We start from the raw sequence: 72,089 nt of genomic DNA on the forward strand, positions 1-72,089 counted from the left end.
ACGGCAAAGAATGGATTAGCTTGATTCCTTGCTTAGTATTATGACATTGAATAATGAGTGCTAGTGGAGGACTAGCATGATCATTTAAAACTCACTTATTTTAGTCTATATAGAGCTAATATGGACATATTCTTATAGGGCTTGAGGCAGAAGGGAGGAAAAGAATGCTGCTTTTCTAAACTAAATGATCACAAATAGGGATTTTTGTAAAAAGTGATGATAGTATGTTAACGTAGTATAGAATTATGGAGATATTAAAATAACTAAGAAAATATTTAGAAATAAGGAAAATTTGTATGATATGTACATAGTGAATAAAAGTAGAACAACAAATTGTGTGTGTTGTCTGCTGAAATATAGTAAAGTAAAAGTGTATATGGACAAATGCTGGGGAGCAATATGCAGATATGAAAATACTTGGGAGAATGTGCATTTGTAAATTGAAGGTGAGTACAAAGGGTACAAGATTCATTTTGGTCAGTGGGACTCAATGTACTGGCTAATTTGTTTTACTGTTAGTAAGAACAATCATATTTTTCTAGTCAGACCATCTTGGTCTTAATTCATGCTAACAGTATAATTCTTATAGGCCAGTGTAATCATAGAATGGACTAGTTTGGTGTTTTGGGAACTCAGAGAAAGAAGCATTTCCTTCTGCTTGCACCTCATAATGTCTTTATGGAAAAAAAGGAATTCACACATCGTCCTGATGTACACTGAATTTTTGTCAGGTGGGGATGGAGCAGAAGATATTTCAAATATAGGAAGAATATGGCTGAGGGTCTGGCATAGGAGAGTGCTGTGTATGAAAATGCACAGAGATGATAAAGTGCTTGGTTTGGCAAAAGTCTGGCCATGAGAGGGAATGGGGAGCCGTTCTTAAAGGGTAAACTGGGGGCAGATAATGGATGGTTTTGAATGTCTTACTAAGTACTATACAGTCTCCTTGCTTTACAATTTCCATCTTTAGTAAAGATCTGTGCCATATCTCAAAACGCAGATTACTGGACATACTCATCACCTAGCAAGCCAGACTCTCCCAGTGCATCAGCTCCATCCTGACATTAAACAAAGCACTCTTGGAAATTGCTTTATCTCATTCTATTCCTTTTTCAGCACATTTGTGAACTGAAACAGTACATGCTCTTGGGTGGTGCATAATCCAATGGTTAGAAAAGGTATTAGAATGTTCCTATTTTTAGGTTGACTAGCAGTAATATTTTGGTCATTTACCCTCATGTTGATCTTCCTTTCTTAAGTGGAGGACAGCACTCTTCTATCCACTAAGGTGCCCTTCCCTCAAGTTTGCAGATAAACCATCTCTTTCTAACAGTCTAAACCTCTTTCCTTTGAAGTCAAATTCAAATTCCAGCACCTTGCCAAATCTTACTCTTGCTCATCTCTATTTTGTCTTCACACATTTGCACATCACGTTTTCTTTTTCCCTGTACCACGCAGTATACACTTGGCAACTAAGTTCTGTTTTACGTTGCCCTCTATCTGTCATGAGGGCAGGGTTTTTTGTTTTGTTTTGTTTATTCATTTTTTACATAGGCATTTTTTACATGGAAGCATCTTGAGTTTAGGAATCATCCCAGAGGTTTCTTATTTATTCTAGGCATATGGCACGCAATGTAACTTGTACATGTTAAATATTGGTGAATTCAACTGCTTCCAAACAATCCATCTGTCTTCAAAGACATTTAACTGGTCTTTGTAATTTTTAATTTTCTTTTTATAACTCAATGCCTGGAGTATAGTTGATTATATTACATGGAGTTCAGGACATGCTATCAGCATTAGCCCATACAAGGCTCTGTTGGTTTTTTATTTTATGATTTATTTCTCCTGTATCAATTACCTCCAATATTAATTCCACACCATTCCACAGACAACCACTCTTCAATTTTTAATGTTTGCCATTCTGAAATGCCAAACATTTCATATGTTTATTTACATAGAGTAGTATATGTATTACTGTTTTGTGTATGAATTTTTTAAATTTACATAATAGTTTTGGATTTTATTTTTATTCTATTTCTAGCTTGTTTTTAATTTGTGTTTTATCCATTTTTTTTGTAACTCCAGCTCCTTTCTTAGGCATAGTATTCTGTCCTATGTATATTTACCCCTTTCTTCTTCATTTCCTTCATAATAGACACTAAAGTTGCATAGCCCTGAGATGAGCCCTTATAGAGAAGCATTATCCAAGAGGACAGTAATGCAAGCCACAAATATAATTTTTAATTTTCTGGTTGCCTCATTAAGAAAGCAAAAATGAGTAAGTGAAATTAACTTTAATAATATACTCTAACCCAATATACCTAAAATATTATTTCAAAAGTAGTTAATATAAAAATATTATTGAGGTGTTTCACATTAATTTTTTTAAGGATTCTAATTTTTGAGCAGTTTTAGGTTACACATAATTGAAAGGGAAGTATAGAGATTCTCCATGTATTCCCTGTCCCCATACATGTATAACCTCCCTCATTACTAACATCACTCACCAGAATGCTACATCTTCTTCCAAGGATGAACCTGTACTGACACATCATAATCACTCAAAGTCCATAGTTTACCTTAGGGTTCACTCTTAGTGTTGTACATTCTATGGGTTTGGACAAGTGTAGTATAACATGCATCCATCATTGCAATATTATACAGAGTATTTTCCCTGCCCTAAAAATCCTTTGTGTTCAGTGCCCTAAAAATCCTTTCTTTTCCCACACCAGCCCCCACCTCCAATAACCACTGATCCTTTTATTGTCTCTGTAGTGTTTTGCTTTTTCCAGAACATCACATAGTTGGAATTGTATAGTATGTAGGCTTTTCAGATTGTCTTCCTTTACTTGGTGAAATATATTTAAGTTTCCTCCATATGTTTTCATCGTTTGATAGCTCTTTTCCTTTTAGGACTGAATAATATTCCATTGTCTGAATGTACCACATTTTGTTTACCCATTTACCTACTAAAGGAGATCTTGGTTGCTTCCAAGTTTTGGCAATTATCAATAAAGCTGCTATAATCATCTGTGTGCGGGTATGTGTGGACATGTTTCCAGCTTCTTTGGGTGAATAACAAGATTTGTAATTATTTATAAGAGAATTCTTAGTTTGTAAGAAACCGTCAACTGTCTTCTAAAGTGGATGTCCCATTTTTGCATCTCCACCAGCAATGTATGATAGTTCCTATGCTCCACATCTTTGTCAGCATTAGGGGTTTTCAGTGTTCTGGATTCTAATAGATACGTAGTGGTATCTTGTTGTTTTAATTTGTATTTCCCTGATGACTTATGAGGAGCTTCTTTTCATATGCTTATTTTCCATCTATATATCTTCTTTGGTGAGGTATTTATTACGGTCTTTGGCCCATTGTTTAATTGAACTGTTTGTTTTCTTATTGTTGGGTTTTAATATATCCATATATTTCATATATTTTGAATGATGATCTAGTTTCAGATGCATTTTTTGCAAATATTTCCTCCCAGTTTGTGACTTCTTGTTTTTCTGACATTGTCTTTCACAGAGAAGACATTTTTAATTTTAATTCCATACAGTTTTAATGAAACCTAGCTTATCGATTACTTATTTCTTTGGCTGAGGATCTAAAGGCCTCTCCATACCCAAGATCATCTAGGTTTTCTCCTATCTTTTGGGAATTGTATTTTCCATTTAAGTCTATGATCCATTTTGAGTTAATATTGGTGAGAGATGTAAGATCTGTGTCTAAGTTAATTTTTTTGCAGTTTTGTAGTTTTCCTCATACAGAGCTTGTACATGTTTTGTAGGATTTATACTCAACTATGGATGCTAATGTAAATGATACTGTGTTTTAATATCTTAATCTATTTGTTTACTGTTGGTTTATAGGAAAGTAAATGACTTCTCCATATTAACCTTGTATCCTACAATTTTGCTATGATTGCTTATTAGTTCCAGGAGATTTCTGCCAGTACTTTTGGATTTTCCACAAAGATGATTATGTCATCTGTTAACAAATTGTTTTATGTGTTTCTTCCCAATCTGTATACATTTTATTTCACTTTCTCACCTTATTGCATTAGTAATGACTTCCAGTATGATGTTGAAAAGAAGTGGTGAGAAGGGCATCCTTACCTTGTACTTGATCTTAGTAGGAAAGCCTCAAGTTTCACATCATTAAGTATGTTGGCTATAGTCTTAATCAATAAGAAAGTTTCCTTCCATTTCTAGTTAACTGAGAGTTTTTATCATGAATGAGTGCTGGATTTTGTTAAATGCTTTTTCTGCCATGTTAACTTTTAACTAGATCTTCCATGTGTGTTTTATCATTACAGGTTGTCTCAACTTAGACTAGTCATATTTCAAATGCTCCATAGACACATGGCTAGTGGCTACCATATTGGACAGAGCAACTACAATACATAAGCTTTTTGTCTGTCTTGTTTAGTGCTACCTTCCTAATGCCAAGGATAAGGCTATTCTCCTAATAGCCACTAAACCAAAACTTTTATTAAATAAATGAATGTTGCTTTCCCAGTTGTGTCTTTACCATTTTATACTTCCAGCAGAAATGTATAAGACTTCCCATTTCCTATTTTCTAATTTTTGTCAGTCTACTAGGTAAAAATTGGCACTTTGGTTTTCATTTGAATTTCTCTGATTGTTAGTAAAGTAGAACATTCTTTCATGAAACAAACATGTATTTTGACCATTTTTCTATAGCGTTTCCTATCTTTTGGATGGTTGGGGAGTCTTATTTGTTCTTGTTTGTTATCTATTCCAGATGTTAATTCTGCCTCATGTAGAGACATTGTAAGATTTTTCTGTCAGTCTCCTGTTAAACATGTCAATAGTGTGAACAAAAGTACTCATCTTGAATATAGGGAGTCCAGCAATTCTTCCCTTCATGGCCGTGTTCTTGTTTTGTTGGATATTCTCCTATATATTCTCCTAACTTTACCATTTTGTCTTAATCATTTAGGTCTTCACTCCACGTGGGATTTATTTTTGTGTGCACTCTAAAACAATGATCCAACTTTATATTTTTTAATAAGGCTGAGTCAATTATTCCAATTCCATTTACTAAGTAGTCCATCTGTTTTCCCACTGATTTTTGATGCCTTTTCTAATATTTGGCAAGTTTCCATATAGACCAAATAAATACGGCTCTATTTCTGAGCTCTCCATTTTTTAAGACAATTTTTGGGGTCTTTTTGCAATAATAATACTCTGATATAATACTAATATTGTGTCATTTCTCTAATATCTGATAGTGTAATGTTTCACCCCTTCCTCTTCTTTTTCAAAAATTTCTTATTTGTGGATTCTTATTTGTCTATATAAATTTCAGATTTAAAAAAAATTCTTTACCTTTTCCCTGTATTCTTTCAGAATATCGACTGGGGTTACATTAAATTTGTAAGCGAATCTAGATAGAATCGATATTTTAACAATGTGAAAATTATCCCATCCATTAAGATGATATGTATCTGCCCTTTACAGAGATTTTCTTTTATCACAAAAGTTGGTGCATCCTTGGTTAGGTTAATTCCTAGATTCATCACTGTAATGGTTATTTTGATAGCTTATTTTCTTTTGCATCTTCTAATTAGCTTTTGCTGATAGAGAAGTTTCTGATTTTTATGTACTCATCTTGTATACAGCAGCCTGGATGAAATTTTTGACTAGTTTTAGTAGTTTATTCTCTTGGGTTTTCTGTGTGAAAAATTGTATCATCTGCAAATAAAAACTGTCTTTTTCTTCCTCTTTGCCCTCCCCTCCCTCCCTCTTTCCCTTCCCTTTTCTTTCTTTCTTCCTCTCTCTCTCTCTTTCTTTCTCTCTCTCCCTCTCTCTCTTTCTCCTATCATTGAATTGTCCAGTAACCAGCAGAACTTGGTTGAGCTGTAACTGTAATCACTGGCATTGCTGTGATTTTTCTCTTTTGGCTCATGATTTTTGATATTGAACTCAGAAGGAATAAAATATTATATTTATTTATATGTGTTTTCTGAGAAAGAGAGAGTGAGAGAGTAAGTGAGCAGGGGGAGGGGGCAGAGAGAGAGGGAGGATCTTAAGCAGGCTCCGCCCTTAGCGTGGAGTCTGACATGAGGCTCAGTCTCATGACTTTGGGATCATGACCTGATCCAAAATCAAGAGTCGGACTCTTAACTGACTGAGCCACCCAGGTACTCCAGGAATAACTTATGTTTAGTAATGATGTGTTACAAATAATACATTGTTGGTTTTAGTTAACTAATGTTTTATTTAGGTTTTGGCATCTATAATTGGTCTGTAATTTTTCTTTTTTTTTAATAACACTTTTGGTTATAGCTTGAAGGCATTATTTATAAAATGAGTTAGATAACCTTCTTTTTGTTATTTTCTGTAAAAATTTGTGTAAGATGAAGATTATTTGCTTTGTTGCAACACATTTGTTAAATAATGTCAGGGTTTTTTTCTTTTAATATACCCTATTTTGTGAATCTTTAAAAATTTTAATTGAAATTTAGTTAACATATATTATATTACTTTCAGGTGTACAGTGTAGTGATTTGACAATTCTATACTTCACAAAATTTTTACCATGGTAAGTATATTACTATCACTATAAAACATTATTAAAATATTATTTTGTCCCTATGCTGTACTTTTTATCACTGAGACTTATTTATTTTAATTAGAAGTTTGTATCTCTTTCCTCTTCACCTATTTTACCAGTCCTTCCACCCACCTCCTCTCTGGCAACCACCAGTTCGTTCTCTGTTTTTTTGAGTTTGTTCCTGTTTGTTTTCTTGCTTGTTCTTTTGTTTTTTAGATTCCACACATTAGTGAAGTCATGTAGTGTATAAGGGAGACAAGGTAGTAGAGGAAAGATTCTGATGGCTGATTTTAGGTTCTTTATTGGCAATTTCATGTATTTTATGTATTCCTGTATTAACTCTGATATTTTCTAATTCTATAAAAATTTATCCATTTCATCCAGTTTGTCAAATTTTCTTGCAAGCATTTGTTAATAATATTCTTCTGTTTCCTTTTTTAATGCTTGAATTTGTGTATTTGCTCCCTCTTTGGTTCTCTTTTTCTTCTTTTGATCGATCTCACTAGCATCATGTACATCTTATCAGTTTTTTCAATTAATCATTTTGAGAAATTTGTTAATGACCTTTAATGTTTTCATTCTTTATTTCACTGATTTTAGGCTTATCTTTACTATTCTCTTTCTCTCTCTCTCTCTCTCTCTCTTTTTTTTCTTTTTTTTTGAGTTTGTTCTGTTGCTGTGTTTTTCCTCAGGTTTTTAAGTTAAATGATTCTCATTAATTTTCGTTCCTTCTGGCTTTCTATATAAATATAATTAAGACTCTAAATCTCCCACATAGAATTGCTTAAACAGCAAGCAATACATTTTGGTGTTTAATGCTTTTATGTACCTCATAATTTCCCTGGTCATTTCCTCTTTATCATATGGGTTATTTAACAATATGTATTTAGGTTTCTAGACAAAAAAATTTAAGGTATGATTTTTTTTATAAATGCCTTATTTTATTTCATTGTGACTTACTACATGATCAATTTTTGTGAGATTTGCTTTTAATGAAAGTTTATTCTATGCCCATTGGTTATAAGGTTTATATATTTAGGTCAAAATTATTTATCATTTTATTTCATCTTTGATCTACTAGTTCCTGACAGCGGCAATTTATCTATTTCTTCTGTGATTCTGTTAATTGTTTTATCTATTTTGAGGCTATGCTATGAATATCTATTTACACATGATTGTTATATATTCCTGTTATGTTATTCTTCTACTACTATGTAATGATCAGTTTTCTTCTTTATAATTTTTTTCATATTAACCCTATTTTGTCTGATATCAAAAATAGCTATTTTTGGTTTACTTTTGGTTTTTATTTGTTTAGTATATTCTTTTCACTTTATTTTTAACTTTTTTTCATACATGTTTAAAAACTCCTTTTATAGACAATATATTCTTAAGATTTTGGCTTTTGATTTCTGAGCCTAACCCATTTTCATTTATTATAATAATTTTTTTTTATTCTGCTCATGTAGTTTCATGTTTTCTGTTTATGATGCTTTTTAAATTTGATTTTTATTTGTTTTTTTAAGATTTTATTTATTTATTTATCAGAGAGAGAGAGGAGAGAGTACAAGCAGAAGGAGTGGCAGGCAGAGAGAGAAGCAGCCTCCCTGCTGAGCAAGGAGCCAGATGTGGGACTTCATCCTAGGACCTTGGGATCATGACCTGAGTCAAAGGCAGATACATAAGTGACTGAGCCACCTAGGCATTCCTTGATTTTTATTTTTTAACTTTCCCTCACATAGCCATTTTTTCTCATTCATTGGATTGGTTGAAATTTATTTTGCTGGTTTGCTGGTTATTATGCTATGAACTCATACACTGAACTCTCTATCCTAGAAAGTTATGTTTATATCAAAAGTCAGATTGGTTCTCTGGTTTTTTTTCTTGCTTTTGTGTTTTTTTTAGTCTTCTTAATCTTTCTTTGTAATGTACATTTTAACCTCTTTTCTGTTCCATGAGCCTTGTTTCTTTTGATACAGCTTACTTCATCCATTGGTTGCCTCTCTTTCATAGTCCTCATGTTTCTAATACTTTTGAAATGTTTCCATTTAATCTTATTTTTTTTTTTAAGATTTTATTTATTTATTTGTCAGAGAGGGAGAGAGAGGGAGAGAGAGCAAGCACAGGCAGACAGAATGGCAGGCAGAGGCAGAGGGAGAAGCAGGCTCCCTGATGAGCAAGGAGCCCGATGTGGGACTCGATCCCAGGACGCCGGGATCATGACCTGAGCCGAAGACAGCTGCTTAACCAACTGAGCCACCCAGGCGTCCCCATTTAATCTTATTTTTATCCTTTTGTGATGTCAGCTAACTTGACTGATATGTGTCCTCTTGGAAGATGCACAAAAACTTTAGGCTGCAGTCCTTTGTGTGAACTTAGAAGGTCATAGGTGTGCTTTAAGGAGGAGAGACTCAAGTGATCCTGTCCAGATTCAGCCACTCTTCTTGTTTTTGCTGCAGGCATTTCTCTTGTCTACCAGTAGACCACTGTGAAGGGATGAAATACGAAAATGGAGGAAGGAAGTTACCCTGCTGACTAGCTGATACATCTACTTTGTCATCAAAGCACTGAGAGAGTGAGTGGTGATCACTACAGTCTGGTGAGTGTATTCATGCTCAGGTAGCTGTGGGTTTTGTTGTTTTGTTTTGAACAGAGTGTTTTTCACCAGTCTTTGAATCTCTAAGCATCTCCTTTCTGCTGTAGACTTAACAAAGCAAGATAAGGAGTTGTAGTGTAGCTTCGTAGAACAGTAATTAGACTCTGGTCAGAAAAGCCAGGTTCTAGTTTCCTATGTGCTATGGGCAACCACTTGATCTCTCTCAAGAAGCAGTTCTACGGCAATTAGTCTTGAAAGATGCTATACACATACAGGTCTGTGGTCCTATATACTCTTTCCTTTTCTCTGCCTCAAGATTTATAACGCACATCAGCCCTTCTATCTGAGGATAGAAGCCTGTTGAATTTGTTTGATCTAGGGTTTCCTAAATTTATTTGACCTCAGAATCCTGTACCTAAGGATAGCATATTAGATTCTGGGCAAATGTTGTCTGGGAACAAACTTTAGAAACTGTTACTTTACAAACTCAACTATTCTCATCTATGAAAATTAGGCTATACAAGCTGCATAGATCCAACCAAAGGAGTGATTTGCTAATGGCGAGATTTCAGGCACTGTGACAAACGTTTTCTGGATCCACTGGGCATTCTTATTGTCCCTCCAATTATGTCATCTCTTTAGCCACCTCTTCATAAGACCAGCACTATTTTGCTCTACGTGAAGAGGCAGGGAGTTAGCAGCCTCCAGTTAGTGATCCTTTCTTTGAACCACTTAATGGATAGAGAAGCTCAACTTTACAAGAGGAACAGTTGTTATTCCCTCACCTACATAATGATTTCTTTATCCAAAATGTCCCCTTTGTATCTTCATGACAATAAAATTGGGAAAATGGATTTTTTTAAAAAAGTAATTACACAATTGAACATGTGATAAATCCACTTAATAGGCAAGAATTATCTGCTTTGGCTGCCTTCACTGCCCAAATTCACAAAGTAATTCACAACTCATTCAGTGGAATTCAGCTTAATCTCCTAACATGGTACTTGAAATGAGACAAACTTTAAAAAAATCTGCATGCCTTTGTCATGAAAGATGGCCATGAGGGCTTTTGAGAGATCAAGTGCTCATCTTTATCTAACCTGGTGTCACAGCACAGGAAGTGAGATCCACTGTCCCTCGCTCTGACATCTGCACCCCTTGGTAAGTGCTTGAGGACCTGGAGTCCATTGTTGCTGAACTCTGTCATGCCAAGAAGATAAGGAGGGTCCTTGGTAGATGGACCCCTTGGATTCCATACCTGAGTGAATTATAGCTTTTCATTAGTCTGTCAGGCTTCCATCCAAAATCAGTTTCTTTAACCATCGATTGTGTCCACTTGTTCCTCAGCAAAGTAAGTTATCTTTGTTTTCAGTATGATGGAGGAAAAACTTATTTCTTTTGATCAGGAGGTAGTGTCCCACAGGGAAAGCAGATAGATGTTGGAATCTAAAGGGAGTACACTTCTGACACAGGAATATAGTTTGCTTACCAAAGTTATATAGTAGCTGTTAGGACCACCAATTTGTTATTCTGTTAAAATAGCTCCATCTTCATACATTAAGAAATATGTTTACCATACCACATTCACCGTATGTAGCACAATGATTAAGAGGATGGGTTTTGAAGAAAAACAGATTTGGGGCTTAATCCTCATTCTGCCTGCAATAGGTTACATTCTCATGGAAATAGACTCTGAGACAAGAGTTTCACAAACAAGATGTTTACAGGGATTGCCTTTGAGATCAACACTGTAGAAGAGAGGGGAGGGACATAGGAATGGCCAAAGAAAGAAGCTGCACTGAGGCCAACTTTTGTTAACCCATAAGGAATCCCAGAGCTAGCATGGCCCTTCAGAATTGTCTAGAAATGTCTGGGTCAAGGTGGCCAGACCTTTACCCTCCATTGATCATTCAAGGGTGGCACTGTCCTGGGAAGAGGTCTGACCTTGAAGCAGGCTGCTTTCTGCAGCTGAGGCTGTATGCTATCGTCAGAAGGGGATCTGGGTGGTTTATCACAGTACCAACAAACCATTGTGTTTCTGTTGGGAGAATCTTTGAGCTACTAAACTCCTGGGAACCTCAGTGTGCTCTTAGTAAAATGGAGATAATAATATAAGAATGTAATTAATTCTTGTTCATTAATGAATTTAGAGTACAAAGCATATAGCAGAGTCTGTCAAATAGTAAGTACTCAAGAAATGTTGATGATAATGATGATGGTTGTATTAAAATGTTATGCTTCTGAGTATTAGATAATAGAACTTGATCTTTGATTTATCTTTTGGTCTCAAATTAATTATTCTTTTATCATTGTATTTATGTTTTTATATTAAGTTATCTCAAATCCTTGTTTTGGAAGCAGACAGGGTATAAATCAGACAGTGTAAAATATTCTTAGTAATAGAGGTACAATAGAATAATACTTGACATACTATATTAAACATATTTTTTTTTATCCTCAATAATTCCTGTTATTTTCTGACCCTCCTCCCACCTAAGCAGCAGCCAGAGCATTCCTGGGCTTATTGCTTCAGGAGGGATGACGTAGTTGAATAAAAGCCAAATTCTTGTTTTTTGAGTTGCAAAAGCTGAGGTCCTGGCATAAATAATAGATTTAGGAGACTAAGTGATCAGTCAGTGCCCATTTGTCCCAGCCTAGAGGAAATGAAGATTCTCTAGGAGGGAGAGGAAACAGAGTGGAGTTCAGATGCTGGTGGACCCTTGGGAAAGGCTTGTATCCTGACATTCCTTTCATGACTTGGCTGGGGGAGGGATGTGTCTGAGTTAGTCACTGGTGTATAGGCCATAAACCTACAGATACATTCCCATCACTCCCAAAAGTGATGGGATCAAAGTCCAAGACCTAAGGTGGTACAGAGAAAAGTAGCTTTAAATATTATCTTTATAAAATTACCAGAAATTTGACCAAATATATACATATTATTTCCCAAAATACATCATGAGGGAAACTTAATCCTTAAAGATCACAAGACTCATTAGCATATTAAAGGTTCTGAGAAAATCTGTAGTTACTTAGGTCATTTTACTATGCTTAACCAGTTCTTGCCAAACTTCTTTTCAATAAAATTCTTTGGTTGTATTCATAGCTTAGGATGTCCTCTTAAAGAATTGTATATAAAACATCATCCAAGTTCTTTTCCAAGTTATGTGGATTTATAAAATCCTTAAAAAATGATCTAACCTAGATCATTCAAACCATCTCTGCCACTTTGGCAAGAGACAGGGAGTGGTGAATTATCTATTTGGCTAAATCTACGACCCAAATTCACTGGATAGAGGCCAACTCTAGACTTGACTTTGGTTAGGTGTAGACAGGTCTCTAACATAATAACTCTCAGTTGCAGAGCGATTTAGAGGTAGATTAGGTTTCTTTTTATCCTGTGACTTATTTCAACCTTGACCCAGTAAAATTGCCCTTTTTCAGGAGGAATTGATAATGAAATCAGTGCCGTCACTCAACTGCATATCTTTCAAAAGGCCAAGGGGAAAAAAAAAATAGGAGAATTTCTCTCAGAGAAATTCCAGCATAATATTTTTAGCTACAGCAACCCAAGGGATTAGACCATTTTGTAAAAATCATCATAAACAACATGGACACAAAAGAGACTGTGAAAGTTTTCTAACTCCAAATTTTAATAACAATACTACAAATCGCTTAGAAAATTCCATTTTGAGATAAATGAGCCTTTTATAAGATTATATCATGGAATTAGAACATGATACGTGGAAACAAGCCTAATAGTTCCTGAACCTTCTCTGAGCCATCAACTGTTTTTCTGTATAATATACTTAGGAATCAGTGCAAATGAATGTGGGGGTCTTCTGCTTGGGTAACTTTCCTTCAGGAAAGCATTCAAAATTTTCCTCAAAATTTTATTTAAAAAAAAAAAAAAAGATTCTTAACCAGTGGTTCTCAACTGGAATCAGTTTTGCTCCCTAAGGGACGTTTGGTAGTATCTGGAGATGTTTTTCATTGTCACTACCAGGTGGGAAGGGAATGTCACTGGCATCCAATGGGTGGAAGACAGGGATACTGCTAAATATCCTATAATGCACAGGGTGGCCTCACAACAAGGAATTTTCTGGCCCCAGTGCCATAGTGCCAAGGTTGAGAAACCCTGCCCTAAATGGTGTCTTGCTTAAACTGGTATATCTTAAAATAACTACTAGGCCTGGGAACTTATTTGCTAATTAGAACAAGTGTGTTTTGATTTAAAATGTATGAGGATAAGGGACTTGGAATTTTATGTCTCAAGCTGTTCTGAAGATGTAACCATGTAAGAATGAGCATAAATATCACACAGTTGTACTCTCTGTAAAATATACTCTCCGAAGCATATGAAGTGAAAACCCAGTGTTATCTGACTTAATTTGTGTCGTGCTCAATATGTTCATAACCACGGCTGACTAAATAAAACTAGGTCATATTCTCAGTGCAATGAAGCACATCATTTTAGTCTTCATTCTCCCTCCCACCCCCCATTAATGTCCAATAAACGTTCCAAGGAAACCATACACAAGCAGGTGAACATATGCCTGCCCGCACACACACTCACACACCATCATGCACACAGTAGTACAGTTCAGGCTGTGCCTAAATTGTTTGCAAAGTATGGAAACAATTACAGGACAAATTCCCATCCTCAACCTGCCTCTGTAAAAGAGGTCTGGCTCAGAGGCACTCCAAGTTATTTATGGCTGGAGCAAACAGAACGCTTAACTATGCAGATAAACTTTGCATTCTTTTATGTGAGGCAGCAAAATAAACACCTTAACAGTTCATGGTTCCCAGAGTGCATTAGTTAATCGGCCCAATATCATTCTAATTCTCCTCATAGCTCATTGAATAGGAGCATGTGAGCAGATAAAATGCGTCTCTAGCCACCATGTACTTATTCCAATGACTGTATGGTTGATGGATGACTTTCTGATTTTTTGAAACAATGCCAGCCCAGGGCCTCGTGGCGGCTGCACAGCGCCCAAGATCTCTCGTTGTGCTTTGGGGCGCGGGGAGGGGGCTCTGCAGTACGAGGTCTGGCTCAGTCATTTTCAAAATCAATACTTGCTCTCCAAGCCTTGGATAATTTAGAGAACATAATTCAGAATTCTCCCTTTCAGCATGTATCCTCCATCAAAGGGGTGTTTTCATCCAGAGTCAGCACAATGCTTGTGCGACCCAGGAATGCACAGATAAGGTTAAAAAGAAAGAAAGAAAAACTGCATTTATTCTCTCTCTCTCTCTCCAAGCATCTTTGAGATCCAACGTATGTGTGTTTGTGTGCCTTATTATGAATATTTCTGTTTAGAACAAAGAACCTAAATTATGGTGTCTCATGGTATTACTTCAGATTTAAGGCTTTGGCAGGGGTGGGGGGCTGTTTTCCTTTATAAACTCTTAGCCTAAGGGATGTTAGCCTCAGATAATTTATTCCTGGCAGGTCAGATATAGGATACAAAAATTTCTGCCCAAGGGCTGTTAAATCCTGCTTTTCACCTCATTTTAGAAAGTGCCATCAAAGTAGTGTTTTGTTGTAGTGATAAAATTTTGTGTTCTGTGTACAGAAACAACAGGCTTCATTTGCTTAAAAACCAGCATAACTCTAATTATTTAATCTTTTCAGCCTCTGTTCACTAGGTTGCTTTAAAAAAAGGAGCCCCAGTGGAACACATCTTGGTCATTTAAGTAGAAAGAGCTTGAGATTTTACAGCAATTTTCCAATACTAATTACATTTCATACTATCTATCATATGCATGGCTTGCAAAACCCTATTGATTTTATGGATACTAGTGCATTGGGAACAGGTTATTTTATGACATGTTATGTTATAGGACCTCTATGAAATACCTAGATCTTAAACTGTGGGCACAGATATACTCTCAATTATCCACAAGTGGATTATCCACTTGGTCTATTACCCACAACATATTTTAAATTAAAGCTGCTGTCATTAGGTGACTCAGTAGCCCTAGGCCAATTTCTGTCATCAATATTCTGTGCTGCTGGGATGCAAACTCATTTTGATAGCCCTGGCTACATGACTAGTAGGAATGTACTATTGGAGTTGTTGCCCAAAATGTAAACATAAAAGACTTGCAGATTATGTTTTATTTTGGATTATCCTTGTCACAAATTCCTTTCTTTAGGAAGAAAAGGCAAGGGACCATTACAAACAGGCTCACTGACAAGTTGTAAATATAAAGTATCTTGAGAAATAAGCATAGTTTTACACTCTCTAAATGATTTGTAAAATAGTTCGGACTAAAATGCCAACTGCTTTGTGGAACCTTCCTGCATTTTGCCCTTTAGAATTGTTCACCTCTCCCTCTGGGGCAGACTTGAGTAGTGACACAAGAGAATAGGCTTTGGAATTAGAAAGAGCTTGAATTCTGATTCTATAACTTATTAGCTGAATGATCTGGAAAAGATACTTAACCTTGGCGAAACTCACTTTCCTTGTATTTAAAAATGACCGTAATAATATCTACCGATATAATGTATGTAAAGTTCATAGCTCAGTGTTTGGCAATGCCATGCATTCAATACGTGCTTGCTTCTATTCCTTTCCCTTCCTTATCTATTCTTCATTAGATTCAGAGTTCCTTGAAGCAGTGGCCAAATTTAATTCCCAGCATTTAGGCAATCATATTATATGTGGGATATAATGATATTTGTGCAATTAAAGCATGAATCAAGGTTGTCTTTTGGTTTATATCTGAAATAAATTTTAACAGTTTTGAATTTCCACAAATCTATTAAATTATTTTGTTAGTAATTTCATAGAAAGTGTTTTTATATATAAATATCAGCAATCAGGCATAATGTTTTTCTTACACACAAATTTATTCTTAAGAATATTATTAGCGTATGTATATAGCTGTATTATTTATGTATTATATGTGTATGAAGACCGTAACATGAGCAGTGGGAAAGACTCCTTAACAAGTTCATGAATTGTTTGCTTTTATTTGTTTAATTTATTATTTTGTTGTTTTATTGTTTTCAGAACTCTTTTCAAGGTTACGTATGGGAACAAGAGATTTTACCATAGTTAAAATAAGATGGATTTTAAATTTGCTATGTTTTTTCATTTTCAATTTAAAGACAATGCAACAAAGCTTCTGTAGACTTAAAATTGTAACATAAACAGAAATCCTTAGTGTAGTACACAATCAATTAACCCTGGGAATCAGAGAATTTTTTTTTCATTGTGTTCCTTAACCATGAACTTGAGCTTTCTCTCATCATGTGTGTACAATTGAAGTAAGTATCATGTTCAATCTTTAGATATTTATTTTGTGCTGTTTCTGTCTATGGTACTGAATGATTCTTATGGCACTGATCAAATATTGCAATGAAGCCAAGCTAGGGATAATTACGCTTACATCCCTGAGTGTTAGGCTTGGGAGATGGGCAGTGTAACCGCAATATCATTCTTTTCAGTGTATTTATTTGTTTAATTTTGGACTGCATACTCATTTTATTTGAAAGCTCTAATTATAGAAGTAATATGAACAAAATATTACATAAATATAAAATCAAGAAAGTTTATCATTTGTTTAAGCTAACTGATGCTAAAAGCAAAACAGACAGAGAATTCTTGGATATAGATTATGTTTAAAATCTGTAACTATATTGTGCAAACATTTGTAGGTGCATCTTTGAAAAGAAGCACTCATGTTCACATCTGTTTTGAATCTCTGTGCATTTAAATCAGCAAAAAAAACACTAGGAATTTGGGCTTTCCTTTTTTTTTTGGTATTTCTATTTTTTATTTTTAAATTTTCAAAAAGTTTTCATTTTAATTCCAGTTAGTTAGTATACAGTGTTATATTAGTTTCAGGTATACAATATAGTCATTCAACACTTCCATACAGACCTGGTGCTCATCACGACAAGTGCCCTCCTTAATCCCCATCACCTATTAGGCTCTCCCTTTCTTATTTACTGGGACTGTTTGGGAATTAGATCTAAGACATTGCTCCTCTTCATTTTAGTAATGAGAGACTCTACCTCTCTGAAAACTGTATTACATTTTTTCTCACCAACACAGTACGAATGAAAAGGACAAATAACTGGGTCTCTTGGTTGACTGCATACAAGAGTCTGAATACCTAAGTGCATAGCAACAATATGTGAATAACATATCAAATAAATATGTTTAAGTGCAGCAGGTCGAGTGGGTTGTGTGGGGTCAGTCTTGCGAATGGGGGTTAATTTCTGTTCAGTCAGGTGAGGTACAAATGCATCAACTTTGCTGGAAAATTATTCCAGTTGTGGCCGATGGTCTAGTTTCCTGCGGGATGCAAGCAGCCTATTATTTCACATTTTAAAAGGCTTGTTCAGGTTTGACCATTTGGATAGAAATCAATACAACAGAGAATGAGGATGAACATCAGAGATCACGCCAGGTGTGCCACTGAGGCCAGATCCATGTGCCCATGAATTCTCCTGGAGATAAAATCCATTTTGGTCTGGCAGCACCAGGAGCTAGATGGGCCAGCTCACTCCTGCAGGCCTCATTTCATTACTGATAAGATGATTCGGGGTAGGAATGAGAGCTGGCTGGCTTTTGGCTATCTAACTCTTCTTAAGCCATGATTGAAGTGAATCAATTGGGAGGTTACCAAGTCATTCCTCAGTGAATTTGGGCTGACCAGAATAGCTGTTTGGAAAAGGCAAGCTGAGACATGTGTTTATGTAAGTGATCTAGATTCTTTAAAAAATGTGCTCAAATTACTACGAAATGTGCAGGGACCCGTTGGTTGCATGGTAGGTGAGGTGAAGCTATGAAGGAACGAGGCAGGTTTCCCATTGTGGTTTGTGAAAATAGCTTCTTGCTTACATATTTTATAAATTTATAATGAGTTATTTTAGTTTTAGAGGCATGTGCATGAAATAAAAATCCTTTCTTCAGATACCTAAGAAAGAGTCCCAAATCACAGGCACTGAATTACTGGGGTTTCACTTGGTAAGACCTATGTCTGAATATTTGGATCCAAAGATAGGCTTACACAGGCCAAGTTTTTTTTTGGAAAAAATGAGACAGTCATGATAATTTTGTGGGTATATTTACTTTTGCAAAAAGCCAAATATAATTTAGTAATGGCCTAACTGGTAGAGTATTTTCGTACCTTAATTTGCTAGATAATGGCCTCTTTCCTCATTTCACCTGCCTGGAGATCTCATGTTTTCAGTGCAGTAAAAATCCACCAAACCTAACAGATTCCAATATGAGTTGATTCTAAGTTCTAGGTCCTCTCATTGGAATGGTCTTTTTTTGTTCCATGAAGTTTTATGGACTTGCATAGCAAAGTACCCTCTCACAAATCAATCCTCCAGTTTTTTTTTTCCCAGGCATATATTGGAATGAGTTTTGGTGCAATTATTCTCTCTGTCTAAATCCACTAAGCAGGTGCCATCTTTAAGCTGCAGAACCTATAGAAAGATGACCTAGGGAAAATAATGTCATGTCCCCAAGCCAGTCTTCAGTCTCTGTTACACACGCCTTATGGCTTTTGGCAACTATGAAAGAGAAATCCTGGCCATTTGGCCAAAAATTTACCTGAACATTAATCTAGTATCAGGAATACATCTGAGGGCAGCAACAAGAAAAAAGGCAGACAGACAGGCCATCCATACCTGACAGTTCTGCTCTGAAGATTCCTAGAGGTACCTTTCACAGCAAGTCACTCATGATTTAGATTTATTACCAAATATTTTTAAAAAGAAAGAATAAAAAAGTAGTCTGTTAAATGTTTGCTTATATTCTGATTCATGAACTAGGGAGGCAGGATATAAAACCCTCAGCTTGTATCTATGTAAGAAGTAATCGGTTTGTGAAAAACTATGAGAAGTTGAGAAGTAAATAAGTGCTAAGTTAAAAAGAGGTAATTCATTAAATATTGTTGAATTGTCCAAAATATCTTTTAGCTAGGCACTATATAAAAGGACAAATTGAGTTAAGGTGGTTTTTAACAAAATCAAGAGGTATCAAGATTTTTTCCTGTCTACTGATATTTGATAGCATTTAAATTGTACATTTATTAACATTTATCTATAATGCTTATGTAAGAGTATCACAAAATTATTTTTTAAAACTGGACATTTTCATTTTCTTCTCTTGGAGACTACTTTGTATCTTAGACATCTCCATTTTTCCTTAAATGAATCTGCAATTATTCTTATATGCAAGTAAGAAACTGCTTCTAAAACTCTTTATTTTTTGCTATAGGAAAAATTGAAAAGCATTCTGGTGTCCATCCCGCCTCCCCCATAGCCTGAGTCACTTCACGGGCCTCATATCTCTTAAACCACCTGCTAATCATAACAATTGCTAATTTGAGCTCTTTTAGTCACTTCTGGTGACACTGACAATGCCATCTAGTTTGCAATGGCCATGTGGTCAGTCCCCCACCCATCCTAGCAGGCTGCTGCTGCTGTGCCTTTAGCTGGGGTCTCCATTGTTCTCCAAGCCTCTGCTGACCATAAGCAATTCCTTCTTCCCTAATCTCAGGGGATCTGCTTCTTTCACAATGGGGGCAGGGCCGTTTGCTTTGTGTGCAAGATTATCTTCCCTAGAATTGTTCACATAGGCAAACATACACATAAACAAAACAAAACAAAACCCTGATTGCTGGATGTGGAAGGCTATATGTATGTATGGGTACACACATACACGCACATACACGTTTTAATGTTAGCCATAATAGTCACTTATCAATTCTGCCTAGATATTGTCAAGTCACTAGATAATATCTATAAATTCAGTTATTTGAGTTTCTTCTTGCCTTATTTTTTAAAATGTGATTTTTTTCTTCTTAGACATGGCAATGATAATTTTAAATGTTAAAATTGAAGTTCTCCTTTAAGCTTCCTGAAGCCCCGTACCTCGCCCACGCCTCGGGAAAGCATTTTGGGAATGAATTGGAGATGAAGGTAGATGCATGTCCCTAGGATGACTGATTAGGAATTGAGGAATTGATCATCTAAACTCGGCAGGCCTGAGCTCTACTCCGGAACATTCCTCGGCTGAACAGCAGATAAAATTTACTGGATTTCCATGTCTGAACCTTTGCAATCGCACTCTGTACTCCACTTTGATGGATTTAAAGCTGGTCATTATGTTACAGGGCAAGTTGTAGCACGAATAAAAGCAGGTCGTTTCAACCAGCCATTTTAATCAGGAGACAACGTTACTCTGTTATTGTTAAAGCTTGCCATATGCCATAGAAAGGGATAGGAACAAACTCTGGACTTTTAGGGCAGATTAAAAAAAGAAAAACAACTGATTTTGCAGGGAGGCAGAGAGGAAGTAATCCAATAATACATATATTTTAAATATTTCTCCGCCTCAGTAAGCAAGGCGGTTTTTGTATGTCTCCTTTGGGATTGTGACCCTCCTTTACTCTAAAACGCTGAAGTAAATTAAAAAGCGGAAAAACCTCTGCTCTGTTGTTGGGTTGTTCTGCTGAAGCTGCGATCATCCGGGGCTGCCGAGCACGTCGGGAGCGCCCCCTAGGCGTTGCCACGTGACACGGCGGGAACAAGCGCTGCAGGTGGATAAGCGCCTGTGTGTCTGTGCAGAAATCCATACACAAAGCGTGGGGCGTGTGTGTGTGTGTGTGGGGGGGGTAACCTACAGAATGCCTGCTCTTTGAGCCCCTGTCTCAAGGTGGATTTGCAGGCATCTCCACTTGTTTTAGAAGCTTCAGATCGAAGGAACTCAGAGTGCCTTTTTTTGTGTACTTAGGACTAGAATGCTATGGAGAATGATGTTGAAATTAAAATGAATGGCTTCCAGGGGTTCAGCTTGGTGCCTCTACTAAGGCTTTGGGCATGTGTTTAGTGGTTCATCCTGTGCTTCTTGATGCGTTGGGATTTCACTGGTCCTGTCTTTATCTAGGTGGGAGAACCCCACTTAGGATACTTCATGGGGGCAAATTTGTCTGCCCTGCAAAAGTCATGGGAACCTCTTTAAAACTGTAGTCCACAGCTTTGCCTGGGAGTAAGGAAAATGGCCCTGGACTTAGAAACCAGAGGTTCCAAAGTTAATCCTGGCTCTGTTACTTAAGGAGCTGTGTGACTGTGCAAATCACTCTGCCTCTCTGAGCTTCATGTTGGTTCCTCTACAGAAGGAAATGATTTGATAATCTCCATGTCTTTGACCACGGTATTAAAGATTTTTGTCTTAAAGTTTGCCAACCAAATCAACACTTTACAGAACTCTTGAGACTCACATTGGTCAAAGGAACAGAGTGTATTTGTCTTGAGGGCCATGTCCGTTGGCACAACCAGCAAAAAGTCAATTTGATCAGTTGTGTGGCATCTTCATAACCAACCTGAATTCCCGTCTGATGTTAGTCACTCTTCAAAGGCAATTCATTTGTCCAAATTGAGCACTTTCCCCCCATTCTGGCGGTCACTTTTTGGTTACATTGATCAGTTATACTGATCCAAATGGTGGTGCTCTTGTCCCCTCTTTCATCTCTGCTGGCTAGTTGCCTGATCGCTGATGGGTAAGTGGTCCTCCATTCATAGGGTCTCTTGCGGGCAGTTTCTCTAAATTGGCAGCCCCTGGAGTCATTTTTCCTTGAGGCCAGTTTACCCACGGGCGCTTGTTCACAAAGCTGCCAGGGGAAGACTTTTTTGTTTGTGGAAGCTGCTCCATTGAAGGAGAGGGTTCTGGGTTCCTGCCTGAGTGGGGATAACAGGGAACTCATGCAGGGGTTGTTTGTGGCTAGACTGAGGATGCAGGCCAGAGTAAGAGCAGGCATGGGAAGGCCCAGTGCCTCAGCGATATGACCAGTCTGGACTTTCAGAAAAGCCACACAAAAGCCACACAACTACTTACCACTTACCTATTCAAGAGTGGTAATTTTTCTGTCTTTCTATCAATGATAATGATTATAAGACTTATTACTCTCGCATGCTTTTTTTTTTAAGATTTATTTTTATTTATTTATTTTTTATTTGACAGAGAGAGATCACAAGCAGGCAGAGAGGCAGGCAGAGAGAGAGGAGGAAGCAGGCTCCCTGCTAAGCAGAGAGCCCGATGTGGGGCTCGATCCCAGGACTCTGAGATCATGACCTGAGCCGAAGGCAGCGGCTTAACCCACTGAGCCACCCAGGTGCCCCTACTCTCGCATTCTTAGCTAAAACTCTACCTTGCTCCCTTGAGTCTCTGTGGTTTTGCCCATGCTATTCCCTTTATTTGAAACCCTTTCTGAATTTGTCTGGCTGACAAGGTCTAGGACTCAAAGCTTCATGCTAAATAGTTTCTGAGCACTCCTAACATCCTCTGACATAGCAATAATTTTTTTATTTAATCAGGTCTGATAGCTGATAGGCATTGTTATGGCTCTACAGTTGTAAAAATATTCAACTGTTTATATTCTGGTTGACAAATAGCTACAGCCCAAGCCCCCAGAAGGCCCCCGTTGCCCTATACTACCTTTCCCAAGCCTCCCCAAGTTCTAGCAACTCAGCATTTAAGACTTGATGAGCAGAGGTGGAAATGTTTGGCCTCATAGGGATGACCTGCCTCTCCTAAGTAGTGGTACCTGAATCTTATAGACTGTTGATTATTTTTCATAACACCTCAATCGCATTTATTCTTTTATTTGTTTCTACCATTAGACTGGGAGCCTTATTCCTAGTGCAAAAAGCTTGGAATTGTCGTGGTTGATGGAATGGGATTTTTGAGTATTCTTTTAGATACCACACTCTGGAGTAGGTGGTTTGCATACATGACAAGAAGGTGATATTAGTATTAATTTCGATTTCATTCTCATTGCTGGAGAAGACTCAAGGAAGGATACCACCACCTGCCAAATAACCAAGTCTTATGTTGCAGATGTCAAGGCTACTTTGCCAGTGAAGTTAGAGTATTCTAGAAGAGAATGAGCTCCAAGAGATGGAGGGAAAGCAGTGGTTTAATCAAGGACATGTTTGTGTGTTCATGTGTGTATGTGTGTACATGCATGCGTGTGCAGCAAGGAGTAATGCCCTACTCCCATGAAGCATTGCAAGTGAAGCAGGCTTTCCCATGCATACTACCTTGATGTTGTGAGGTAGGCAGAATGTGGGTGATTATTGAACTCTAAGACTTAGCTATGGCTTTTTGTGGTGGGCAGTCTGTGTGTCCTCATTGGCACAGAAGAAGGTGAGCTTACTGCCTTTAAATTGTCTCTGTGGTCTTGGACAATGAAACCTCAGTAATGATTATCACAGACCAGGATTAGAAGCTCTGCACCTGTTTTTTGGTGCCACGAAAGCCCTGTATTTTCCCTTAATCCCATAGAGTGTTTGAAGAAAGAACACCAATAATGATTGAGGTTGTATTTCTCTCTACTGTAGAGAGTGGGGAATTAAAGCCAGATTTGAGGTCTGGCTTACAAAAATAAAGCAATATGACATTTCCTTTACCAATATGGCAAGTTCATACCAATAGTGTGTGTATTACTTCAAGAAATAAATAACCAGGCTTGAATCTATAGTTCTTTTGTGACTATTGGGCCTTATGGATGTGAGCTTCATCTTTACGGCAAGACTTTTGGTCAGCTACTCCTTTGGGGATAAATTCTAGATGCATGTAGTACATATTCACAAAATTGTTATGTGATTCTGCATTTTGTTTTTTCTTTCTAAATCTTTACCCAACTTATTGTAAATCCTTTAAATAACCTCAGTTTTTAAAGATGTAACTTGAACATCGTATCTCAAACCTAGTATTTGGTCATGAATCTTTATTTAAAAGTTGCAACTTCTTGACCACTTCTTGAGAGTCACATGTTTAGAGTAAGATTATGGAAGCTCAATATATCATAGAAGCAAAAGAATTCTTTATGGGACTCTGTATCAGTCCAGTAGACAATCCTCTTGGTTGCATGTAGCTTTTATTTTGTTCAAGTTGATTCATAATATGAGCATGGATATAATCAGTTGGGGAAGCATATGTGGTTGTGTCATGTTCTTAGAATTTTTTTTTTTTTCAAATGACAATATCTGGAAATGAAAGTGATCAATTCAGGACAACTATAAAGTTATTGAAAGCTGCCTTTACTTCAAATAATAATATTTTGTATAAGAACTCCTTTAATGTTATTAAGAACTTTCACAATAATCCTGAGAAATAATCATGACAGATAATATTATACCCATTCCTTAGACAAAGAAATCCATACTCAGGTAGGTTAAATGATTTTGGATAATGATACAGAGCAAACGAGAGTAGTAAAGTTAGGTTGGGACCAAATTTGGCCTTCTTATTCTTTCTCTGGTGTGTGTTCATTAAAATGGAATCTGGGGACCCACTATAGGGAATCTGGGGATCATGTTGGCTTGGCAGGAGGGAAGTGACAAGTTGGGTCCTATATAAGATCCATGCAAAGTGTTGCATACCTGTTCCAGGCACAGGCTTAGGAGGACAGCAGTGCTGGGGATATAAGTCCTAAAACTCATTTGAAACCATGGACTGAGCAGTGTCCAGATCATGGATTGGCCCAGCATCCATGTGATGAAGTGAATCATACCTTTTGTAAACACGCTCTGTAGCCTCCAGGGTATGTCTTATTTTTGTTGCTTATGTGTTCCTCCATTTTCCTTTGGGCTTGAGACATTTCTTCAGTCTTTCCACAAACTCCTTTGGAAGTTTCCTTTGGAAACTCCCTTTCTAAGGGAGAAAGGAACAGCTCATGTGTAATCCCTGTAGAGTATAGAAGACCCAGGGAAGAAACTTGGTATAGTTAGAGTGTAGGCTTGAGACTGGGATACTGCTAGAATGCATGCAGAGGTGGCTGGCTTCTCCTTCCTTGTCCTCCCTTTGCACACATTCTTTGTGTCAAAGAGGACACAAGCGCAACTTCAGAAGTCACCACTGAGAGCCAGCTCCCACAGCTCTGAAGGAAGACCTTTGTTTCATTGCACACAACTAATGAACTTAAATGTCGTCACAGGCCTTCCTGGTAGATTACTTGGCATTTGGGGTTGCAGTTTTACCAACATAGAAACATAAGCTTAGCTACGTGATGGTGAAGTAAGAATCCTGGAGGCAGTGTGGCATGGGGAAGGACATAGATTTTTCTTTCACATTGGCCTAGATCAAATTCCTGCTCTGTCATAGTAGCTCTGTGGTCTTAAGCAAGTTTCTTAAACTCTCTTTGTCTCATTTTCATTGTCTGTAAACTGGGGATAATGGTGAGTGCTTCACAGAGTTTTTAGGGGGCAAATGAGAATGTATGTAGTGGCATTGTGCTTGACATGTTATATGTTCATCATTACCATAAGAGTTTAGGTTTCCTGTGAGATTGGGATTGAGCCTAGAGGACAGCTAGAAGGCTAGCTTTAAGCCACCTCTGGTGATGGTGATGGCGATTACAGGGAAAAAGACAGAAAGAAAGTGCAAAAGAACAAGGAAGGAAGGAAGGGGCAAGGCATAGGCTCTTCTCTAATCCTGATTCATCTTTTCAATATCTATATGTGTCTGTAAAGGTGAGTCCATTTTCCTCTTTTAAGAACAGACTCAATGTTTTAAGTTGTTATACCAGGTGATATTTTAAGCATTTATAATCGCTGTTAGGAAAGACATTGGGGGAATGATTCTTTGGTTCTCTTTGACTTGGGCGTGGTTTAGAATTTGCTGGAAGGACACTCCTGACTTCATTGTCAGGCCACGTATACATCCCACATCAAATACAACATATATTTTCCCTCATGTTTACAAACCTCCTTTAAAATGAAAAAAAGCTCTCTGAGAAATAAGCAGAGGCAGCATCACACTCCATTTTATGCATGGGAAAACTGATGCTTAGGGAGAATAAAGCATGGGGAACCCCTAGCAGGTTGCCTAGCACATAGCAAGATGTTGATTTCCTTTGTCCTCATTATTACTGAGAAATGGCAGAGCCATTTTCCAAGAAGCTGTAGCTCAAGGACTAACAGGACCCTTGGCTCTTGGTTTATGTTCTGTTTACCTCACAACTGCCTTTCCAGATATCTTAACTTTGGATTGGGAGAACAATTTTTTGAAGGATAGATCATGAGACATAGGTCCCTTCTGATAATCTGGGAGGTTCAAACCCTTTGCTTACCCTGGCTCAAGTTGCCTGTGGAAAAGCAGGGTCCCTGGTCCTGGCTAGAGCACTGTCTTTATTGGACCTGATCTATTGCCCATGATTTTTCTGAGTTTGAAGTGGTATCAGATGTGCATGGGATTTCTCATCCAATTGCCAGGTGGTTCTGGAGCTACAGATCAGAAACTCCCTGGAGGTACTTTAATATGAGTGCTGTAATGGGTAATCATACAGTCTGGTATGAGCTGGAGATTAACTCAAGAGAAGAAATGAACTGGGTCACTTGATTTAGCTATGTAGAACAAGGCATTAAGGTTTCCCCCAGCAAAGAAGGCTCTTACTTATTCTCATTAGTTATTCTTTCACCACTGTGAACACACCTGGATATGGGATTAAGTGTTTCTTCTGCCCACATTGAGAGTTTTATCTGAAAAAAAAAAAAATCATGTAACAGTATAAACTTTTAGAAACCTATATTTATTTGTTATGAGGAATTCTAAGTACTTCTTTGCACTTGGAGGTTGCTAAAAGAAAGCATTGCCTAAAAATAGACTTGTTCTTGGAAACTGACTTAAAAGTTCTGTCCTGTTTCCTTTTTGCACAGGTCAGATTTCCACAGGTCAGATTTCCACAGCCAGGCAATTTTTCCAGACAAGGCAGACTTCACCTGCTCCTTTCCCTATATTTTCTGTGGCCTTGTTATCCCAATAACTGCTCTTTTCTCCACTCCCATATGGCCCCTGTCCTCTGAACTATTTCAGGGAGAAGCTCTCATTTGGTTGGCAAGCCTTTGAGAATGAATTGATGAGGAAAGGGGTATATAACTCTCTACTGGCCTTCATGGATTCTGAACAATGCTGGGGACCTGGTTGTACCTTAGTTCCAAAAGCCATATTTCCTTCTTTGGCTTTTGAAAGAGATGAGATTTTTTTTCTTTTTGTAGCATAAAGTGTTCATTTGTTTAGGTCATTAGTCCACACACTGAATATTTAAATCTATATTTCTCTCTCTCTTCCTTTCTCTGTCTCTGAGAGAGACCCAGGGAGAAGGAGAGGGTGGCTTCTTTATGCTAGGCTCTGATGGACATAGAGTTTATTGAGGCTAAATCCTTGGGTACAAGGAACTATTGTCTAGTCTTATAGGACTCACCCATGCCCTTCACTGCAGGGAGGAGGAATATCAAGAAATCTCTTTCCCTTTTTGTAGGTCTTTATCCCTCACCTACGTTTCCTCCTATCCCAGAGGGCCAGGTCATATACAGTCACCAAGACTAAGCTCTTACTCTCCCTTCTTCCATGAAGCTGTTTCATGGTCATCCCCAACCATGCCTTCCTCTGAACATATACAATAGTTTATTTGCCTAGCTTTTATTTCTACATGTGTCATATAGTTATTTATGTGTATGTCATAGTCCTAAACTATACTCAGGTTATATATAATAGGTGCTCAATAAATGTTTGTTGAATGTTGAACAAATGTTTCTACCATTTCTCTAAAGGCTGCTTTCAGCTGAAGTGAGGTTGAATGGCTGCCAGAAAAAGACACATTAGGTCATTCCAAGGTTAGTGAAATGAAAATCTTGAAAATGACAGCATCATTCCCCTCTGGGGCTGTGCTGCCAATCCTATGCATAAAAATAACAGTAGTATGCTGGATCATGATGCCTAAGAAGAGGAAGGCAAAGAGATGAGACTTTTCTCCTTCAGTATGTAAAATGACTTGCCCATTTCCCCTTGGAGAAAAGAACTGGGTCCATAAGCACAGTCAAATTCTAATTTACTAAACAGAAGGATATAGTCTTCTGGTAAACAATTAAGCAAAAAAATCCCTTTTTATTTCATTTCATGTTGGAAAGTTTGCCAAAATGTCCACTTCTGTGGTTTATGAATTACATTAGGGGGGCAATGCTGAAAATACCAAAGTACATTTGGCTCATCATGGAAATTTTAGTTATGATTGTGCTGGAACAGGGGCATAGGTAGAGGAGGTTGGGTTACATTTATACTGGCCACGGGCTAAATATTTTTCAAGTTTTTTAAACATGAAAATACTTACTATCATTTTTATTTTCTGAAAGTGTGACTGCTAGAGGAATACTGATCTTGGAGAGAACTGGGTCTCAGCTCTTTTCCTTTCTGTGGGAAACTTGGAGGTTTTTAAGAGTCAGTTTGCTCACATGAAAGTGGGAATAATAATAATTGCCTTTTTTCTCCATCAGTTATTATATGGATTAGATAAGATACTATGCAAAAAGCATATAGTATAGCCTGGCACAGAAGGCCCAGTAAATATTAGCTCTGATTAATGATGGTAATAATGAGGATGTAGTCTGTATTAGTTTCCTGGGGCTGCTATAATAAATTGCCACACAGTAGGTGACTCAAAACAAAAAATTTATTTTTCATGGTTCAGAAGGCCAGCAATATGAAAATCAAGGCATCTTCAGGGTTGGTTTCTTTTGTAGGCTTTGGGAGAGAAACATGCCAGTGCCTCTATCCTAGCTTCTGGGGGCTGCCTGCAATCCTTGGTGTTCCTTGGCTTGAGGTGCATCCCTTCAAGCTCTTCCTCTGACCTCACATGGCATTCTTTCTCTCTGTGTGTCTGGGTCTTTCTCCTCACCTTATAATGTCATTAGTCTTTGAATTTAGGGCCCACTCTAATCCAGTCTGGCCTCATTTAATGCATCTTCAAAGATTCTATTTCCAAATACAGTCACATTCTGAGCTTCTGGGTAGACAGGATTTGGGGAAACAATATTCAAGCCCACTATATAATCATGAAAGTAAGTGAGGATTTATGTCATAAAAACAAACATTCTAAACATATCTGGCTGGTAAACAGCTCCAGTGAGATGGATCATGACCAATTGGTGCAGCTATTGGGACTGTCCCATGGGCTTTATTTTATTGACAAGATTCAGTCCTCCTATTTTTCATCTTTGGGTTGGTCTACATGGCCCCAGAAAAATGGATGATTCATGAGAAAAATGGTGTTTTCCTGATTCACCCAGATTATGATTTAGTCTTCTCCTTAGTCATCCCAGTTGACTTGTGCCATCTCTTTATTCAGCATCATCAGAGAAATGGATATTTTCGGCTAATCAGAGTCTCTGGTTAATGGGCCAGTAACTATGCATCTCACTTGTGACCAATTAAGGAAGAATTGTAAATACAGGGAAATTCATGATACATGGGATACTGATGAATGTAATATGGTCCTGCTTTAGTGATTCAGAACAGTGTCAAGATTTGCTTTAGGGTCATAATTTTGAGCAATAGTTCAAAGTGCAGCAGAAATATGTGGATGATGGTGAATAGAAAATTCCCATTAAACAAATGCTAGACTGGAAGGAATAGCTGTTCTTCTTCAGTTGTAAGTTAGTAAATAAATGAATTGGGATGCTAATTAGTCTCACCCTTTTTGCTTCATACTTCTAAATTTCTGTCCATTTCCATGGTTCTTAGGCAGGGGTTGCGGGAGTGCTATATCGAGACCAGGGGATGTGTACTCTAGTGGCGTAACTCTAGGGCCAACACCTCTCGGGAATACTTTCTCTCCATGTGATCTCCAAAGATGATCACTCGTTCAGAGGTTTTTTAAAACAACAACAACCGCATTATTCCTACAGAAATGTAAGAACTTAATGCTTAATGCTTACATAGTGTTTGGGATACTTAGTAGAAATGTGATATAGAAATGCAAAAACAGTACTCATCGGAATTTCAGATTTTTTTTTACTACTTCTTATTATTGGCCAAGCTCTGCTGGGACCATTAGGGTTAAGGTTGTATCATGTTTCCATTTTAAATCTCTATTTTCAAGTGCTTTTGACATCTGGTATATGTTTTTAAGCCAAAGGGGATTTTATCTTAAACAAAATGTGAAGGAAAAACAATCCAATTGCACAACTTTTATTTAAGGGAACCAAACAAAATAAAAGAAGTTAGTGTTTTCGGATAGTATTTTGTATCTCAACAACTTAAAAATGAGATTTCTAAAAACAGGATTTGGTTGATTTTTACATTATCACACATTTTTATTAGGACCTGGAACATAAAAACAGGGGAGGGATTTGTTATTCACAGGAGGAAACAAAGTCAATAGAAATGACTAGTTTAGAATAATTAATGTCACAGAGATATTATGGGGCAGATATCTCAATGTTGACTCCTAGTATCAGCATCATTTAGTTAACATAGCTTCTTGCTCTGTAGCTTTCCTTATGGCTATTTCATATCTCTTCATTTTAACTTCTTATCATTGAGAATATTGGCCTAAGCTAAATAATCCCAGCATAAATCCAGTTATCTGGGAAATTTTAGTTTCAATTTTAACCTACCCTATTTAGATTCAATATTTTCCTTTAGAGCTGCATCGAAAATAATAATAAAAAATGTCTGTTAAAATCTAAGTTCAGGGTTTTTCTCTTAAAATGTCTGGATTTCCTTACTGTGAGCGCCCTGAATTCAGATACAGGGCTTGTGAGGCAAAGAGGGGTGCAACCCAGACTAGCTATAATTTGCTTATGTTTCTAATACCTTTGCCCTAAATAAATCCCACAAAGCTGAACTTGTACACTCTTCAAGTATAGGGGAAATGAACTCTATTAAATGTTACTCATCAACATGCTGCATCTAATTATAATGAATCTTGTTTTAACTATGATGAGTATAATAAATGCAATTACTTGGTTTTCCTTTCTATTTATATAAACTGGTTCCAATGAAGGCAGAGCTGGTAGACCTGTGAAGAAGGGGGAAAGTGAGTAACCCTTAATTTTCAAATCATGAGTCATTAGAGCATGCGTTGTAGATGTGTGTGATGTCTATAAAATTTGTTATTCTAAGAAGAAAGGCAACACCTCTATATTAGACCTCTCCCACCTTCGGCCCTCGAGGGTGTCTAATAAAGAACATTTCATACATTGACTGTTCTCATCTTTTCATTCTTTGTTCTATCACCCGTTGTAATAACACCCTGCAGCAAAAAAACTGTTTGTGACGCTAAGAGCTGTCCAGATAAGAGAAAAGGTCATGATCCACCTCCTGCGTGTCATCAGCAAACGAACACCAATCTGAAAGTAAGAGGATGCCTGTCAATATGGACGTGGGCAGGCGGCCAGCACACGTCAGTTGAAGGCAGTGAATGCTCACACAGTTGTACTGAGCTCCAACCTTAACCCCAAATCAACTAATCACCCAAGTATACAATATGAAGTGACTGACTCATAGAGGGCAGAGGCGAAGGGAGAGGACGAAAGTGGGAAGCTTTATACATGCGCAAGTAAGGAATGTGGGATATTTCTCACCATCTTGGGATCTCTGAGCTGAGTTTGTTATAGATGATTAAGTGAATACAATGGAGTCAGAGAGCCTAAGGCATGCCCCCCATGTTATTAATGTGTACTGTGGCAGATTTCTTAAATAAACTTCTAACTCAGTAAAATGGAGAATCTGAAACTGCTTGCTTGATTTCAGGCCCCAAATTTGGGTGCAATGAATAATATTAGTGCATGTATATTTTATTATCATTGCCTTAGATAATTGCATCAATAGTACGCGTGTCATAGGACAAATGTTATTCTTATGATGAGGGAGATGAAAGGACCCTTATTGACTAGATTTAAAAAAAAGGAATGAAGAGTCAGATTGCTTCAAACAAATACTCCTTTTTTTTTTTCTCCCTTGCCCTGGAGCTCTTTGCTTTGAGGCATGAAGTGTGGGAGAAAACCCTCCTCTTCCAGGAAGACTTCTGAAATCCAGTGGAGAGAAGAGAAGGATTTCCGTATCTTCCAAAATACTAACTGAATATTAAATAGTAATAGTCCTTAGGCAACCAGGAATAATCTGATAGAAAAATTGACTAATATGCAATAAAAATGTAACATTCCAAAGAAAAATTATACAATACTTACACATTTATAGGTTGCTTCTAGAGGTATATGTGTTACTCTCCTGTTTATTAACTCCTGGGTAGCATTTTTTAGTGGTAGGGGGATATTATATAACTATAAATAACTATATAATACATATATAGTTATTTATATATTATATATAAATGTATATATAGTATATAAATTATATACTATCATATATAATATATAGTTATATATTATATAACTATAAAACAATAAACTATATAACTATAAACTATAAAATATATTATTAAAGTAAATGTATTTGGAAATAATGAGAGTTTTATCTTGCCCTTTCAAAAATTAAAATATTTTGTCCTTTCCAGTAATCTACTTAATTTCATTAGTTTTTGTCTATGTATATATGTATACAAGTAGGTATTTAGGCATGTATTTATTTCTATATATATGGAGGTATGTATCTATGTATCTATGTGTGTGTATATCTATGCATGTATCTATCCCTCCATATACATACATGTATCTATGTATATACCTATGTATGTATCTAAGTACACACACACATATCTATCCATGTATACGTACATGTATGTATGTATTTATGTATCTCTTTCTGATTCTGTTTACACGTGCTGCTCCCAGCCTAGGAAGTTTAGCATTGGAGACTTTCCTGCCAGCCATCTTACAAACAAAATCCTAAGCCCTTGTTCTTCCCAACATCCAGAATTAGGTAAAAATCTAAGAATATTGGATGAAATTAAACAAACATTCAAGATCTGTCAGATAGGTTTGCTTGGGCTGAAGAACAGAACTGAGAGGAAGCTGTTTGCTTTTCTTGATGTTTTGATATGCTGACCATTCATAGAATTTAGTCAATTGATAGGAAATAACACTTGAAATTTCTTTTAATTATTACCTCTCTTATAGCTCAAGATATCTTGCACTTCCTGTGGTGACCTGGCCTCCCAATATAGGCACGCAAATAAACACACGTGCATGGACAACAAATATAATCTCCAAAGTGCCTTTTTAAAATTAATTAAATTAATAAATTAAAAATTAAGAATAAGGAGACTACTTGCTGCAAATGACTTCTGATTTCTCCCCTAATTTTCCAAAAGAAATTCAGAGGAAGACTGATGATTACTTGTAAAGGACGTGATTTGTAATAAAGGTGAACTTTAAGTAGGAGAGAGGTGGGGGTAGGGAATGAAGAACAACCAAATGGAAACACCCACAGAGAAGCAGGCCAGGGAGTGCTTGGGGACCTTTCTGGCTTGCTGGCTAGTACTCTTTGAAGTATATATGCTGCATTGTTGCGTGGGTGCCTGGAGCTCAGCTCGAATGCCAAATCCATTCTTTCTCTCTCTCTCTGATAATGCAGGAGATCTATTGCAGAGATAGGCACAGGCAAAAATCATTGCAGCTCTCATATTGTGGACCAGGATGTATATTAGCAATTATGCACACCTTATAGATAAATAGGCATACAATCTAACAACCTGGATGCAATTAAATATTCAAGTTTTAGGATCAATAAATTTGAAAACAAATTACATGAGGAAATAATGATCACTTTATTTTTGTTGTACCGTAAGAAGATTTTCTTTATACTGTAAAGCATAGTTTCTTAGCCTATACTTCAGGATCAAGAATGTCAAGTCAAGAATCTCAGGTGGCAGCCTACCTGGTGAGTGCTTTGGAAGGGTCTGCAGCATCCTGGGACAGCCCTGAGAGTGCCAGGAAGTTAAAGAGTGAAGGGTGCTGTGGATGGAGTTCTCTCTTTCAATTAACAACTGCTTAAGCAGCCATCTGGAGAAAGCTTTTACAGAAAAATTCAGGTCAACCTATCCCAGGTCAACTTCTATGCCTTGAAGAATAAGAATACAGCATTCCCATTCAGCACATAATACAATGCTCTTCACACAGAAATAAATCAATAAATGCTGTTGACTGGTGACTGACTTTACTTAATGTCTACCCTTTATGTGCCTCAAACTGCTTTGATGGTATTCATTCAGGGTTTTGTTTTGTTTTTTTTTTTTGAGCAACCTACCGTAAAGTACAAAATCTCTCACCCTCCCCCATAATTAAGCAAATGAGGCAGAATCGGGAGACTAAGTTATTTCCAGGCTGCCCTTGTCACTGACATTTGCCAAGTCACATCACTATGTATTTGAGCCAAGAAACTTTGAAAGTCAAGATTTCTCCCAGTCCTCAGATAAAACCCTGGGAGCTGATAGCAGTATTATTATTGCAAGAGAGCAACAATGTCCCTCTGCAATGTTATTGTAATACCGCCATTGTTATCATTGAATTCAACATGGACTGTATTTAGTACTTCACATACATGGTCTCATTTAATCCTTACACTAAGCATGTGAAGTAGGTGCTATTATTATTCTTACTTCATAGACGACACAGGCAGAGAGAAGTTAAGGAACTTGCCCGAGTTCACACAGCTGTGAGTGGTGGGGCCATTAGTTACTGCATGTACAATTAGATTGTGAGATCTTTTGAGAGTCATTTCCTCCTTTTTAAAAATACCTTCCTTCACACCAACACAACACACACTTCACATGCACACACACACATGCATGAATGCATGTCCATGAACATGCACATACCATACCATACCGCCTCACCCATGGGAGATACACTTGAACCAATAAAACTATAACTAAAATCAAACCAATCTACTGATTTTAAGGAATGACACATTCAATCAGCCTCATATTATTTTGAGTTAACCTTAACAAAAATTTTCTCATTTTCCCCTGGTGTCCCAGTTTACATAAGTGATGAGGTCCTATGTTATGTAACTAATATATACATGACAAGGTTGATCTTCATGGGTGACAAGTGGAATCAGTATCATTACTTTGTAGTCACACTTCATGTTTTCCTAAATTACTGAACCAGGAGAAAATGAGAACATAAATTTTTCTCGGAAGGGAATCTCATCTGAGTTGATGTTTTATTTTGTTGGACTTTATGATAAGTATTGATTCATAGATTGATGGACTGATTTGAATTTGAGCCTATACCAGACTTGTTAAGACATACTTTTTAATTAAACTTCTGAGGGAGTAAAGGAGATTCTTTTTGAATTAATATTAATAATTAATTATCAGCATACAAGACAAGACTTTTGGAAGCAAGACTTTTTTGGGGGGGACTCCAGCATGAATTTATATGTTACTGTATACCACTTCTCTATTGAAAATATAAGTAAAAGGGCCCCAGTGTATTTGCTTTTTATCACTAACCTTCACAATTGTATCAGTTGCCTTTTTATTCATGTTTACATCAAGGCTAAGTCTTTTGGCCTCACCTGTTCAGATCAATGTTCAGTGTGGTATCAGTGATGTGGATGAAATTGACTTCCCTGACCTCTTTTCCTTAACATATTTTGGAAAATGAAAATGGGAAGAATACTAGGAAGGCCATTCAGGTTTTCAATAATCACACAAAACTAAAGCCTACAGCTCCCTCACTGTTTGAGGAAATTAGACTCCAACATGCTGCAAGCCAAATGATCATAAATACTGAATTTTTAGGGAGCAAACAAATTTGGATAATCAGCAATCTCTTTGGTGCCTGAGAGCTACAGCCTAAAGCAAAGAAGAGGCTGGAGATAATAAGCAGTAAGGGTCCCAAGATCAGTTCTCCCTCACAGATAGAACATACATCATCATGGCCAGTGAGGTCAGGTCTCTTTCTACTCCCTTCTTAAATGGGGGATGGGAGGTGGCCGGGCTCAAGGGAGGCCTAGGGAATAGAACACACACCTTTCTGAGCCCTGATCAATTACCAGAGCTGCCTTTTTTTCCCCTACACTTTTAAGTATAATACATTTTTAAATCCTGCTTGGGAAGGCTTACCTGGCACAGATGATGTGTGAAAAACTGCCCCATCAGCAAGTCAGCAAGCTTATTACGTTGTTAATTAGGGTCACTGCTCACTAATAATTTAGCCAATAACATGGTATTTTTTAACAAGGCATTTACTACATTTATTATTTCTTTTGGCTAGAGCTATTATAAATACAGTGAAATATATCAATTTATGAAGCTTTTATTTCATACAAATGCATTTGCCATGGTATCAAATTTATTTCATCTCCGTAATTCTATTACTGTTGTGTTTTCCTAATTCTAAGATACAAGTTTTCCTTGCCCCAAGTAGCTTTCTCTGTAACAATATCTATCTTGCAAGAGTGTTTTAAGAGTTAAAGAAGATAATAGATAGGAAATTAAGTGAACAACATATAGGAATTTAACAATGGCATTGAGATAATTGGATAGTCATCTGGAGAAAAAGTCAGTTAAATTTTATTCCTATCTCACTTAAACTTACATAAATTTCAAATGATTTAAATATGTAATTATGTGTGTATCATTATTATATTATTTTTACATATATATACATATAACATCATAGTATACTAGAACAAAACATGGGTACCATCTTGCATGAGGATGGCCTTTGTGAGCATAATCTAAACACCATAACAGAAAGGGAAGATTGATAACTATTGAGTACAGTAAATTAAAAATAAATATCTACCTGGGAAACAAAAAAAAAAGTTAGAAGAAAATCTGGGGAAAAGATCTACAAAGAACTTACTTTCTTATCATTTGAAAGTCATATGATCAGTAAGACAAAGACCAATAACCCAAAATAAAAATGAGCAAATTATATGAACAGATAATTCACAGGAAAGGAAATGCAGATTTCCTTTCCTACCATGTTCAACCTTGTTCTTAAAGAGAAAATTGCAAATTAAAGCTATAAAGCTATAAAAGGGAATTGCAGATTAGCAGTATAATGAGTTAGTACTTTTGCCATGCTACAATTGTTAGTTTACCAATTGTTCACATTGTGCTATGTATGTTTGACAGATGAGCTGTATAGACATATAATATGATTTATATAGATACATAGAAATATATATGATACAGGATCCTATAAGTAATATGCTTAAAAACAAGTGATTGCCACTATTTAGAAGTAACATACACCTCGTGCAAACTCAAACTTTAGAATCTTATCAAAGAGAAATCCAAAGGCTGACTCTGTACAGAAATTGTAATATTAAATCTTCCACTAAAAATTTCCCTAAAAATCTGCAGAGATGCCTTATATTTTCTGCAGGTTTATGAAGAGCCAGGAAACTAGAAATATTTTGAAGTCACTTTGTCCTCTTTTTAAAGTCATCCTACTTTATCTGTTTTGTTTAACTAGTTGGTTCAGATTGGTTTCGAAACACCAGAAGCAACAAATTCAACATGAACTCCATTCCCTGTCCCCAACACACACATAAAATTGTGTTTGTTTTGAAGGCGTGTTTGGTTTGGAGGCATCTTGCTGGTTCTCCTCATCTGTCTGTTTTCTAAGGGCCCATAAGGGACCAAATGCAGTATTGGTGAGAAACATCATTGGCCTGCCCTGCCTCTAACCCTGTTTTTCATCTCATCCTTTCTCAGACTCCAATTCTTCTGCATTGTTCACGCTTGAGGGTGGTGTTACTGTGGAGTAAGGGGCCTGCAGTTGCCAGTGAAGGACCTAGACTGGAGATGCTGGAGGCTCTGGCAGCAAATTGGAAGCCAGTGCTGTCATCTGTATCAAAGTCTCTAGATAACTGCCCCCACTCCTGTTTACATGGTCACAAATACTTCTCTAACTCATCCTGTCCTCTGTCCTCTCCCCTCCTGCTAGTCCATGGGATCCTGTCTAGGGAACAAAACCTCCACTCTTATCCCATAGTCTCCCAACTTTCTTATGTATGCTTCTGAATGTTTATTGTTTTCCAAGACTGAGGCTTTTGAATATCAGTTACCAGAAATCCACTTTGCTGTGTTGTCCCTCACTTGAGGCAATGCATTCCAACAGTCTGATGGGCAACAGGATAAAGGGAAGCATATCTGTTAATATTTCTGTTAGTATTAGGCATTTCGTCATGCCACAAGGCCCTGATTTTCTTGTCCCATTCTCTTCACTTGCTTCCCTTCTAGACTCTAGTAAGAAAAACGTCATCTGTCAAAGAGATTCATAAATGATCTTACTTACAAGATTATTATTTACTAGAGGATCATGGAACAGCGGGAGCTTTATTTAAGTGTTTCCTAAGCCTTCTGTGTGTGTCATCCATCTCTTCTCCCTGGTCATTCCTCATCTCAAAGCTCGTAGCTTGGCCTTTGGAGACAAATAATGCTGGCACTAAATCCTGACTTTGAAAGAGAAATAAGACTTCTTTACTTTCAACATCTGTAAAATGGGGATAACCATACTTATTTGGCAGATTTATGATTAAGAATCAATAAATTATATTGCTTAGCATGGTATAGGCAATCAGTACCCTCTCACTTCTGCTTTCTTGACTTCCTTATTCTCTTTCCAAATATGTATTTATTATTTAAATATTATAATTAACAATAACAAAGGAAATAAAATTAAAATCAAAGATAATACCCCACAATCTCATAATCATTTTATTATTTTAATTTTCAAGTTTCATTTCTGTCTAGCCCTGAAGGATCTCTGTAGTCTTTAGTAGAAAATGTACACTCTTTGAATAAACTGCCATATTAAAACAATTCAATATTCTTTCAGAGTGGATAAAAGAATATTCTCATTTTTCATCTCTGAGTTTTGAGACCTGAGGATTTGGGATGGGGGATATTAAGTTGAAGTGAGCAGAGGGAGAAGAGGAAAAAAGGTGAGATGAGGTGATGGGGATAAATAAGGAAGAGAATTGTGAGGATAAAGACATGAGGGTATGGGTTTTCTTGCGAAATAGAACTGATGAAGCATCTTCTCCAAGATAACTTTCTCCTTTTCTTACCCTCTGTGGTAAGATATGATTTCTTTTGAGATTATGATTATGGATTAATTTATGACTTTCGTTAATTGTCTGAGCAATGCAGGGTTAATGTCCTGGTAAGGACAAATTCTCTTTTACTTTATGAGAGCAATCACTTAACGAAAATTAGGCTATTACTTTTTATCTCCCTCTCCTTGGCAAAGCCTGATACCATGGGACACTTCTGCAAATTTTCCTCCCCTTGTGCTATGTTAGGGAATAGATATCTATTTGGCTTTGACACTTTGAATATTTCCTGATAGTTGATAACAGAACTGAACTCTAGAAATGTCATCTGATAAATCAGGATGGAGCAGTATATCTTCTCAGGGCTGTGAAGGTTCTTTGTTGAGTGAATGTTGATTCTAGGAGAAGCTACCAGTAGAACAGAATGCAGTACCTGAAGATATCCAAGGGGTATGGCATTCCTTCTGTTTCCCAAAACATTGAATTAGGGCCAGGAGGAACATAGTATTGCCAAAAAATACAGTTTGGAGCCATAGATGGGCCTGGGGTTGGCTCTTGGCTCTTTTGAGTTCTAGCTGCGTGAGTTAGAATAAATATTTAATTACTCTTAACCTCAGTTTCCTGATCTGTAGAATGGGGAGAAACATACCTACATTGTCAGATTCTGTCACTAGTCATTGAGTAATTTTACAAATACTGAATTCTAGTCCACATCATTTTATTCCATATAATTTTACTAGTTTTTCATAGGTTGTCTTAGTTGGGCTTGCCAAAAGCAGATCCTGAGGCAAGGATTTGAGTGGAAGAGTTTTACAAAGAAATGCTTCCAGGAGAAACCTATAACAGAATGGTAGAAATGACAAAGGGCAAGGGACCAAGCAAGGTTCAGTTTTAGGCCAAATCTTGCAGAGGGTAGTTTCAGCCTGATTCCATAGGGGAACCTGGAGTATAAGTCATAACCCAGTATTTTTTTCTAATTTATGGCCAAAGGAGCTGGGCTTCCATACTCCAGGACTAATCAGTCAGTGGGTAAAAACTGTCCTATAATTGGAGGGTGAATATATACTCCAGATGCTTCCTGATCTTTGTCTATAAAGGCATAATGGCTCCATTCACTTAAAGTTAGTTCTCTAAAGAGGATTGCAAACAAACTATTAGAAACGGAAGCATACAGAAGGCAGAGAAGAGAAACCCAGAGACTGAAAGGGGATTCCATTGTCCTTACAGGGGATACAGTGGTGAGCAAAATAAATGTGGTCTCTGACCTAACAGATTTTATACTCTTAATGGTGACACAGATAAGTAAACAGGAAATGCAGTACTATGAGTGCTATTATAGAAGAAGGTCAAAGTGCTATGGAAACACAAAAAAGGGGCACTGGGAAAGGATCAGGGAAGTCTCCTCAAAGGCAGTAATGTCTACTAGATGAGTAGGACCTACTGAGGCAGGGTTGGTATGACAGGTCTTCCAGGAAACAGGACTGCATATGTGTAGTTCAGGGACATGAGACTATGGAGTATTTGAGGATTGAAAGAAATTCAGTCTCAGCTGGAATGTACAGTGGAGCGTGGGAAAGGGGAGGTATTGAGCAATGATGCTGTGGCAGCAAGCAGGTCTCTGATAATACAGAGTTTGTAGGAACTGGGTCAGAATTAGAAGAGTTATTGCAAGCATACGTAGGTACTCCACAAGTAGCAACTCCTATTAGAAGTAATACTTCCTGGTAGAAATAGTAATTTTTAGAGGAGTATTTCTACTACTACAATCTCTACTGTTATTACTCCCTTACTACTATTACTGTGAACTTGGGACCAAAATAAAGGATGGGTTATCTTAGACTGTCTGGTGTCAGTTGTCTGTTGCTCCAATCAGTTCCACAAGGGTAGGGACTGTGTGGGGCAGCATTATGTATTTGTTGTATTTGTTAAGTGAGGACCCAAGTATTTTTGAGCATCTACAACATGCCAAACATAGTCTTAGGTAATGTTGGGTGCGAGGGTAGTGTCCAAACATAAACAAAACACAGTTTTTATTCCCAGGGACATCTTCATTTATTTATGCAGTTATTATTCATTAAACACGTTTAAAGTAGCATGCATTAAACCTTTGCTAGGTTCTGGCCATACAATTACAAGCGAGATACAAGGACACAAGATCTCTAGTCTCATGTAACATTATGGTTCTCAACTTAATGGACACAGTTCCATCCCATAAGTCAGCATTTGAAAATTTGTGGAGATGTTTTTGGGCTGTTAAAATTTTGGTAGGTGCTATAGGCATTGGGTAGGCAGCAATGATAGAAACTAGATGTCTTACATGTGCAGGACAGACCAATTGTTTTTTATCTTACATGACTTTCAAGCATCTTGAAGGACATATATGTAGATTAAAAAAGTTCTTTTCAATGAGTCTAGAACCCACCTCTTTTATTTTTTTAATTTTTATTTTTTTAAATAATTTTACAATTTTTTTAATAAACATATAATGTATTATTAGCCCCAGGGGTATAGGTCTGTGAATTGCCAAACCCAACTCTTTTATATCTAAAACTAAGTGGTTTTTGGTGAGACTTTATTATATATCATTTTAATTATAAAAATACACAAAAATTTGCCATTTTAATAATTTCTAACTATAGTTTAGTTTTAGTTTTTAGTTTTAGTTTAGTTTTTTCTAACTACAGTTTATACTTAACTAGCATTAAGTATATTCATACTGTTGTGCAACAGATGTCTAGAACTTTTTTATCTTGCAAAACTGAAACTCTGTAGCCATTAAGCAATACTCTATATTTTCCCCTCCCTAGCCTCTGGCAACCACTGTTTCTACTTTCTTTTTTTATAAATTTGACTAATCTAGATAGTATATAGAAGTAGAATCATATGTATTTGTCTTTTTGTAATACCTATTGCACTTAGCATAATATCCCCAGTGTTCATACATGTTATAGCACATGTGTAATTTCCTTCCCATTTAACGCTGAGTAATATTCTGTTGTATGCATGCACTGCAGTTAATCCATTCATTTCCTGATGGACACTTTGGTTGCTCCCATGCCTTGGCTATTGTGAATATTCAGTGCTGCTCTCAACATGGGTGTACAAATATCTCTTTGAAATCCTGCTTTTAATTATTTTGAATATGATGCCCAGAAGTGGAATTACTGGGTCATATGGTAATTCTATTTTGAATTTGGTACTGATATTTTTTCTTCCAAAAATACAACTATAAATCTAAGAAAGGCTACATTTCGTTTTGTTTGCAATTTTACTAAAAGTTGTTCACTATTTAGGGAAAATCATGTTCCCAATGGGAATGTTACCCATGGTATTAAGTCTCCAGTTCAGTACACTTAGATTAGTTTGTATTCGTGCTATCATATTCACAGCAATTCTATGTATAACACAAATTTCAGACTATTTGGTTCTGTCTTCTAGTACAGCCGTGCCCAAGCATTTATGCAATAATAAACATATGCATTATTTTGTTACAAATTATTTTCCTTTTACTTCTCCTTTATGATATACTATGCCTACTGCATTATATTGATTTTTGGAAATACATGTGTGATACATTCTGTAATCTATGAATTTTGCTTTTGGGATAGTGAAATGAAGCTACAAAATATTATTTTAAAAATGAGTCACTGGTTCTGATTAGCTTAAATGTTCTAAACTTTTTAAATAAGCTATACTTTATTGAGAAAGCACTTAAAACGTAAATCAACAACAGAAGCTTAAAACTGCTCTAGTTTTATAGGTCAGGTTGGCTGGAGGCTGTTAGGTATTTCTATATACTTGTAAAACGTAGCATGGTGAGAATAATTAAGATCTTTTGGCAGGTTTGATGTTTATAACATTGCTGTCTATGCATTAGACATTGCAATAATATTGTTGTCTGTGCATTAGAGCTCCAGAACTTGCTTATCTGCTAATTACAAGTTTGTACACTTAAATACGGTTTCTATACCTCCACCCCCAGCCCTGGGTAACTACCACTTTATTCTCTGTTTTTATGGATTTAACAATAGAAGTGCTAGCTAATGATACAACAGCAATCAAATTGCAATATAAACATGTATCAAATCAACATGTTGTATACCTTCAGCTTACACAATGTTATAAGTCAAATATATTTAAATAAAAAAATAATAAATTTAAGAAAACAGGGCATATATGTGTCTGCATCAAGTAAATTCTTTTTCCAAGCACCTTGGAGTTCTATAGCTCATCCAAGTGGCTGAATATAATGAGTTTCCCTTGGTTTTATGCTTTCAAACATCTGTCAGCACTAATTTTTCTTGGTTCCTCTCTTGATTGTAAGTCATCATTGAACTTAAAGGAGAAGTATTCACTATTTTGGAGAGTTCACATCAGGAAGGCTACTCATCATATTCAGATGTTTTAATACAACATGTCTGTATCAGTCTGCTCCGGCAGCATTGTATTCGTGGGACAGTACCCAACAGGGGTGTGAGCACCTGACACCTTCATTAGATGTCTTAGTGTAGTCATGCTATACTATCCATATATTGGAATATGTAGTATTTTATTACAAATTACTTTCCTTTTATTCTCTTTATATTAAGTTAGGGCACTTTATTGACTTTTTTCAAGAAATTATATGAAGATAGGTTACAATTAACCATTAACCTTCATTTCAGGCTAGTAAAGATGGTGCTAGATACTATTTTGCCATAACACAGATTTGGACCGGTAAGTTTGAGAACCATAGGTCTCAAAAACAAAAAGTTATCTAATAACTAATCAGACGTACTATGATAAATATTATGTGGGAAAGGTACAAAGTAGCCTAAGCTTCAGCCCAATTTGGAATTTGTGACATGCTCCCTGAAATATCTGTTTCAGTTAGTACTTATGTTAGCCACTCTGCCACATGACTGGCACAATATCAGAAGGAGCTCCTCACCACTGGAAAGGGTACAGGTTAGCAAAAAGTGTGACATCTATTTGGAGGACTAGGTAGGAGTGTGGCTGTAGCACAGTCTTTAGGTAACAGGGCCTAGGTAAGCGAGGCTCTGTGATGTGTGCAAGACTGTGAAACATGACTCTTGGGCTTGTGGTCTGCATGGAGAAAGAAGACACCAAGCCTCAGGAAGACTCCATTTATTTATTCATTTAATAAATATTTATTAATGCTTTCTATGTTCCCAGCACTTTGGGAGATACTACAGGGATTAAACAGATAGGTATCCTTGTCTGAAGCTTAACTTACCAGGAGAGCCAGGCAGTAAGCAAAAAAACAAGGGAGTATATAGTATGTCAAATGATGATAAAGGTTACATAGAAAGATAAGGCAACACTAGGGGGATGGGGTAGGATGGGAGAGCTAGTTTTATATTAGGTGGTCAGGAAAGGCATCTAATAAGATGGTTTTGAGTAAAAATGTGGAGTGCTTTACACACAAAGCCAGGCCCTGGGACTCTCACCTAAGGTTCTTCTCAGTGAACCCCTACGCCCCTGCCATTCTCCCTGTTATTCTCTGGTTCTGGCTCTGGCATCTTATTCCCAGACAAGAACAGCTGGTTTCATCCTTTGTTTCCCTGCTCTTCCACCCACCCATTTCTCCTTCCACATAATTGCTGCTCACTTCCTGCCAGATTGTTCTTTCTGAAATCTGGTTCCAAATATAAGACTTCTCACAAACCTTTGTGAGGACCTTAATTTTGACAGAATAACATCCAGACTGCTGAGTATGGCATTCAAAATCTTCCCAAGATCAAGCTACACTACCTTTTCAGCCTCCTCTCTTGCTGTTGCCTTTAACAGACCCACTTTCAAGTGAAAGCAAACTAGCAAACTCCTGCTTTCCAAATCTGACTGTACTTTCCTCTCTTACCTAGTGGACCATTTTCTTCCCACTTATTTGCCTTGTAACAGTCTTCTTCCAAGCTCTTATTTCCAAAATCTTAGCCTTCAAGAACTCATGTTGTTCCTGTATCTAGGAAACTTTCTCATTCTTTTGAGAATCTCTGTATGTCTCTTTTCCATTTTATATTATGATTTCTTCCCTGCTAGATTATAAGCATGAGACAAAACAGACTGTTGGAGGGAGTAGCAGGGGAAACAAGCTGAACTGCATTAGGAGCCATGCAGATAGCATAAAGAAGTGTGCTAGTGTAGGAACCCAGGACAGTAGAGTGGTATGGGGCTGGGGAGAACTGAAAGTACACCCATCTGAAGTCACTTACATGCCTTTTTTTTTTTTAAACATCATGCCAGTTAAAATTCATTTACTTAGTTCTTGGACCATGTATCTGAAACTTCTGGAATAAGGGATGTAGAATCAGTTTGATATGGATTTAAGTTCTGGCTATTTTACTTATTAGATATGCAAATTTTGACAGGCTATTTAACTCGTTACATTCTCTTGTTTTTTCACTGATATCATGAGGGAGTAATAATATCCCTCTCAAAGCATTAATGACAGATATATAAAGTGCCTGTGTTCAAATACTATCTTCCTTGGTGCCCTCCACAATGTCAAGCACAGTATTAACCACACAGTGATTCTCCATAACTGTTTGTGGAAGTAGACTGTTCTGTCCAGGAGCTAGAGGATAAAGAGCCCATTGAGAAGACATCCCAGTCATAACTGATAAAGAGTATTGAGAGGGAAATTTGACTGTGCTCTAGAGGGGACCAGGGAAGCCTCATGGCAGAGATCAGGTTTATGGTGGGCTCTAAGACTGGGTGGGCTTCAAATGAGTACCTGGGAGGGAAATGGTAAAACAACATGAATGAAAGCTAAGTGAGTGAGGAAGAGACCATCTTGATCTGTTTCATGGGCAATTTCTTGAAAATATCCTCACCGCTAGTGTGTAGGGTTGGATAAAACCAATGAACAGAACCCCACTGTCTTTAACCTGAGAGCCAGGTACTCTCCCCTTGGGCATTCAATGATCAAACCTTTGTGTGGACCCGATCACTGCTGCTAGCACTCTCCCTCTCTCTCTCTGGTATTTATCTATCACTGTGTAGCCTACTTCCTTAAGTAGCATTTGATGAAGTTGGTATGTTCCAGGCTTGCTGGTATAAGGATGTAGTTGGTAGAATAATGAGTCATTATTATTGAATACTTATGTAATTAATCTAGGAAAATCATGTACTGATGTACTATATTACTGAGCAGAGTGCATAGTGAGAGTCTCACGTCCTAGGGGAACACAGACTTCTTTCAAAGCATTTTTAAAATGTAGATTTTCCCTGCTCAGACCTGGATTGCTCATTTTTCATCTGTCTGCTTCTCCACCTCAGCTGAGAACATTGTTCTTTCAGTCCGGCTAGAAAATAGACATTTAATGATGGTAGACAAAGAGGATAATTGCAAATATATATATATATATACGTGTTTGTGTGTATACACATTTATATATATATTTTATAGTGTAACTATTTATATATTTGTGTGTGTGATACACACACACACACACACACACATATATGTATATACATACCTGAGCCTTTACACATGTGTATTCATGCATGCGTGTGTTTGTGTGTGTATGTGTGTGTGTATAGAGCTTGGAACCTCTAAGATCTAATTTTATCAAAAACAGTTGGCTAAATGGCAGCAAGATTAGACTTACTCCCAATGGGAAGTGTGGACAATGTTTCCTATAAAAAGTAAAGTGGGAAACAAACACAATTTTTTGGATAATTAAAATTTAATGCAATCATCACATTCATACATATATACATATAGCTATATGTAAATGTAAACAATTTTCAAATGAATAAAATATTCCAGCATGATTTCCCTAATAAATAATAATATTGCAGGTTTAAAATGTGTCAGGTAGATCTGTAAACTTTTTAACATACATGATCTCATTTAATCCTCCTAACAGTTTGGTGTTACTATATAGCTCATATTATAGGCAAAGCAAATAAAACAGGAAAATTAGCAAAATTAGAAAGTGACTGTAGTTTTGCTTCAAAGCATATACTTTTAATCCTCTAGTTTTATAAAAAAACACTTGGCTAAAAAGACTAGAATTATACTGAATCTCAATGAAGTGTCTGTACTGTATTTGCCTATAAAAAATTAAGTGGAGAGCTAAGGCATTTTTGGTGGATAATTCAAGTGCTTGCATATATTTATCTTAAATAATTAGATCATGAAGGTAGACAAGTGTGCATGGATAGCCTGAAAGATATTTTAAAAGAATATAAACAACTTGAAATTCTTAATTGCATAAATTGAATTTTATTTTTGTTACATGACAAAACTGAGTCAAAGCTGGTTATATGAGCTTGCCATTTGAAATATTTCCAAAACATATATTTTGCACTTTTATGATCCAAATAACATAAGGCTAATTTCTGTATTTTATTGATACTTCCATTTATAGTGAAAACTCTTTGAAAATAGCTTATATAAAATATTAGGACAGATACTGTTTTGACTGAATTTTGAAGAAATAAAACTTCCCATTGTTTCCTGTGAAACAAAGCCTTGTCATAATGAATCAAATTGCAATTAGAAATGTTTCTTCTCGGGGCGCCTGGGTGGCTCAGTGGGTTAAAGCCTCTGCTTTCGGCTCGGGTCGTGATCCCAGGGTCCTGGGATCGAGCCCTGCATTGGGCTCTCTGCTCCACGGAGAGCCTGCTAAAAAAAAAAAAAGAAATGTTTCTTCTCCCCAGTGGATGATTTAAATAGACATAATATATTTCTGTCATTGCTAATATTTGATTTTAAAAAATCTTTCAGAATTAGCATAAAAACTTGACATATGACTTATGGTCCAAACATTCAGCACACTTGTTGGATTCTGTAACACCATTCATAGTGTTTGTCATTCACGGACATCAGTGATTACTCACAGAATTCCATTGTGGAAAATCAGACTTAAACTTAAAAGCACTTAAAAAAATAACTCTACTATAAAGCCAAACATATTATTTTGTCTTAAGTTTTATAATAGTAAATCTTGTAGGTCATGAAAAACATGAAAATACAAACAAAAAGAGGGTAAACACAAACATCTAGAAGTCTTTTCCTTTGACACTTGGAAGTGCATATTGTCTATTCCTAGAAAGTATTTTCTCAGTCTACTGATGACTTGTTCTACATCCCTTATCTCATGCAAATTATGTTGACATCAGAAAGGTCTGGGCATTCTGTTTCTGCTTCTTGCTTGGGTTCCAGAGCAGTCCATTTCCTTTTGCAAGAATAGCCTGAAACCACAACTGTCTTAAAGTTTCTCTTCTGAAGTCATGAAAGCATTTTTTTGAGCCTTCAGACTTTTTTTTTTTTTTCAAAGATTTTTATTTATTTATTAGAGAGAGAGAGTGACAGAGAGAGAGCCTGTCCTGGGCAGGGTGGTGGGCGGAAAAGCAGAGGGAGAAGCAGACTCCCCATTGAGTGGGGAGCCTGACATACCGCTGGATTCCAGCACCACGTTTGATCATGACCTGAGATCAGCCACTGACACTTAACCAACAGACAGCCACTTAACCAACTGAGCCACCCAGACGCCTCAAGCCTTTAGATTTCCTTACAGACTTTAAAGACTGGATAAACATGGACAATGAAAATGTTCACTACCTCTAAACAGAACATAAACTGTAATTGCCAGAAAGTAGATTTCCCTCATCATGCCTCCTGGTTTATTGAGTTTATTCAAGATGTAATTGGAAAACAAATACAGCTGCACCATCATCAAGACAGACATGAGTGCTTGTCTTGGGAATGGGGTGTTATATAATGTTATAGACTTAATTTCCACTGGCACTTCTCATTCTTTTTTTTTTTTTTAAGATTTTATTTATTTATTTGACAGAGAGACAGAGATCACAAGTAGGCAGAGAGGCAGGCAGAGGGAGAGAAAGGGAAGCAGGGTCTCTGGTGAGCAGAGAGCCCGATGTGGGGCTTGATCCCAGGACCCTGGGATCATGACCTGAGCTGAAGGCAGAGGCTTTAACCCACTGAGCCACCCAGGCACCCCTGGCACTTCTCATTCTTATCCAATAAAGTATAATGCTACACCTTTTGGAACCCTATCACGATAATTTAAGTGCATACTTGCCTTCCCATAAGATTCTAAGGAACATTTTAATAGCAATTAAGTTCAGAAATGATACCAGGGCCTGCTCATTATTGTAATTGTGGGATAATCTGTTTCATTCATGAACTAACTAGAAGCACCAACAAAAGCAGAGCATTTGAGATCTGAATTCTGAGCTCTTCTTATAGTAGACCTAATATCTATCTATCTATCTATCTATATATATATATATAGATATATATCTATATATATCTATATATATATATATATATATATATATATATGAGACCAGGAGATGCAGGACAGCATTATAGGAAGCTTTCTGAATTTTATGTTTATTTTTTGGGAAGAGCATATTTAGAATGGTTGAAACATAGTTGATATGGTGAGGAGTCTGTGGGTCCCAATTATAAAGGACTCCCTTTGTCCATTATCTAGTAGATAATGTATGGAGAGACTTTGTGGCAGTGGTACTGGTGGTGGAGGAGACAGGACACTTACTCATGAGGCTTCAAGGAGGAGTCACGCAAGCAATAATGAGGGTTCAGACCAGGACAAAGACCAGTGGTGTTTGCTGCAGGTGGTGAAGGAGAGAGAGAATTCAAAGATGAACCAGAGATTCCTAGCTTGAACTATGTGATGGCAATGTTGTCACTCATTAACCTTGGTTGACTAGCTGCCTATTCCCTCTGGTTTCAAGGATATAGGTTTTGCTACCTTTTTGAGTATCTTTCCGGTTTCCCAAACAACTCGGCAGTCCAAGGTCTTCAGCAGCCTGAACTCCTTCAGTGTCATTAGAGGGTAGGAATTACAGTAGAAGGACATGGATCATGTTTAGGGAGGGCTCCCTGGTTACTTAGGCTAGCATTTCTCTGTGTGGTCCGTGGACCTCTGTGGGTTCCCAAGACCCTTTCAGGGATCCATCAGCTCAAAACTATTTTCATAATAGCAGTAAGATACTCTTTGTTGTTTTCAATCTCATTCTCTCAAAGGTGTTCAGACATGTGATAGTATCATTGCTTTGATGGGATATGTACTTGTTTATTTTTGTATTTTGTAGAATTTTCTTTTTTTTGTTGTTTTTTAAAATTCATTATTATTATTTTTTATAAACATATAATGTATTTTTATCCCTAGGGGTACAGGTCTGTGAATCGCCAGGTTTACACACTTCACAGCACTCACCATAGCACATACCCTCCCCAATGTCCATAACCCCACCCCCCTCTCCTGACCCCCCTCCCCCTAGCAACCCTCAGTTTGTTTTGTGAGATTAAGAGTCACTTATGGTTTGTCTCCCTCCCGATCCCATCTTGTTTCATTTATTCTTCTCCTACCCCCCAAACCCCCCATGTTGCGTCTCCACTTCCTCATATCAGGGAGATCATAAGATAGTTGTCTTTCTCCAATTGACTTATTTCACTAAGCATGATACCCTCTAGTTCCATCCATGTATTTTGTAGAATTTTCTAAGTTAGTAGGTTTAGGGTAAAAATATGAGCATTTTTAAACATTAAGTCAGTATATTTTTAATACTTCTACTCTATCCTTAATATCAAGTTACACTTGTTATATATCTGTAACCTCATTAACATTTTTTGAATTATTATTTTGAAGGGTTTTTTTTTTTTTTTTGGCCTATGTAGAAACACAATAGGAAGCAAACTTTATTGTCTTGCTTTATAATATTTTAATAGCATATAAAAATATTTTAAATCTAGAAAAATACTTCTAAAACTTAAAAATTCTACCTAAAACTTATTTTAGAATTTAATACTCCTATTCTAAAATAAAAAAAAATTATATCTGTATTTAAGTGTGAATTGTTGGCCTAAAAAAATGGGGAGGTTTAGAAGAACAACGTTTTTAGTCCATAGCAAACACCTACCTCTAAAGATGAAAAAGGCAAGACTGGCTATAGAGAGTTCTCTGACTCATGGAAGGGAAGAAGCTGGGTGTAACAATAAATACAGAACAAAAGTGATGAAAGTTATCTTTCTTTTTTTTAAAGATTTTATTTAATTATTTGAGAGAGAGAGAGAGAAAGAGCACAAGCAGGGGCAGGGAGAGGGAGGAAACAGGCTCCCCACTGCACAGGGAGCCTGATGCAGGGCTCCATCTCAGGACCCTGGGATCATGACCTGAGCCAAAGGCAGACACTAAACTGTCTGAGCCACCGAGGCACCCCAAAAGTTATGTTTCTTTTAGCTTTGGTGATGTTAATAATTAACCTTATTGTGTTATGTTCATTAGAACATTTGAATGTTGCATGAGAACATTATGAATAGTATTTGAATAATGCAATAGAACATTTGAATAGTAGGTGTCAGGTATGGCCTCATTTTCAGACCACTCAGAGTTTAAAGCAAAAGGAATTGAATATCTTAATATAGATCTGATAAGATCTTTAAAAGCTAAACACTTTCTGTTATAGCCTTCAAAATAGGAATGAGATAGCCACAGAAACATCCAATTGGTAAATTATTTTATTGCACTGGCTATGAAGCACACAAAATATCTAAGAGACTAATCAAGCTGTGAGTATTTGAAGATTGAAGGACCATCTTATCTGAAGATTTAAACTTTTACCTTAACAGTGGGTGAATCTATGTTTGCTTGTATCCATCCAGCATCAGCAACAACAAATCATCAAAGAAGATCTTCTTTTCTATGAAACCTTGGCAACAAACAAAAGTGGTGCTGAAATATTCAAAAGTATTGAGTAACTTTTTAAAAATCTCATGGTTTATCTTGGAACAACTGTGTTGACATTTACACTAATGGTGCAAAGCAATGGTGGGTAGAACTATGGGTATCTTGACCCACATGAAAGGAAAAGCACTTGTATGATTATTTGAGTTGGAATTTCATGTAGGCACCTTTTCTATGGAACATCATTTTTACTTGAAAGAACCACTGGGTAGACAAACTATGGGCTTTTCAGGCTTCAGTATTTGACAGACATTTTCTCCAAAATGAATGAAGTGAGTCTGTCACATCAAGAGGAAGTGTGATAAAAGCTGTCCTTCGCTTGGCTTTAGTGAGGCTAATAATTTCTTTACTGTGTCATCAGCAGCAGAGCATTTTTTGAATAGTATTATGGTTCTTTTCCTTGTGACAAATATAGTACTCAGAATGAAGCAGAAGGCTTTATGCAATTCTCCAATTTTATCACACAGGAGAGCATAAAGATATATTAAAACTTTATACAGTTAATAATATCCCATCTTGGTTAAAGACATCTTTAAGTGACTCTGGTTTTTTAAACATTGGAAATGCATGGTGTGGATTACAGTGACTACCAAGACACTGTGATGGTACTGCTTTCATGTATGCTAAGATATCTGTAATTTTACCCACCGTTGTGTTTCATCATTAGTGTAAATGTCAACACAGTGGTTCCAGGTCTGGTATCATTTTGAGACCAATCTTTCAGAATTTAAAGAAGAAAGACTTGAATATTTTAAATGTAGATATGGTAAGCTGACAAAATTTTCACCAATGAGATAAAATTAAAAGTTTCAAGGAAAGATTAGAATTTTAGAAAGTTTAGATCCACCACCATGAGCTTGAGAACCTCCCAGTACTTGTAGATTTCTCTAATAAGATAGATGATGATAGTAAAGAATGTAATTTAAAAGTCTACTTATTCAGGAATAGTTTATTTATAGTAAAATTTATCCTTTTAGGTATATAGTTCCATGAATTTTGGCAAATATACACAGTCATGTATTCACTACCACAAATAGGATATAGAATATTTTCATCAACACAAAAAATGTTCAGGTGTTCCTTTGTAGTCAGTTCTGTCTTCTCATTCTGGGCCCCAGCAGACACTAACCTGATGTCTCTCCTATAGTTTTCCAGAATATCACACTTCTTTCATTTATTATAATGTTTTTGAGATGAATGTGATTTTTTGATATTTTGTAATGAAGTATGTCAATATTTGATCTGCATACCTCAATGAACCAGTATTTTCCAAATGATCAATCATGTACTAATAAAAGATCTACTCAGAGTATAAGTCAGTGAATTTTAATGTACTGAGTATGAAAAATTCATTGATGTTTTAGTTCCCACAATGCACTGTTATTCATTATGTGAGTTTAGTGTCAGCAAATAATATTCATAATTATCTAAAAATGCTATTCAAATATCCCTCTCTTCAACTCTACACATATCTGTGTGAGGCCAGGTATTCTCCATATACTTCAGCCAGAATGCCATATTGGACCAGACTGAATGCAGAAGCAGATATGACAATCCAGCTGCCTTCTATTAGGCCGGGCATTAAGGAGGTTTGCAGAATTGTAAAAACAATGCCACCTCTCATGTTTTTTTTTGTTTGTTTGTTTGTTTTATAACATATATATTTTGTAGACATTTTATTTATATGAGTATGTAATGGGTTCATTAGTGTTATTTTAAATAAGTTGACAAATATATTTACATTTTCTCATTCTTTTCTAATATACTAAATATCAAAAGGTATAATGCACATAAACAAATGTTCTTTGGGCCCATGATAATTTTTAGGAGAGTAAATGGTTAAGAGACCACAAAGTTTGATAGCCACTGACCTAGGTGGCAGGTACCTCTAGAGAATGAGAACAGCCGAAGAGGGAAGAAGCTAGGGAGAATATTGCATCTCTGATTCCTTGGCTTATAGTGTGATATCCATATATGGTTGTGAAATAAACTACAGTCTGGTGATAAGTCAAGTAGTCAGGCTAAGCAATTTAAGAGAATGAAGTCTCTGAAATGAATAGATAATTTTTTTTAAAGGGCCTGTCATTCTGGCTCAGAGGGGTATCAAGGTTTGTCCAGCTGCTAACATAGTTGATCTGGAAGAGGGCAGGGGGTGAGCTAGGGTTGCTGCTGATGGTTGGGTTGAAAGTCTAAACAAACTCTTCAGATACAACAAAATGTCAAATGATAACAGAAGAGCAAGGCACAGGGTCTGTGGCAGAAGTAGCCAGGTTTAGGGAGTCAACTGGGAAAACTGAAGAAGTTTTTGTGGTGGGAGGACTAGAGTGATTTGCCTGCAGATCCAGCAGGACCAGCAGATCTGGGTTTGATTTAGGTCAAATGGCAGCTTCTACAGAGGCTGAAAGGGTCTCAGATTAGGTCCTACAACGGCAGAATCTGAGTGGGATCCCACTGGAAGCAGGAAGATAGCAAACTGAGATTGGTGGTGGTGAAATCAGAGGAGAGAGCAGGCAGTGTAGGTCAGGTTTTTCTCCCCTCGCATTTCCCCTCTCTCTGTACCTTTGGCCCACCTTTACAGACTGAGTTTTATTTAGTCTTAGATCTTCATCAGAGGCCAGGAATTAGGCTTTGTTGGGGCAGGAGGTGGAACAGGACAGGAAGGAGTGTCTTAGCACAAAGGAGCCAGTCTGTCCCAGCCTCCTGGCTTGCTCTTACATACATGCTTATGGTTCGGTTATTATCCTAGGAGACAGAGAATTTAAAAATTTATGGGCAGTGCTACTGTCAAAATAGCATTGACATCTTTTTATCCTAAAAATGCAATAAAGTTTCCTCCAAATTTGGCAAAATCAGTGCTTTTTAATGTGCTTTGTTAAAAATAAAAGGTTGGGTTTGAAAAGATTAAGCACAGGTAACATAGATTCTTTATTAATATTATATTTATGGTGACAGAGCATTACACATAATGCTATAGGAATTCTATTCTAATTTAGTAATAATTCATATCCATGCATTCAATATGACAGCATCATTAATTATGTCACAATGAGTATAGAAAACATATAAGCTGTTAATGCTAAGTATCACTAGAAGTTACATCAAACTGCACATTACTGAAAATAAATAGTAACACCAACACCTCATCTTTAATAAACCTAGGGAGTACCCTAACCTGACAATTTTTTTCTTACAATGTGTATCAATAAATACAAAACTTAATATTTACTACGGAAAATGCAAAATATGTGTCTCCAGAAGAATTTAGGCTTCTTCGCAGGAGCATGATTATTTGGTTACCTTCTGCTGTCTGCTTCCTGTCTGCAAAGTGTGATCTTTCCCCCCTCCTTCTTCCGAATATCCTGTGAAGGTGCCAATTACCCTGCTGCTTATCAGTTGAAAACTATGCCTGGTGCAAAGGGAGCATCAATTATTTGTGAGCGGAGAGCAAAGGCTGCTGGAACCATAATAAAGGATGCTGGAGCTTCCAGCTAATAGAATATATCAAAAGGCAATGTGTAGACCAAAGACAGCACATTTCAGAAGCCTGTGCCTCAAAGATGAAATTAGGCTAGATTCCTCAGACTTTAATGTGATGTAAGTTACACAAGAATTTGCTAATGTTAATGAAGAGAACTGGTAGGGCATTTTCCTTTAATCCACATGGCTTTTAACACACACGGTGGATTTATTAATACTGTTGACTTTTCCTTCCTGAGTCGGGTGTGTGTGTGTGTGTGTGTGTGTGTGTGTGTGTGTGTGTGTGTGTGTTCGCTTTGCTTTCAAATGGTAGCCAAATACCAGGGAAGTTAGAGCCCAGCTTCCGCAGACCCTTTGTCTTCCACAGTGAGCCTTTAAGGATGAATTTGTAAACTTGGTGTGATTGTTATTTTCTTGTAGCTGGACTTAACTTTCATTCTTTAAAGAGGCAGTTAAAGGGGTTGGGTGAATGTGGAAACGTTGGCATCAGTTAATTTGGTTTGGGGACTTTATTTGGGGAAATATAGTGTTTATAGTGTTTCCAACAGTTAAGAAGAGCTCACACCTCTCTCTCTCCCCTAATATTCAACCAATCCATTTAAAGTCTCTGATTAATGTATAAGGCTGCTCACACACAGTTAGGACTCAACTATTACTTTTAGAAATGAATAAGATGTCTTTGCAGGCAGAATGATAATCCTGTATCTGCCACTAATGTTTTTGTGCAGCTGGGGAAAGACAACAATCTCCAACTTGGTAGATGGCTCTCAAATTAGTATTGCTAGTGATTTTTAAAAGCGAACCTTTTATTTTATAATAGTTTTCAATGTACAGAAATGTTGTAAATATAGTGCAGAGTACCCATTTATCCTGTACCCCATTCCCTTATTATCAATATCTTATATTTCTGTGGAACATTTGCCACAACTAAGGAACCAATATTGATACATTATTACCTATTGATTTTTAATTTCCCTGGATATTTATTATGTACAGGAGATTGCTCCAATGGTAGACATTTCTGCAGTGTTCACTTATTATATTAATTTTTTCCAATCAAACATATCCTACACTCCAGCTTATTGTCTTCTCAGTGGATTGCTTGTTTGTTCTTGCTTGATGGTACTTTACCTTTAAGGATCCCAAGTGTAACCAAGTCCCTTCAGGTTCCTCTTAGTCCCTGAGATCTTCGGGGATCAAGGTCAGAACACCCAGAGATGCTTCCTCTTCAGAACGAGAAAAATATTTTACAGAGGAGGAAACAGAGGCCTGTTGAGCGAGGTGACTCACCCAAGGTCATACAAGGCTGGTGGCAGTCTGGACTGAAGCCCAGCCTCTTAACTCCTCCACACTTATGGCCTCTGATAAAATTTTCACAGTGACACTTTTATTCTATTTATTATTTATACCCTGCCTACTTTAAAAAAGAATTGGAGCCAGCTGCCCTGTGATTTACTTTGCTTTGAATATAATATAGATCATTGGATCCTGCATGATTTAAGCAGGTTTTTAAAAAAATGAATAATGCTCTCATCTATAATTATTTAATAGTTCCTGTCACCTAATCGACACACTATTGATGTCTTGCACATAGTAGGCACTCAGTAAATATAGGTAAAATGAGCAAATGCATAAGGCTAACTTGGGATTTATTCATAAAAGAGCTCAGCACAAGTGAGTGAGTGCAGCATGGCTGAGTGAGCAGAAAGAAAGACAAGGCTCTGGGAAAGACAAGGCTGGGTGAGATACAGTGGAATGAATGCTGATGTCTTTGGCTGCAGTTCCCTTTATACAATTAGATGAGCTGCAGTGGTGGACCACACATCGGTGGGGGTCTGATATGGTGGAAAGTGTTCGACATCCCAGGTATGACTCTGGGTAAGTTGCTTACCTTCTCTGAGCCTTAGACCCCTCACCTGTAGGAGTGTGAATACCTATCTCTTGGGCTGTTACCACTGTTAAATGAGATAGGATGAGAACTTGCTTTGCAAATACTAAAAATCTGGGACAGGTGTTATTTATTAATTTTGAGGACTATTTAGAAGGAACTCTCAGCATTTGAGGGCAAGTTTTCTATCAAGTACCTTGACCCTCTGTTTCTATTTTGCAAGTACCCTAAGCATAGTGAAAAAGTTTAGAAAAATGGATACTAAGAATTAAAAAAGGAAATAACTAGGTATCAGAGTGGAATTGTTTTGTATCTCAATCACATGGCAGAGAAACTGAGTCAAAAATGCCAGGTATTGGGGCGTCTGGGTGGCTCAGTCGTTAAGCGTCTGCCTTCAGCTCAGGTCATGATCCTGGGGTCCTGGGATCGGGCCCTGCATTGGGCTCTCTGCTCAGCAGGAAGCCTACTTCTCCCTCTCCTGCTCCCTCTGCTTGTGTTCCCTCTCTCTGTTAAATAAATAAGTGGAGTCTTTAAAAAAAAAATGCCAGGTATTAGGACTTAATACTTGCCTGATCGGGAGAAGGGGAATGAGCCAGGCCAGGGTACCTTGTTGGCAGTTTCTGCCCTGCTCTGGCTCAGGTTTTAGCACTCTGTTATTAGGGAAGGGGTGGAGAATGTTCGCAAGCATGAAGGTTCTGTTTAGGTAAGCTGTGGGGTGTATTAATAGCAACCTTGTCTGATCAAAATACTCAAAGTGACTCTGTGCTTCTGAGCCACAACTTCCAGAGGTCAGAGCTGAGGCCAAATGAGAATGAGTAGTTGCACAAGATACTGCCAACATATGCCATAGCAAATTGCTCTCTTGACGACATCTCTTCTCTTAGCGGCTGGGACCTGGTCCATTCAGTGCTGCACTGCTCCAGCCAAGACTGAGAAGTGAGTGACCTTGGTTTTGCCTTCATGGTTGTAATTTACCTCAGTGTACCCACATCTTGTATATCTTGGGCCTCTGTAGCACTGTTTGTGCTAGCTCAGCTCACCACTTAAAGGTTGTTTTGACATCCATCTCTCTCTCTCTCTTTTTTTCATTTGTCATTCCCATCCTGTCTAAATGTGGAACTGGCTAATATCTCATTCCCTAATGACCTTCACCATGCTCCAGACCTTGAAAACTCAACCCATATCCATGTAGAAAACACTTAATGGGCCTTCATCCTAGGTTATGGAAAACTCAAGAGAAATAGTCTGGGAAAAACACCAGAGTTTGCTTTTAGACAGGTTGGGATATGTGGAATACCCACACAGATCTGGCCCTCAGTTATATAGACTGATGGTCAGGGAAGAGGCCAGTGCAAGGGATATAAATTTTGAAATGATTTAATAGAAGAGAAAGTAGATTGTATGAAGAGAAAGTAGCTGTGTGACCCCAAACGGTGGGAGAGAGTAGTATTTGGTAAGCCAAGAGGTCTTTAGCAGGATAGGTAATGGCCTTGCTTCTCTATTTGGTCCCACAGTTTGATTGATAAAATGCCCTTAATCTTTAAAAATTGATTTTTATTCAAAGACCTAAAAAGACTTAAAGTTTCAAAATATCTCGACATATCCTTCTAAAGTGGCAGAAAGGAGAAATCCCTCATGGTTAATCACTTGCATATTTATTCTCTCATCCATTCAAACAACAAATATTTACCATGTGTTCTCTATTTGCCAGACATTGTCGTAGGAACTAGAGATAAAACAACAAACAAAGCAGATAAAGTCACTGACTTCATGGAACTTGCACTAATGGGAGGAGACAGACAATTAACAGAAAAAGGGGATAAATGCCCTATAGTACAATAATGTGGTGTAGGAGGAATAGGTGGGCTGGGAGGAGAGGAGCTAGTTTACATAGGTTCAGGAGTGGACTCTCCTTGGGTAATATTTATCAGAGACCTGAATGAAATTAGAGTTGGGACTCCTATAGTCTCCTATCTTTTATTAGCCTACAGGCTAATGAGAGCATCCTTACCGGGGCTTAGGCCACCGATATCTGAGATACGGAGGTCTAGGAACTGGGCTTTCCATCACTTGATTGCTACCTAAACTATCCAGCTGCTCAATGCTGCTCATTTTCTCTCCATTAAAGAAAGATGGAGACTCCATTACTTGGAGACAATTGGAGTTGAGATGAACCTGCTGCTTTATTTAGGAAGAGAAGCATTTAGTAGTGCTTCACTGTTTTGAGACACTTATGGAATAAGCTTCTCCATAGAAAGAATATTCTTCATTATAGAAGATTTTTTTTTTTTTAGTAGCTCATCCCTTTTAGTTCCTGGATTTAACTTAATAGACCTTTGGAATGAAATATTTCAAAAGCATATTGTACATATATCAAAAAACAGCTTGTTGGGCCAGAAAGGGAAATATTATGCCATATATTAAGGAAAGAAAAACATTGCCTAGTGCTTACTCTATGAGAAATTTTCTATGGGGTTATCTTGGACATAATTTAGTTCTGTGTAATAGGTTTATTTTGAATGCCGTTTGTTTACTAATAGAATATTTTGAGGAACTATTGAAATGTTGTCTATTGTTTTCCCTGAAATGAAAAAAATTCCAGAGTGATATATTTTGAATTCTTATATCTTACTCTCATTGTCTTTTTGTCTTTTCTCTCACCTCCAACTTGTTGGCCATGACTTTGTCCTGCTGGCCATGCAGGCTTCTAGGAGAACATTTTCCTACTTCAGGAGTAGACAGCCTGGTGATCATGCTTGCAGAATTGTAGTTAGAGTAATAAAGGCAACGTTATTTATGAGCACTAAATACATAACAGGTATAGATCTCATTTAATCTTGTCTATAGTCTGTTAAGGGACAAAAAGTGTACAGTCTTCCTCTTACAGATAAGAACACTAAGGATCAGAAGGGTTACTCAATGTGCCTGATGTTTCACATGCATAGGTGAGTTAAGAACCCAGGCATCCTGGCTGCAGGGCAAGGCTAGGATGCGAGAAACTCACAGGACCCATGATGAGATGATAGTTGTGTTTGTTTCTCACAGCTTCTCTCCACTCCGCCACCCCTCCTGCCCACTTGCTTCTTGGGTTCTGGATGGTTGCAGTCCCCATTGAGTAGGCTCCTGATAAGTGAGGAGTGTGACTGACCTGTTTAGTGTTGTCTGGATAAAAGATACTCTTTGACAAGAGAATATGGTGTCTGCACGGCATTGAATTTCTTAAGGCCTGGCCCCATCCCCCTTAATCACTGTATCTGAATTTCAGTCTCCAATCTTTTATTAATTCACCTCTTCAAAGTAAGTATATTTGCATCTAGATCATGATTCTCACAGCTAAAGCAATTTAACAATCACAAAAATTGTAGAATTTTGTGCAAAATGGAAATAAGAAGTATAAAAACATTTAAAGCAGCTCAAATCCCCTCTTTTTCCATTTGGAATAAGGAATTACCTATGCTCTTTGCAGAGGTTTCTAGAAAGGAAATCTCATACCAGTTCCAATTTGCTAAATGAAGCCATTTATTTTTAAAATGTTATTCTTGCCATTTCACATATTTTTATTATATAAAAATGTCTTTTGTGTATTAGTATTTTTCAACCATAATTCTTGTATCTTTTCTATATTGCATTGTCTGCCCATTCAGAATTGACCAGCAGTTCAAGTGCATAACAGAATTCTCCACCTAAATTTAGAAATTGGTAAATAAAAAAAACAGGAGCCTCAAAGTCTGCGGTAGCACAGCTGATAATCTTTTTGGCTTTTCAACAAATGTAAATACTCTAAAACTTGTTCTTAGCAAGTAACTTCATAATTAGGTTAATGTAATAGCACTTTGTCCTTTTGTATCACATTTCAGTTAAAGACCTAGAAGGGATTTTAACAAATGCAAGGGCTTTTTCCCTTGGTTCCTGTAGAAAAGGAGGCTTGGTTCATTATGCTCACATGATGGCTAGTCGCATCGGGGCCATTAGGGTTGGTGGGCTGGGCATGGATTACCACCACAGGCCAAATTCACCTGGTCTCAGCAAGACATATCATCTTGTACTTTCTGGGTCAGTCTCAGTATTACCTAGTGAAACTAAGCCACAAACCTACCAGTACAAGGAGGTTGATTTTCCTACCTCCTCAGTCTTCACATCTATATGGTTGGGGTTTTGTTTTGTCTTGACCTTAATAGATGCCTGCTTTGAGAATTCAGTCATGTCCATGAATATAGGATAAACTGTCAGAAGGTGGAATGCAGGTATTCAGTCAGAGTAAACTGATTACAATGGAGGAATGGGGCTATATGGTGAAGAAGAAAGAAGAAAATGAAGAGGGACAGGACTCCATGGAGTCTGTCTTAAATATTGATCTGCTGTCTGGTGTTAGGTCTTTGAACCTTGTGATGAACGAAACTACATGCAGAAATCGAGAAGCTATTTTCATAGGGAACATAGTCAAATGTCGGGGCATCAGGAGTGTTGCTTTGGTGCCAGATGGTAATGTGGGACTCAGAGTGGGAGGAGGGTTAACCTCCTCGCTGCTGCACAGAATATACCTGGCACCTCCGGGGTTGCTGCCTTTAAAGGTTGCTGCCTCAACCCAGAACACGTTGGCCCATGTGGCAGCCATAACGATGAGACACAGTTAAGGGGTTTCTCACCATGGACACCGGTGATGGATCAGGACAGAAAGAGATGTTGGTAGATATTCTAATTAACACTTGGATGCCATTGAAGTATGTCTGGGGACTTCTAGGCAGAGTGAGGCTTTACTCACTCAAGTGAGTGTGGCTGAAGTCTCACACAAGCAAGTTCTAGAAGGAGGAGCTAGAGAAAGTTGGGCTCTTACACATATCCTGATTCTGTTATCTGAATTCATGGGCTTGTAAGGTCTGAAGAAACTCAGGCCTCATATGGTAAAATTAATAAATCAGAAAAAAAACTACCTGATCATGCTTAACTCAGGCTTTTGGTTCATAAACACAGCAAAGCAAGGTTGCTATTAAAAGAGAAGTGACTGCATATGTCAGATTTACTAGAACAGAGCAGTACCACATTTCTTGTTCTGCACTGGTGGTCTGCCCAGTTCTTTGTGGGATGCAGCTCCATGGGGGCTGGGCATAGCTAAGAAGTAGATGGCAAATCTCACTCCTGCTTGTTCTTCCCACAGTGACTAAACGAAGACCAGTTCTCAAGGTTCTGCACTGATTTTGTGAATTGGGACATTCACTCTCAGTAATATAAAGTAGTATAAAGTAGTAAAAAGTAGTATAAAGTAGTAATATAAAGTAGTATAAAGTAATTTATAATTTATAACACACCAAAGGGTTTTATAAAAGTCTGGGAAAATGCAATCGTAACTCCCTCTGCCTCTAGGTGTCCTGTTTGTCCGATTTCCCACTGATAAACAGCCAAAGAGAGTCAATTTGAACCCTAGCATCTGACCAAAGCTTCCCAGGAAATGTCTTTCAAGTTTTCACTTTTATCTTAAAAAGGCTTGTAAAATTTTCATTCTACTCCATGGTGTATTTGTTTTACTTTTGAGTAAAATTAGTGCTCTAGAAAAATGTTTATTTACTGCCTTAGTAGGGTCCTTGGCACATCCCCATGAACCTCTGGTGACGTATTTTCTGCCTGCCTGCCTTCCATCCATCAACTTATTTTTATGTATATTTTACATACATATATTAAACATATGTATATGTTTAAAAATATATATATATATATTTTTTTACTATAAATGTTTCATCAGTAGTACATAGTGGGGTCATTGCTAACAGCATTGTACTTTATTGGTGGTGAGGGGCAGGCTCCTTTGGAGGTCTCTACAGACTCCTGGAGATGAGAAAAATTGAAAGGAGCAGTCCCTGACAAACCATCTGTCATGGGGTTTGGTTAAACCATGGTCCACATGGCAAGATGTTGGTAGTCATAATCTTCTGGAAGACCAGCTACTTCATCTATAACTCTTAAGATAAATTTGCCAGTGTAAATAGAAGTGTGCACCCAGGGAGTAGGAACAGACAAAGGAAACTAGCAAGACAGAAAGCAGCTAGACTTCCTGAATTAACTATGAGGAAGACTCTCAGGCATTCATTTGTCTGACAAAAGAGCTAGACTCTGATCACCTGAATTTGATCTTAAAGTGTTTTTGATGATGGGGGAGGTGCTGTAGGGACATTGTGAGAATCCTGGGAAAATAGTACATCAAAAATTAGATATAATATATAAAGTATTTTATTTATTGCTCCAAGAACATTGCAAAAGCTGAGAAAGAAAAGGAGAATCTATATGCATGTGATGAGAAAGCATTACTATGTTCATGGTTCTGTTTCTTTTTCATATGTATATAATATTCACTCTACCAGGAGCATAGTAACCATTTGGGACTCAGCTTTCTCAGCCAGCTATATATCTCCATCAATGTTTATTCTGTGTTGCTAACCTGATTTTTTAAATGGAGAAGTTGGCACATGTCTCCTGAAGTTGGATCATCAAGGAATGGGTACACAAAGGGTGTGGTGAGGGGAATCAGTAGAAGTAGGTAGAACAGGGGGGAGGAGCAGAGAGACTGGGAGAATAAGTGGAAGACTGGGGCATGTGGTGCTCTTCAGATGCTTCAGACATTTTATAATTTAATTTAAAATTAATAGTGATGACAGTGAGGCATTTCATGTGGCAACTTACAGTGTATCAGGTGCTTACATCTCTGATCTTCATGGGTCCTTGGGGACACTCAATTTACTTATTTAATTTGTTCCTTTGCAGATAAATTAAAAGAGGTATATACTATGTGATATAAATTAATGATTTCACCCATTAATGAAATTTAAAAGAATAATTTTCTGAATCCATTTATAAGACCTATCTGCTTTAGTGACTAAGTTAACTATGATTAATATAGTCAAGAATGATAATAAAACTGAATTTGTTGATCTTATGTTAGTCATTTTCCTACATAATCTGAGTTGTGAACTTCCGATGGTCAATTCCTAGTTTTTCTTCTCTTCTCAACTTCCTCCAATGGATTTTTACCTAAATGTCAATAGAAAAGAGGGATAAAGTATTATTCCTAAATATTTTAAAACATACTCATATGCTGGGTCCTGTGACTCATAAAATCAGTCTTGTTCCTATTCTCATTCAACCTGGATTGGGTTAAAAGGGAGAAATTTACCTTGTTCTTCTCTCTGCTATTTAATTGAGAAAGGGAGAAAAAGTACTCTCAGAGCTGGATTCCAAAGCCAGGAAAAAAATGAAGGGGAGGAATCTTTACTTAGTGTTGTCTTCTTTCAACACTAACACACAAACACAGACCATGCACACGCATACCCGCTAACCCACATCCTCCTTTAGCATAGGTGGACGAGGCGGACTTGGGCAACAATCTCAGTTCTGCTACTTGCTGTCTGTTAACACAGTGACAGACTGGAGCCCTCTGGGCCTGTTTTCTCATTATTACAACCAGGAATAAGTCACCAGGCTGTTATGCGCATTATGTAAAATGATGTGCTGGTGGTGCCTACAGTGGGCTCAACTCTGGCTGTGCAACTCCACGCATTTGTAGAACCTGGGAATAACAACAGCTGTCCTGTCCTTCTCAGACTGAAGAGCAGGCAGGCTCAGGTCTCATTATTTTGACAAAGCTCTCCAGGTGGTTCTGACACTCAGCCAGAGTTGAAAGTCTCTGGACTATAGGACACTGCTTAGCATAGAATTTTATCCTTTTTACACCCTCACTGCAGGGTTCCTCTGGCAGGTGTGTCTCTTACCTACGAGGAAAGCACAAAACAAACTAATTCACATTAAAAACAATTGGGTGTCTAATGTGTTATATTTTTCAGGAAGGAAAAGAAGCAGATCTATTCTGTTTCTGAACTCCCCTGCGCAGGTAGCTTAGACAAGGGTCTGTCTTCGAGTCTTGGGCTGTGTTTGCTATAGCTCTCTCGAGAGCAGCCTGTTTTTCTTTGTGGTGCTAAGCAGAGTACTGCTGACCATCAAACCAAAGGAGTCTTACTTTCTTCATGGTTATCAGGGAAAGAGGTTCCAAAACTTCCCTTAGAAAACCACTCCTGGGTTTAAGACTTATTGCTTGAAATGCCTCTTTTATGAAAATCTTGAAACCCCTCAAAGTATTTCCATCTTGCTGTTGGCTTTTGTTCAAGAACTCCCTGTAGGCTGAAAACTAGAAGTTTATCAAATACATATCAGGTCTCTTTTTTCTGGCCTAGTGGTCCTCAAAGCAAGGTTCCTGGATCAGCATCATCATTATCACCAGGGAATTTATTAGAAATGCAAAGTCTTGGGCGCCTGGGTGGCTCAGTTGGTTAAACATGCAATTCTTGATTTCAGCTCAGGTCATGATCTTAGGGTCATGAGATGGAGCCCTACATCAGGTTACACACTATGTGTGGAGCCTGCATAAGATTCTCTCCTTCTCCCTCTGCCCCTCCCCCACTCACTTTGTCTCTCTCTCTCTCTCTCTCTTTCTCTCTCTCTCTCTCAGAAAGGAAATGTAAAGTCTTTGGCGCTACCCCAGGCCTAGTGAATTAAAATAATTGAGATTGAAGCTAACAAGGTGTGAGTTTTACTTGCCTTCCAAATGTTTCTGATGCATGTTCATGTTTGAGAATCACTATTCTGACCTAGACAAATATGACAGGGAAACAATGGTAGCGTTTTTTTGGTACTCTCAAGTTTGTCTCCTTGCTCCCCCTTCTTACCTTTGATGTTCAGGCTGATTTATGCCTGGCATTCATTATGCTCATTCGGATAATGGGTAGAGTTGTGGAAGCAAAAGGATCAAAGAAAGAACTAGAGCAGGATTTCTCAAAAAGCAGTAGTATTAACATCTTAGACTGGATAATTCTTTGTTTTGGGGGGGACTGTCCTGTGCATTTTAGGATGCTTGTCACCATCTTTGGCCTCTCTACCCACTAGAGGTCAGTAGCAACCCTCCCTCAAGTTATGACAACCAGAAAATATCTCCAGATACTGCAAAATATTCCCTAGAAGACAAAATTGCCCCTAGTTGAGAATGAATGGCCTAAAACATTGACTCTCAAATTTGGGTGCTGTGGGCTAAATTTTGTCCCACCAAAATTCATGTGTTGAAGCTCTAACCCCAATGTGCCTGTATTTGGAGATAGTTTTTTTAGGAGGTAATTAAGGTTAAATGAGCTCATATAGGTGGGGCCCTAATCCAATAGAATTGGTGGCCCTTAAAGTAAATGAAGTGAGAGAAATGTTCTCTTTCCTCTGCATGCACCAAGGAGAGGTCATGTGAGGATCCAGGGAGAGGATGGCCATCTATAAACTGGGAAGAAACTCCTCATCTGAAACCAAACCCCACCAGCACCTTGATCTTCGACTTCACAGTCTCTAAACGGTGAGAAAATAACTTTCCGTTGTTTAAGGCTTGCAGCCTATACTTTTGTGTTATGGCAGCCTGAGCAGACTAATTCATAGGGTGGGTATCAGAATCATCTAAAAGAGCTGGTAAGACTGCAGAGGCCTAGGCTTGTCGAAGTAGAATAGGGCCTAGGCCTTTGTATTTTTCCCCGTTTCCCCAAGTGATTCTGGTACCAACAGAAGTCTGAGAGCCATTGGCCTAAAACAACTCACTGAAGAAGGAAATTAATCCAAAAGTGAGAGTGAAGAGAGTGAAAGCTGTGTGAGGAGGAGGGGGAGAGCCAAGCACATTAGTAGGAATCTAGGGAGGATGCATTCAGGAGAGACTCTACAGAACAGCTGTCACATTAAGGGAAACTTCAACAAGATCAGCAAAAAACCTGAGCATTTTGTTCTGTTTGTGGCAAGCGTGTATACCTCTTTGAGAGATTTTGCTGAAGGCTTAAATTCCATTTTGCTATTTTGGATGATGTCGGATTTGTGTTTCTTTTTAATAAGACAACAAACAGATTTTTCTGTGAGGGGTGTTAATGGACTGAACATTGGTGCCCCTCAAATTCACCTGCTAAAACCTTAACCCTTGATGTGGCTGTATTTGCAGATGGGGCCTCTGCAGAAGTTATTAAGGTTAATGGAGGTCATAACAGTGGGGCCCTACTCTGATAGGATTAGTGTCCTTGAAAGAAGAGATACCATAGAGCTTGCTTTTACTTTCTTCCTTATGCCGACACACTGAGGAACAGCTCTGTAAAGACATATAGAGAAAGTAGCCAACAACAAATCAGGAAGAAAGCTCACCCTCGAAACAAAATTTACTGGGATCATATACTTCTAGCCTACAGAACTGGGAGAAAAGCATTATCTTGTTTAAGCCATCCAGTCTACAGTATTGTGTTCCAGCAGCTTCATCAGACTAATCTAAGATATACTTTCAGGTTGCACTAACTTATTTCAATTTGGTCTTATTAATCTCCTTTGTTTAAGTTTTTATCTAGCTCTCTAATGTCGGTGTTTACTGCTCAGTGATTTTTTAATCTCTAATTACACAAAATCTGGAAGATTATTTTAGGTCCCTTTAGTTTCATCCATGTTCCATGCTGCTTTCCCCCTCTACCTGCTCTACCCATCCCATCTATGCACAGCCTGGTCAGAGGTAGAGATAAATTTATGTTTAATTTGTTGAATACTAATTTTTGGTCCTCTAACACTTTCTCTTAGGCTGAGTAGGACTTGCCTAAGTTCCTCTGGCTCTGCAAACAGCATGCTCTTCCAATCACCAGTAACTGACACACTTTAAGGACTTCTCCCTTGTTCTAAATTCTTTCTTGCCCTCTGTCTTTTCTTGTCTGTCATCTCTGATGCAGCCTTCATACATCAGCTTGTAGGGTTGGCTCTGGCATCTTTAACAGCACTTAACAAAGATAGTGTGGAAAGCAACATCATGAGCACAAAAAAAAATATCATATACAGACACACTCTTTTTTTTTTTTTTTGTAATCGTAGGGAATGAGGTCTTGTTTCAGAATTTCAGTTGAAGCAATATTTCTGTGATTCTTGGCCTTAGTGCCATAAATGGGTAAAGACTAACTTTTCCAGCAGAGAAGTATGTTATCATGAAGGTGAGAGAAGATTAAAAGAAAAATCAACACTATACTCCTGCCACTCAAGTGTTTGTTGCTAAAGCCATCAAAGATTCCTGCTGCCACTTCTACTTAAGCATTCTCCACAGGTTGGCTCCCTTCCCTCCCTGAAGCAGACCTTCTCCTCTGCCACAGCTGCCTTTGATATGGGCTCAATTCCTGTCATTTGGCTGCTGGAGCAGGGGAAGCACCTCTAGCTCCCCCAGAAGTGCTGACAGGGCTTTCTCACAGAGATCCCCAGCCTTCCTTCCCTGAAAGTAAGGGGGCAAATCCTATTTTGAACACATCTCAGAAGCAACACATGCAGGTCTTTGGATCACCATGCGACATTGAGGGTAGAGGCACAGGGTATGACTTAAACTATCATCATGGCCTGCATCACAGCACCCACTGAAGGAACCTGGGCCCAGGTAACAGTGAGGTGAGTGACAGTGCCGTGGAGTACAAGGCAGACTGCCTAGTCTATCCCATGGAAGACATACTAACTCTTAAGACTGACATAGGGCTTTTAGGATTTGCCTTCTCAGATGAGGTTACCTCTTTTGCAAAGAGTTTGTTCTCTTTAAGATCAGATCCCACAATCTCACATGAAAAGCATCCTTCCAGGTTTACAAAGAAAACAGATTTAGGCGGGTTTTATTACTTGCTCAGATATCCAGAACTAGTAAATGGTGGGGTTAACATTGAAAGTCAATTCTGTCAGACCCTAAAATCTTTTTATCTTTTCTGGAAACAAAAATAGAGCAGGTACTTTTAACAACAATCTAAAATGTTAATGGGGCACCCCCATTCCCCAACTTCTTCTCCAGACCACATCAGCCTTGGGATGGGTAATACAACTGTAACTATAACTGCAGTACAAACGTTATTCTAAACCTTGCCCCAGGCTCTGTTGAAAGTCTTCCTTCCCTTAATTTTCCCCTAAGTATTTCTAGGCATCCTAAAAAGGATCACAAACATAGTTTTCTTGAATCCCATTAGAATCTACCATTTTCTATTCTTGTGCTCCAGTGGTATGTCTTCTTTCCAGGCCTCTGATTGACACATGGCCATATTGGAAGGGTGCCACAAATCCATTGAGGTCCTGGTACATTTACACTTGCTGAAAATGATGTCTTCTTCCATCCAAACAGGGCTAATCCCAACAGATGTTTGGGATATTAGGTCTTCTTGGTACTCCAGAGAATGTTAAGACATCTCAGAGAAAAGGTGCCTGGTACACACCTACAGACACTGTGTGCCCAGCAAAAACTAGAAAGGGGACTGTGCTTCCAATATTTGAGGTTCAAGCCAATAATCTTTTAGATTTTTTTGTTGTTGTTGTTCCCTTCTTCCTCGGAGCCGTCACTTCTTAGAACTCAAACATGAGACCATGGATTCAGGGCCAAGGATCAAGGTTATATAGTGCCTTTGGGTATTATTTAAAAAAAAAAAAAAAAAAAACTTTTCTTAAGAAACTATATTTCTGGGGTACCTGGGTGGCTAGTGGGTTAAAGCCTCCGCTTTCGGCTCGGGTCATGATCCCAGGGTCCTGGGATCGAGCCCCACATCGGGCTCTCTGCTCTGTAGAGAGCCTGCTTCCTCCTCTCTCTCCCTGTCTGCCTCTCTTGCCTACTTGTGACCTCTGTCTGTCAAATGGGTGAGTAAAATATTTAAAAAAACAAAAACAAAAACAAAAACAAAAAACTATATTTCTGTTGATTATAGCACTCTCCTAATAACCTGTTATTGGAAGAATGAGAGATACCCTTACTGACATATAGCAGGAGATTATTATAATACTTATACAAATTTATGGTTTCCCTACTATGTCTGGTGGCCTGTGTTTAGTTTACATGCATGCAAAATGGATCTAGTATGTTAAAAACAAAACAAAATCTGTGTTCTTATTATTTTTTTTTTTTTTTAGAGAGAGATCACAAGTAGATAGAGAGGCAGGCAGAGAGAGAGGGAGAAGCAGGCTCCCTGCTGAGCAGAGATCCGGATGTGGGGCTCAATCCAGGAACCTGAGATCTTGACCTGAGTTGAAGGCAGAGGCTTAACCCACTGAGCCACCTAGGCGCCCCTCTGTGTTCTGGACCTAGCTTTGTCACCCACTGAGCAGCATTGGATAAATCATTTAATTTCTTGGTTCTTCAACGTGCTCATCTGTAAAACATCAGTAATAGTAACTGCCCTACCTTTTGAAGTTTTATGTGGATCAAATGAGATGAAGGATGATTAAGAATGTGGACACATGAAGGGAGAACCAAATGCCAACAAAAGCAACCATGAATGCTGGGCATGGATGCAGCGTGTGATCTTGAATGGAAATTATCCTTGCGAGGAAAAGGTTTTGTAAGGCTTAAGGATATACCGGAAAGGGAACTTTCTGTATCTACCCTAGCACAACCTTTCAAAATTTCCCTTCTACTCTAAGAAGGGGGAATATTGGAATATATGAATACTGTGGATGACCAGAAATCTATGTGAGATGTTAAAACTGCGGGGAGCAGATGGCAGTTTGCTCTCCCTCTAGGCCAGAACTCAGGGTATTTGATTCAAACTTCGCAGAGTATGGATAACATTAAGCTTTTCCTTTCCAAATAAGGTGTGGCTTGTTTTCACCAATGATTTCCTAACTCTGTGTGTCTTTGTTTCGCTTGATTTTTTTTATACTCCGCTTCTTCTTAAAATTCCCTCTGGCATATATATTGTTCTTTCTTTGAATTAAGACAAACTAACAATTCTTGTTTTCTAAAAAAAACATTTTGAGATGATTCCTTGAGATAACTGAAGGTGCCCCGGAGTGACACAACCTCAGGCCTGGAAATGACTGTAGTAAAACATTGTCAATGACAATCAGCAAATGCCAGATCACACTTCAAAGGAAGAGAGACAAAGTGTGGATCATGAGGAACATAGCCACAATTGTTGTTTTTCAACCCAGTCCAGATCCGCTCGATCACGGTCTTCCACGAGCTGGGACTGCTGACCCACTATACCTAGAGGAACAAATAAATGGGTCCAGCATCACATTACCCAGCATCACACAGCAGGACATTACCCTGCATAGTAAAAATTTTTCAGTGGCTTCTGGGTCTTGAGTATTGGAGCAGGATGTCACTGAAGCCATAGTACTCTTCACTGGTAGGAAAGGCACTACTTACAGGACGGTGGCTTAATGTGTTATTGTTCAAATCCATTGTTGTTGTTGTTTCAGTAGCTGCTGAAGTAACCCTGAAATTTGGACACATCTCTTTGTGAAGCAGCACACTAGGCAGTCTGAGATTCAAGTCCTGGCTGAGTGACTTCACATAAGTCCCCAAATTACTATGAGTTTCATTTTCTCATCCATAAGAAATGGTTCGTGCAACCATCTTCCTGTTGTGAATTTTAAGTGAGATAATCTACACAGAGTGTCTTGTATAGTGCTTGGCTCTGAATAGCCAGTTGAAGAATGGGAAGATTATTAGAGGAAGAGTAAGTATCTAAGAGACAGGAAGTAAGGGATCTATGTCTGGTTCAACCTCTAATGAGTTTTGTGAGTTTAGACCAGTCGTTTAGCTCCTCTGTGCTTCAGTTTGCCCATCTGTCAAATTGTTAACTGACGTTCGACAGTTTACGTATCATGGCTGAGGATGCAATTGCCTTGCAAATATTAGGAAACCTAGAAAATATTTTGAAAACTTAAAATGACTATACCAATTTATATTAGGCACATTAAAAAATAATTAGCATGCCCACATCCTTAAAAATTTCCAAATTCTAAGTTGTCTTTATATGGAAAGTGGTGAGTCCATCTTGATTATGGTAGCATATTTAAAATGATGGGTATCTTGCACAAGAGCCACACAGAAATTTCACAGAGTTCATGGACTGCCCCTAGTAGATTCCACTAAGGACACAAAGATGAATGCCAAGGAGGATTTTTTTTTTTTTAATCTTTCCTTCTTCCCCTTCCTCCACTCTGAAACAATCATCAATTA

The 72,089-nt window shown here is 37.7% G+C and overlaps 1 long non-coding RNA gene across 2 annotated transcripts; it reads left to right on the forward strand.

Moving 5' to 3' along the window:
* Nucleotides 1–6,530: 6,530 nt before the first annotated feature.
* On the forward strand, nucleotides 6,531–33,176 carry LOC125105614 (uncharacterized). Of its 2 annotated transcripts, none has more exons than XR_007128960.1 (3): nucleotides 6,531–6,571; nucleotides 9,043–9,182; nucleotides 33,073–33,176. It is a non-coding gene; the product is annotated as an uncharacterized LOC125105614 (long non-coding RNA). The 2 variants fall into 2 exon arrangements; XR_007128961.1 differs by having other exon boundaries at nucleotides 9,043–9,158; nucleotides 33,073–33,145.
* Nucleotides 33,177–72,089: the final 38,913 nt, after the last annotated feature.

The sequence above is a fragment of the Lutra lutra genome, chromosome 7 (genome assembly GCF_902655055.1).
Source record: "Lutra lutra chromosome 7, mLutLut1.2, whole genome shotgun sequence".
Taxonomy (NCBI): Eukaryota; Metazoa; Chordata; class Mammalia; order Carnivora; family Mustelidae; genus Lutra; species Lutra lutra.